The sequence below is a fragment of the Tympanuchus pallidicinctus genome, unplaced genomic scaffold, assembly GCF_026119805.1.
Source record: "Tympanuchus pallidicinctus isolate F22 unplaced genomic scaffold, pur_lepc_1.0 scaffold2, whole genome shotgun sequence".
NCBI classification, from domain to species: Eukaryota; Metazoa; Chordata; class Aves; order Galliformes; family Phasianidae; genus Tympanuchus; species Tympanuchus pallidicinctus.
Genome location: NW_026294721.1, coordinates 22,370,122 through 22,442,210, shown reverse-complemented (window position 1 = coordinate 22,442,210; position 72,089 = coordinate 22,370,122). Strand labels below are relative to the sequence as shown.

Genomic DNA, 72,089 nt, shown 5'->3' with positions numbered 1-72,089 from the left:
ATTAAAAAATCCTCCAACTTTGCATATCAAGTGAATTTCACTCTGGTACCTGCACTTAAACAGTTTGCAGCAATGGCAGAAATGCTGCATTTTTATTACAGCAAACGATAGCAGGATTTCTTGAGATGAACCTCCTGCCAAGGCTTCCAAATTCAGGGGTAAAATTATTAACAGACATGTATGCATGTCATGTGAGGAATTATATCAGAAGTAGGAAAACATCAGTTGAACATTGCCATAGCAACCTTAGCATAGTAAAAGCGTATACCTTTCTGCAGAATCAGAAACAAAAAAAAAAAAACAGGTACAAAATTGCTTTCCCTGCTATATAACAGAAGTATGTAACTACATACAGGAGAGAAGAATTCACATCACATTCAACTCATATCTCATGTATATGTGCAAAAGAACCTAATCATTACACTTGTGCATACTCAACACACCTCAGATACAAACCTGCCATTATCTTCCCTACTGTGAGAAGCATTTTTTTGAATTAAAAACATTTCATAATTCTAACATTACTTGTAAGGAAAATAGTATAGTGGAAGGTCTTTAAAGAGTTTGGATTCTTTAAATGATTAACTTCATAAAACTAGATGAGAGGATACAGAGCAGCTACTGTACTGTACTTCCTTTGTCAGCCGTCAGTGCTTACTGGGAGTAAGATTAAGTCATGACAGTAAGAAAGGTAGGCACGTATTTGGTGTGTGTGTGAATAAGGTAGGCATGTATTTTGATAGACTCCTTGGAGAAATCAATTTTTGATGTATTTTCTCTTGTCTAAAACATCAGTCCCAGATTTTTATTTTTTACCAGCAAGTTCAGAATAGAATCAAGCACAGTGTTATTAGAGGATATTTAGAGTAATTTTAAACTGAAGTCTTTTGACAGCTAAAATGTGAAAAACAACAAAAAAGACTCAGTATAGAAATCAGTATTTTACAGTAGTGCACTATTGATTATTTTACATGGATTGTTTGTGCCTGTGATCCTTTCACTACTGACTGCTTAGGGTACACTGCTGATACCAAGCATTACAAGAACACTGTTCCTGGTCAGACTGACCAAGTAAAACTGATGTGCATAGGTCAGATGGAATTTTCTAGACATTTTTATCATACTGATTTTAAACTGGAAAACAAATATAGATTATTATGTTTTTGTTCATTTATTTCTTTCAAGCATTTCCAAGTGTTTATGGTTTTGGTTTTTTTTGTTTGTTTGTTTAAATATATTTGCAAAGTAAACTATTTCAAAGGAAATTTCTTAGGGTTTTTTCTGCCCTTGGCAAGAAGAGTGGCAACCTTTAGGGCTAAAAATGGACAGAATTCAAAAATTACTTGTGTCTACTAATTTCTATAATTCTACTGAGACACATTTCCTCTAGAAACTGATGTAATAATAATATGGAATATAAATTGTGAAAAAGTTTGCATTTTTCATTTCTGAAAGAGTTAGATTGCTATTGATTTTAATGATACATGAAATACAGTGCCACGTAACATGAGTGAAACAGAACATGGGTACTGGTATATTCTCCACTGGTGGTGCTTTTACTAGTCTGTACCACGTTTGCCTTCTGAAATCAGAGGCTGTGTCACTGCTTCTCCAGTTGTCATCAAAAATATTTTTAATCAATAGATATTTTCCTCCCAAATTGAAATCAGCACATGATTTACATCTGTGGGGATGCTTTTGTTATAAAATGGCAAAAAAAATAAGAATCACAGTGTGGAAATATGGTATTTGGAAACACTGTGGTACTGAATTACGTTTCACAGTCTTTTTAGGCCAGTGTATATTTTCAGCTCACACTATGATATTACTTGCTACCTTAAGCCTTAAAAGACTGGGAAAAAAAAAAAAAAAAAAAAAAAAGGAGAAAGGATGAAAGAAGAGGAAGCAACTTCTAAAAGTTGCTGATTTTCAGGTTCAGGAAGTAGCTGAATGATAATGATGATGACTGATGATAATCCAAAAAATGTTCAGCTAAAATAGTAAAAATGTCTTGCCTACTGTCATAATTTTCATTACTTACATTAATTGTTAAGAATGTTTCCCAGCAGTACAGATATGAATCTTTTATCAGGCCACATTATATAAAAAATGTTTGCCAGACAAAGCCATTAAAAGAAACTGTACTGTAACAGAAATACTGTCAGAGCTTAAAGCAGTGATTGAGCACTTGGTGGGAAGGCAGGGCCAACGCAGGGGAGCTCAGGTGCATGCAACTGGGAGTGGTAAAGCCAGGATCCACCTATTCCCAGACCTCATTTTAGGGCTGGCAGTGGAGGTGAAGGTGTCTCTCTGAGGATCTTTGCCTACCTGAGGTTTTCTAAGGGTGAGCGGAGTCTTTCCTTTTTTTCTCTGTTTATGGTTGCTGTATTTGAGCATATTCTCACTTGCTGTAGCCTGGGACTTGGCAACTCTGCTGCTGTGCTTTTCATTGCATTTTAGCTTTATGTGTACTAATACATAACAAATTGTATCTGTAATTAAGCTTACAAAAAGCAGCGTAAGGGAAAGTAAAAGAAACAAGGGGGAGCTAGGCAGGCACAAAGAAGTAAAGATAAGGGTTCAAAGCTTCATCAGATAGTACTTCAGTTTATTCAGTGTTCACTTATGCATTGTGAAAAATATTACTTTAAAAAAATCTTTTAGCATTTTAGCAGGCTTTTTTGTGAAAGTGTCTATATGTATGTATGTATTTATTTCAAATTTTTTACAAACTTTAAAAAAACTCAAAATAATAGTTATGTATAATAAATCACAAAAAAAGTTAAATTTCCTTTTTTTTTTAATTTCACTGTACACAACTGATAAACATGCATTTTTAAAATAAAACTAACCAGATTCCTTTTAATGCTTTTCTGCTCAGCACTTGCTGTGCACCCAATTTGGGTTAGTAAATGAGCATTTTCACATTCATATGGTGCTCAAGCTTTCAATTTAGTCACTCAATGAATGTTAATTGATAGTATGGGGTGAACAGTACTTCTAATCAGTAAAAATAGTAATCTACTGTTTAATAAAAAAAAAAAAAAAAAGCAACTGTGCATATGTGAATAGGGACGCAAAATGATCTTTGCAAAAAAACTTGAAGCCCTGGCTAGAATTTAGAATTGTACCCTTTGAAAATGGTACACGGATTAGAAAAGTCAATGTAAGGAGAAAACAAAGGAAGCATTTTTAATTAAGAAAGCTTGAAAGAGGAACAAAAAGATCTTTCTTTATAGAAGAGCTTTTGTAAGGATAATATTGACCGCTTTTATTAAGTTCTTTAGTGGTAAGACAACTGATCAGATTGATTGTATAAAACAAGTGCTAGGGTTAGATTTAGGAGAGTGGTGGGTTGTTTTTTTGGTTTTTTTTTTTGTTTTTTTTTTTGTTGTTGTTGTTGTTTGTTTGTTTTGTTTGTTTTTCAATGGGAATGATACCTGAGTCCCAGACTTCCTTCCAAACTCCTCAGTAATATTATGGTGTGCTCTTTATTGGACAAGAGTGCTGAAAAGAAATGATAAAAATCCTTCAGACTTGAGCAAGGAGTATTTGTCCTTGCCAATAGATAAAAGATGCATGCATGTATAAAGAAGTGATACTACAAATTAAGCATGTAACAATATCCTATAAACTCAAGGCATTTGAACTTAAATCTGTCAACTTCTTTTCTCCTTCATTAATCTCAAAATATAACTGTTTCCTGCACAAAATTATATGCTATAGATTCAAGTAATGAGTACTGTCTAGTTAAAGAGAGATGTAACATATTTCCTGCTCATCGGGCATAGATAGAAAATAAAGCAAATATATTCAAAAACTGAATTTCATCTTTATGATGGATCAAATTCAGTATTTGTTTTCAATAAGACAGGCTAATTCCAAATTTATTAAAATTTGAGTTTGCTTGTTCTCTAGAGTGTTTTGCATTACCACTGAAAACATGTTCTGCAAGGTTGACTTATATGTAAATCATCTAGCCACTGAATAAAACAGCAAAAAGTAGGTATACAATCAGTACTATGTTGGCTGGTTCTGTTTTGTCAATGAGGTTGAAAATGAAATATGGTCTCAGTGCCAGGGAGGAACACTGGAGTTCTGTAGAGATGTGTTTTGAGGCTTGTGTTGATGAATGCAATAGCGGAACACATTGTTGAAAAAGAAATTAATTGCAGAAGCCACGAAGTTTGTAGGCAACAAAGAAATCATTAGAGTAGTGAAGAACTGAAACTTTTGAGAAGTATCACATATGTTCTCAAAAGATTGTAATATTAGGCAAAAATGAAGAGGAAAAAAAAAAAAAGCAAAAAAACTGGCAGACTGAAAATTGCTAAATGTGAAGGAAAATAGCAGATAGTACCTTGCCAATTTTCAGTAGCAATGCCCCAAGGAAATAAACTGTAAAATATACTAGTGAAAGAACTGAAAATGAGTCTTTCCAGTATTAACTCACAGAATAAACCTGTTTACCTACAGCCTTTGTGCTTTCATCATTCGTTATGTCATCTGAAAAGTAACAAAGAACTAAAAAATGGCTGGAGAAAGGTTTCAAAGACAACCAGACAACAGCAACTTCTGTACTGGGAGAGGAAAAATTGATTAGAACACTTCCACTTGGAAAAAAAAGATATTTAAAAGGTGACGGATGTTAGTTTTTTTTTCCTCTGTCCTCTCATAGTTTCTCATTATGGAAGGACTAAGAGCACCCAATGAAATTATCATGCAGAGTGTGATGAAATTAAGTAATTTATTGGTACAGAATGTTGCAGGGGCCAGAGTATATATGTGCTCTGAGAGTAAATTTTGAAGCAAATTCAAGAAAAATGTCTACAAGAGACTGTTATGCATGCTTGTTCAGATGCAGTCTCCAGCTCTAGAAGTCTCTGAACTGCAGACTGTTGATATGCAGAATTGCACACTAAGGCAAGTGTCTTAGTATAATTGACCTGTTTATGTGTTTGTTTTTTTTTTTTTTTTTTTTTGCTAAACCTCTGCAAATACTTATGGTCAGAAATAGGGCACTTATTTAAACTGATCTTTGTTTTCCTCAGAAAAAACCTGCTCTGAAAAATCTTAACATCAACAGTGATGCAAAGAAGATACAATAGGTCAATATCTACAAAAAAATGTTTGAAAATACTGAAGCATTACCTATTTGATATTTTGGATGTGCCAGTCAGAAATAATAATGCATTGCTCCATTATCAACTTTACTCCACTGGTATTTATTATATGGGCCAGGTTGTTCTCATCATGTCCATCATGTCTTCCAGAGACTACAGAATTAACAAGCTCAAAGATCTTGAGACCATAGAAGCTTTATTGGTCCTGCGATCTACAATTTCTTTTATCTGTGTGATTGGCAGCTTCTGAGAGTAACTTCATTGCTCAGTTTAAGAGAATTTATCTCATGAAGTTACTGGTGTAAGAAACTTCTAATGCCTTTTTTCCCCAAAAAAAATTCAAATGTTCTTCTGTCTATGAACTGATTATGACAAAAATATATGCTGGGTTTCAATGTAAAGTAAAAAGACAAGATGATATTTCAGCAGAAAGAATCTAAAAGATATCTGTAGCCGTCGTGTTTTGCAGAAGTCACGCTATAAAATACGTTCCTTTATCACCCTGTTAGAAGATCCTTCAAGAGTATTTATCTACCAAAGTCAACCTAACAGACTTTCATCTTCAGCAGGCAAAAGACACATTAGTTTCAAAGAACAAAATATTAAATTCTTGATGTTTCAGCTATTTCACACCAAAGTGACTCCTTATTTAAGTTTAGTTTGCAGCATTTGAGAGACCCTTATCAGTGCCAATATTCTCACTAGGCAATGCACCTGCTTCAGTTTCTCCAGTACAGTTTCTTGTAACCAATGCTTCTACCTTTAGGAGTAAGTCCCTGCCTCCAGAAGTTCTCACACTGGTGCCAGCACTATAAGATGGTATAGAGTCCTTTCATATGAGGAGCCTATAAGAGCACAAGAAAAATGAATTGATTCTCGTGTTTGTAAGTTCATGCATTGTGGGATATAATCTCTTGACCTTTCTGTGGTCTGCATTCAAATTTGCTATTTCTAAGCCTGACCATGTGAACAAGTGTTTGTTGCATGGCACCTTTTGAGATGTCCTTGCCCGGTAGTCAGCTGGCCTTGAGAACAGCTGGTGTGGCCCCCATCTATAACGGGGTTCATAATTACTATATTTGCATCCTACAACCAACGGCAACTGGAGTCCAAGGGAATACCAGCTAGAGGTGAGTTGCAAAAGTAGAACAAAGCTACAGCAGAGAGGAGGCTCTCTGGTTTTCTGCTATAGCACACTAAGCAATAGGAAGCATGGAGGGCCACAGTCCTAGTTTTTCCTGATTACAAGCCTATTAAATCATAGTATTTTCCTTGACAAGGAATATAGAAATTAGATATATATTTCAATTGTGAAAATTTACAGAAGTAAGTTTTATTTTTGCCATCAATACTTACATCAAGAAATAAGATTTTTTACCCAAACCTCATAAGACTGTGTCCCCATACGGTACAGCAATGTGAGTCCTCCTAAATAACAGGAAATACACCACTTAGCTTTCTGTGACGCATGGGAGCAGGAAAAATGACAGCATAGTTCCCATTAAAGGAGATCTCCTGAAAATAGAGTTTGTAATTTCTGAGTGTACCTGAAATGGAAGTAAAAAGAAAATAAGATTTGTGAGGCAGCTGATTAGCTTTCATTAGGGGAAAAAAAAAAAAAAAAAACACCTTAATCTTCTTCCTGTTTGTAAATTAAGATATTGTTTAAATTTCTAAAAAAAAAAAACAAAAAAAAAAAAAACACTGCTGACAAAGATGTGTTTTACATTTAAAAAAATTCTCATCTAGTGTGCTGCTGAGCGCTGTGCCATCTTTCTCATTCCTGCTCAAGAAGAGAGCAGGAAATGGACACATGCAAGAAGTCTCAGCTAATCTTGGCTATAGAAAAGAGAATCCCATAGCTATTTCATACTTTTTTAAGCCAGGCCGATGTGTAGTTTCCTGCAAAGAAAACTGTAATCAGTTTCTAGTTTTTCTGTCACTTCTACGTTGGAATCAGTTTCTGAAAAGAATGTGGTCCAGTAATTACATAGGAGGCTTTCATATACCATACAGTAAAGTAGCACCTTAGGTCTCCACAACTGATCGTCACAATTGATAGTTACACTGCTTATTTCTATTACAAAATAAACAGCAGATCAACTGTAGGACTTCTAATTGTGTGAGACACCTTTATTAAGAAAGATATGTGGGAGACTTTTTTTTTTTTTTTTTTTTTTTTTTTTTTAGATTGGTAACATTGCTAAGAAGACAAATACCTAAGTGTTTTTTGATTATGATTGTTGTAGTTGAGAGTGGAGTATATCTAAAAATGTTATGGCTTTTTGTGTCTAATATCAGCTTAACTGAAAGGGGAGAAAAAAAAAGCCATGAAAAAGTAGAGAAATTTAGACTGGAAAGACAGGTCATTTAATCCAACTCCGTGCCTAAAGCATTCTCAAGTTTATTCCAACTTCAAAGTTGTGTCAGATGCCTCAGGATTACATCCAGTCCAGTACTGACTACCTCCAAGCACAGGCATCCCAAAATCACTTTGGGTGAAATTAATGGTAATTTAGAGTAAATACAAATGCATTGGACAATGCGAAATAAAAAAGTGGGAAAGTAAAGTAAAAGCAATGTAAAACTGCTCTGATAAAGAATCTTCCTTTATTAATTTTCACACCAGTTTTTCTTTGAGAACATAGAATCATTTCTGTCAGAATAGAATTGGGCTAAAAAAATCTGTTTCTTTTCAATTAATTCTCAGTTTTTCACTTGTTCTGAGGACTGGATATTAGAATGCTCAGCAGCGGTTTTAAGATTCCATCTCACAAAATGGTTGAGGTTGAAGGGCTTCTGGAGGTCACCTGGTCACCTCCCTGCTCAATTAGGGCCACCTGCAATCACAGCTAGTTGACAGAAAGGAATGAGCATTGTAATTACAATGGAGTCGTTGCTGTTGGAGAGAAAAGAAATAATTTTATGGAATTAATGATGATCTTGTGTTTATGTATTCTCAATATAAATCACTGGGAAAACTTCCATTACATTCTAGGAGAATGTATTCAGATTCTGAGCAAGGAGTTCTTGTCTTTATAACACAATCTGATCTTTGATTCTAAAATACATGCAGTGATATATATTTTTTGAAAGACTTCTGTTTAAAATAGTTTAGCTGACTGAAGCAAATGGACATATGTGGTTATTAATGCATATTTTTAGTTTGAAAAGAGAAAAATTCCTAACAACCTTTGTTGGAGGTTCCGTATCACCTTGCAAAAGAGATAGGACACTCAGGAAACCTAAGTAAATAATGTGATTATATGGTCTATGCATTCCAGCTCTATAATCCAACTAAAGAATTATAATCCAACTCAAAGAATGTGAAGGGAAAAACTTAAAATTGTGAAAAAGCATCACTTAGGTGTTTTTCTTTTTTGCCTTTTGTCCCAACAGTGAGCATTTATTTTTCTGAGATTTTTATTTTTATTAAAAAAAAAAAAAAAAAAGTACTTTTCCTAGCACTTCTATTGCTGGGCATGAAGCCAGAGCTTCCCCAAAATGTAGCTCATGTATGTGCCAAGGGCTCCCTGCTGGCAGATGAGCAGGGGCAGAACTCGTAATGACAGAGCTAGAGCAGTGGTAGTTTAGTTAGGAGCACTTGAAATGAACTGCATTACAGTTGAGGAAAGTAGCATATAGCAATAATATCACAGAGAATTAAACACAAACATTACCTTTTGCAAAGTAATCTGCTTTTGGAAATGTAGTTCATTGCACAAATAATTTGTGTAAACAATTCTACTACATGTATCATTGTGTAAATTAGAATTCTTGAAAAGATTTCTTAGGATCACCTTAATTCTTTATTAAGAGATAAACAAGAAAATATGACAGAATAAATAATGGCTGGTTGGCTCTTTGCCTTTAAAAAGAGTAATAATACAATTTTTGAATTTAGATGTTTGCTTTTGGGATGCAAACAATTTGATTCTCAAACTCACTTCTTTGGGTTTTGATGATTCTGACTTGAGAAGAAAACTGCCAGTTTGTGTGGAAAAGCAATTTGTGGGAATTGAGCTTTAGCCATCTCAGAATGGTTTTGCATTTTTTTTAATGAAGGAAGTTATCTGAAGTCATTGTACAATTTCTTGTTTTCCTGAGCCATCTTCTGTGGATGCACTTTATGAAATTAAAATTGTTTAATTACCTGGACTATATTTCTAATATAATGAATTTCAATTTTTTTGGAGTAAATTAATGTAGTATGTAATTTTACTAACAGAAGGATACTTTAGACTGTTAAGAAATGGCTTAGAGAGAAATAAAGAAGACAATAAAAGAATTTAAGTATTCTACTCTGAATTAAAATGATGCTAAATCATCCATTTAAAAACTACATTAAACCTTCATGTGCCCTCAGCTTTCAAAGGAAATTTCACTTGTAATGTCTAAGCAGGGATAGTCCAGGAATGCTCCCTTCTTTCTAGCTCTGGAGGTTCACTCTGGAAGATGATACTCTTGAGCATCGCACCTCATCTGGTTCTTGGGAGTCCTTCTGGGCTCACAGGGAGGAAGTGACCTGAAGTATCTGAACCTGATGATAAAGGATCACAGATGGGAGAACATTGCAGTGAATAAACAAGTGATGGGAATTAAGTGAGTACATTCAAGGAAATCTTAGACCGGAGAAAAGCAAGATCTCCATCCTGTTAGACATTAAGTAACATTCTTGAAGACTTTTAATTCACTATCTTCTCCTAACTGAACTTCCTGAAATATTCAGTCTTTGCTTATGTTTTATTATTCCACAAGAACTTGAGTTCTATTCCTTTTATTAAACACTGTTTTTCATTATGTTCTGTCTTTATTACAATCTCCATTCACAGGCAGAGCACTTGAAACACCTGCTATTCGAACATAAAAATATCTTAAATCATGTAAAAATCAGTAAAACCAATTAGGCTAGAAGATCAATATTCATTAGGCAAATAAAAGAAAAGGAAAAATTGGAGAGCAAAAAAAAGTTTAGTAAAGCCAAACACCTCACCTTTCATTAGGTGTCACAGCTTAATAGAAAATCAATAAAGTCAGAGTGCAATCTGCAGCTTAGTATATAACAAGTATATATCAAGTCTTCTATGTCTACAGGGAATGTAATTCTTTAATACTCTTAATATGTGATCCTAAGGCAGATAAACACGGGATAAGAGTGAAGCTGCATGTACTAGCTGCAGCTGAGGGATGCATTGTGGCCCCACAAGAACACATTAAGAGAACTTTCTTTGTGTTGCAAAGCACAAATGAGAAAATGTTGTAGTTTGGGGCAAAAAGATAACATTGCTCAAGCTTTAAAATCTTCAGAGTAGATGAAAGAAGCAGTAAGAGAACTGGTATCTCTACATCATCAGTTACTGTATGGGAACTACTGAGTCACAGCCTGAACCTCTGATTGATCACCTGAGGCGAGCCATGAGTCAGCCAGAGGAGCACAGGTGAAGGCAATTCACCTGTGCTGCCGGAAGGGTGGAGCCAGAATCCACCCCTCCTGGACCTATTTAAGAGCTAGCTACCATTGGGGAAGGATCTTGTCTGGAGATCCCTCCTTCTGGTGTTTTGTGGTGAGCCCAGCTAAGGGTAAACCTTCCATTTATTCTCTTTTGTTATCATAATCTACTTCGCCTAACTCTCTTGTTTATTTTGTGATTGTAACATCTTGATATCCATTGATTATACAGTTACTAATGTTATTAGCAAGCGTTAATGGACAAGGTGGTATAGTACTACATATGAAAGGTACAATCACTGTTCAAAGGACATACTAATATAAGTATTATGACTCCCTTTTTCCAAAGGTATCTCAAACAAATCAGAGATTTACCATAATCTGGGTGTTCGGGTTTTGTTTGTTTGTTTTTTTAGCTTTTATCTCTGATAATCTACCCTGAGCAGAGTACTTATGATTTTTATCTTTTTTTTTTTTTTCCTTCCTCTATTAATGTGATGATTTATCAGCTCGATATTGTTGGGTTAAATTACAGAGAATCGCTAACAGCTGGAGGGACTGAATGATCAGGTGCATTGTCTCTTCCCACATTACAGGCAAGGGTCAGGGTAAGTTGTTATATGGTAGGTTTCAGATTCAAGCTTTTGACTTACAAATGAAACAGACAGGAGAGGGATTTCATGATTAATGTTGCATAAAGTTCAGGTAGACTCCCTCCAGCAAATAGCATCTTCACCCATGTATCAAATAGCAAGGTGTCTGTTTGCCATAGTTTTTAAGCCCATACTGAAGGTTTCCATATATTCTCCTGGAGTGGGATCTCCAATGCCGTTATGCACTGTATGCTTTCTGGTAATATTGCTTTATGGAGACATCAATCAGCCACTGTTTTTCTATGGAGAATAAACCCCCAGAGAAAAAAAAATACCACAGCTGCAATCCAGCCAGTTTGCCTGTGTCAGATGTCACAGTACTCCCATCATGGGCAGGTGCCTCTGAGTAGAGAGAAATCTTCACCACAAGTCATGTGTGGAGGTAGAGACAGACTGCCATTGAAGAAAAAATGAGTGGCTAAAGGAGTCGTCAAGTCCCAATGCAGTGATAATTTGGTACTAAATTTTCAGGGGAGTTATTTTAAAATCCAAAATATGCCATGGCCAGCCACATATAGGAACATGTAGAAAAAGGAACATATGTTTACATTCTTCATTAAATTACTCTGATTATAATTGTATTAGTTTCTTAGGAACAGAAGTGGTACAATCTCAGGGTTTTACTTCCATAAGTTCCATTTTAAAACTTATTTCAGTTACTGTCTGTGGCTATGGAAGTAAAACTGCAGGAACTTAATAAGTGCTATAAATTCTGAGCTGTTGAACCTCCTCAGCATGTGGTGCTTAGCCCTCAGTAGCTTACCCTTTCATATGGTATCATGCTAGAAAGTGCAGAAGTATTTCCAGGTTAGCCCTGAAGCAGTCTTCACTTCCCTCATGAAATTTAGACATAACTCCTTAATTGTTAGACGATATAAATATGGCAGAGCAGAGACTTCTCCTGTCAGACTGGCATACAGCAGAATTATAGTTGTAGAGTATTCAGCATTAGGGAAATAATATTTTGGCTCAGAAAGGTGGTTCGATGAGTATGAGTGTATCCATGGGTATGGAAGGTGAAGATTGTTCTGCTGAAATTAACTTCAGTAGCAATGGTTTGTTTGAGTTCTTGGTAAATCATGTGATCCAGGACCCTTACAGCTAGAAGTAATTTCCATGATTTCCTTGTGGAAATCAATGCAAACACAGTTTATAACTAAACGAAACTGTAAAGCACTAAGGGGGTATCCTATGTGTACTGTACTCAGCAGGTTACTCAAGTCAAAGGAGACAATTCAATTCACTTTTTGCTGGTCAAACACCTGCTGAGTGCACTTCTCTGAGCGTTTCTCCAAGTTGCAGTGGTCAACTAGTGTATTCTGGTTTTATAATCCAGTGTGTGAAGACTGATGACCACTGAGATCTGATCTGATACATTTCAGTTCATTCTCATGTAATCCTAGACGCTTGTTTAGGAAAACAAATACTCTTCCTTTCCTGAAAGAAATTAAGCTTCTTTTTAGTGCTCAATTGCTTTTCCCTCTCTCAGAGGTACCCTTACTTGAAACACAGTTGTCTTTGCAGTGAGACACATGGTTAAGAACTCTATGGCAACCCTGCTGTCAGCACTTTACCTCTTTCAGTCTTCATTTGGGCTTTTTGATCCCATTGGCTTCTAAATGCATGTAAACATGTAGCACTGTACCAACGTGTGTGATTGACAGGCCAAAGAGAAAAAAGATCTGATTTCCATGGAGAATATTGGCATATTTGTAAAATTTGCCCCTAAGTATAATTTCTTAAATTGTTTAGAAATTCAGGTAGCATTCAATAAAATGAGTAAAAAATAGAATAATGATAACAGAAGAAAACAAAGCATACGCTTTATACTGTTACACAGAATATGTTTTACCTTTCATTTTCCAATCAGATTTTTTCTTCCTAACTTGTAAAAACAAAAATGGGACTACACAACCAAATGCTCTAAGGAAACATTATTTTCTTGTGGAACTAAACAGTACAGGTTGACTCCTGTAAAGTACAATGATATTTCAGGTTGGTCCACACTGAGTCCTATTTTATTTTTTTCAGTCGCTAAACCCAAATCCTATAATTTAATGTGTAAGTAAAGCTCCTCTTTCTTCTCTGCTTGAAGTACATTGATCAATGAAAGATTTCCTTAGCTGTCTTGTTGCCAGTTTAGAATGGGTCTGAAATCAATTAAGTAAATAGTCTTCACTAAAATTAATGTCAGCAAGATCTTTAATCCATATGTCATCATCTTTAATTCATATATTTTCTTCTAGACGTTCTAGGAATTTTACAGATAAGTGACTTTTACAGGGAAAAATTGAGTATTAATTAAAAAAACAACTTCATATCCTCTACTATGTCTTTATTTACTAGATTTTTATTAAAGATATGAATCAATAGCAGTGTTTTTAAAAGCAAATACAGCAATCTTACAATTGTCAAATATTGATGGAAACAATTCTGCAGCATATGACGCACACGTCAGTGTAAAGTAATTATTGTCTAGACTATGTTCAATTTTAAATGGTAAACTAGTTACAATTTGTTTAATGATAGCAAATAACTAATAGCTTGTACTCTGTCCTAACATTCATATTTCCACTGATTTACATGGGTAAAATTTGTTTAATAAGAGGTATTTGTTCACAAATTCCAAGAAATACACAATTTTTTTTGTACCAAAGAATCAGAAGCTTTCTAAAGTGAAAATGTTTCTTGTTCAACAGAAAGCTAGACAATAGAAAGCATATAGGCTTTTCTCAGAGCAGCCTAGTACAGAGAGGCATGACATAGGAAGACCAAGTTATTTTTTGCCAGAGATGCTGCATGGGCAAAAAAAAAAAAAGCTGTACATTTTTCTGCACCTGGCTGGTGAGAGTAAACTGTGCTCTGGTGAAAAAGAACTCTGGGCAGAAACTCTACAGGTTGAATCTGTTGAAATGTCAATTACAAGAGAAAGATTCCTACATTCATCTGACTTCTATCTGCTGAAGAGTTCTTTCAGGTCTGCTTTATACCCCTAGAGGTGTTTGCTGCAGGAAATTTTTATCAGGCTTTCAGGCTGACAAAGCAGAATAAAGCACACCTTCCACAAACATAATCGTCTGAAGGGAAAATGTTCACGCAAAGCACATATTCCCTTAAGCAAGGGGAAAGTGAGACAGCTGCAAAAGTAGTGCCTTTTGCAGCTGATATGTGTGATGACCTTTGTGAGATCATTTAAGATCTTCCTTTTTAAAACAGGAGTAAATTTCACAAGTATCCCAAACCGTACTGTGAATTCTCTTGTGAATTTCTAAAAACTGTGGTAATGATAGTCACAGATTTAATAGGAGAGGAGGGATAGGGAAATAAGATATAAAAGGGACTGTGGTTTTCCCCTAATGTTTCCTGATTTGGCACACCCTGCCACTGGCTTGACACCGTACAGCTGTGCAGCCTCCTCAATGCATCCCTGAATGAACATCACATATAGCAATCTAATGATGTTCAGAGATGGCATTAATTCTACACTCACATTGATTCTATTATAATATTATAAGAAAGTTTCAAAGCACAATTAAGATGCGAGGGGAAAAATTCTATATAATGCGTTAATATGCGTAGCGTTAAAGCCTAATAGGAAGTTATACTCATCTGCATTTTATGCAGAAACAATATAATTGCAAAGTGACTGATCATTTCTAGCTTCCAATGAGACCCTGAGCAAAATATGAGTCTATTAAAAGATTGAACTGGCTTGGCAGCAAAAGTGTGCTGTCAAGACCTTTCACACGTCTATTTAGGATTCACAGCTGTACATCTCAGTAACAAGTATATTCATTTTGTTATCCACAGTCAGAGAAATACCAAATACATGAAAGACATTTGTGACCTGACAATCTCCAGGCACTCTGCTATGTGATCATCCACTTTCTTGGGGGCATCTGCTTATAGTCCATCATAATAATTTTTGTCAGCTTCAGTTGGCCTGTGGAATATTTCTTGCCTCAGAGACGCAAGATCTATTTAAATTAAATTGTCAGGAATAAATTGGGAAACCAAGGCTAAAGGAGAACATTTCTTCACCCCTTGAAAAGTTTTTAAAGCAAACTAGACTGTCCTCAAAAGCAAACAACAACCCACGGACAACTGTCTTCATGTAAAATAGGGACAGCTAAATGATGCTACATGTGCACTTTCTGCAAATCATGTGGCATCTGATCCTGACCACAATTATCTTTCATCCCCATTCCTTATGCACAAATTCATTTGTGAACATAGGCATTGGGCAAGTTCCAGAGCACTTCCCAGAAGGAACAGTCACATCCTAGCATGGCATACTCTAACATAATCCCAAATTCACCTGTACACAGCCTGGATAGGTCGTGTATGAACCAAGACAAGCCGAAAGCTAAATCCTCTTATTCACCAGAACACATCTCCTCTCTCTTTCTCCTTCCCTCAACTAAGCTATTAAGCTTGAATTACAGTTTACCCAACAACAGTGAGAATCAAAGCATTCATTCTGCACGTTTTTGGCGTACTGCCTCTTTGCAGTCACAAAAACTGTTCACCTAGAAAGCAGCACAGAGAATCCCAGCAGCTACAGTATACTTAGCAAAAACCAAAACAGTAGCAGGCTGTGCATAAATCTGAAGCAAGTTCTTGCCAGTCAGGTACAGTGCACAAATTCCTCAGGGTTTCTCTTGCTTGACATTCAGATATTTCAGAGATGTAATATTGCTTCTCCTCCCAAAAAACGGAAAGACAGTCCATGTTCCAAAGTTGGCAGTTCAGAAAGCTTTGCTGTCACACTCATTTAGGCTATTGTGTTCCAGCTCCCCTTCCAGCAGGCCACAGATGTTCTCTGTGTATTTATTCCTGCCTGAGTATCACCCACTGTTCCTGTTTCCAATCAATTAAAAATCCTTGAAGGAGATGACTTGGAGACCATCTGCAGTATATTATGACAATAATTAAGAGAGTGCCAAGTGCAGAACTAAGCACTGGAATCTAAGTCATAGTTTGTCCCTTTCCTAGCTGTATGTGTTCAAATAGCATTCAAAGGGACTAACACATTAAATATGTGTACTCTTGAGTGTATCAGAGATGTTGAACCATTCTTCAGCAAACAAAGACTGATCTGTTTCCTGTGACAGCTTTGCCACCAATACTATATCCTGTGCTGTCACACCATAAATCAAGAACTACTGCATCTGATTGAGATCATCAATGGCTAATTTGTTGGGAAAAAAAAAAAAAAAAAAAAAAGCTAGGTACAGAATTCATGAGAGCATTTTCTTTCTGGACCGTGTAGCTCCTTGTCTGAAGATTTGGCATCTCTTATAGTTTAGTGCAGCATCTCATTGGTCCTGCACACAGTAAGGCGCTCTGAGACTCGGTGTAAGGAGGAACAAAAAGTAAAACTATTCCGAGTCTCACAGAAGCTTTGATTTTCCATGTCATTTTGGTATTTTATACAATTTACAACCAACGGCGTAGAAATGCAGGCTTTCTCACCCTATCTGATATACCAGTCAAACTTAAGGAACCTTATTATGTGAATGTGGTAAGGGTAAAATTCAAAAATTCAGCAAGTTTCTTGTTACAGGAGTTCAGGGGATTAGCATTCACTCTGTTCCAGATTTTGAATTCCCACAGATCCCAGTTTCATTCCATGGTGTACTCACCAGTTAATTTTAACTACCTGACACTGAGAAAACCCATCTAGACTCTGAATCCACAATCTCAGCTGTAACTATACCATAATGTTTCCTTCTTCATTGTATTTCCAAAGTTAAAGTAGATTTGTTGTTTAATCACTAAAATTCCTTCCTCTGGCCATGACTGTCTCCCTCCCAGGGCACTGCAGTTCTCTCTCATTTGGCTAACACACACCTTACTTCTCCACTGAGTTTCACAGACACAATGCTATCCCTGTCACTTCAGCTCCATCCATCACTTAACATTCACTGTGCTATCTCCTCTTCACCGTCCAGTCAAAAGAATTAGCTTTTAAAACTTCTGAAAAATCATAGCTTCTCTTTCCTACCAGGAATCCAGTGAGATAAGACAAGGACTTACTGTGAGGATCACCTCATCACTATTTGTAATAAAAGTTTGCACAAAACTACAATGTAAGTAACAGTCTCTCATGAATTTTTAAGGGAGCCATGATAGAAAAAACAGAGAGAGAAACAGAAAGCAGTGCAAGTTAATTAGGCCTAAAAAAAGTACAGCTCTGTAATTCCAAGACCACCAGCTTGCTTAAAATCTGGTTCTAACATACAGCACAAGTGGCCAACTATATCAACTCCCATACCTTCTATTTACAAGGTTTCTGAAGCTTCCTTGATTACCTGTCTCTCTTGTTTTTATTGAGTGTTTGGAAGGTAAAATGAATGATTCCAGTAATAAAAATGATAAAAACAGATTAAGCAAGGGAATGACAGGAAAATCTCTCTTTCTGGTGGTTAGCAATCACAGGTGCATGACCTCAGATGTGCCTTCTCAACACAATCGTGTTCCTTCAGCCAATTGGAAATCTTCATGAAAGAAACTTTCTGCTTGTTCCTGATTTCACTTTCCTTGATGATTCACAAACAGTTCACATTGACTCGTCTTCTATCTGAGCAGCTCACCCAAACCCCATTTGTTACACTTCTATGGTTGCAGTTAGGAGTCTGAGAGATTGCAGTCCACAGAGGCAGGAACAGCTGTTTCCACACATAGTGGCAATAAGAAAGGGAGCTGTAAAGCAAGAGAGACAGAATGTAGCCTCCTATGGTAAAAATAATCATTATCGCTTTCATCACAAAGAGAAGAGGAATGCAGGCTAGCAGAGGTAGAATTTAGGGTGTTACCAAAACTGCGATTTCTTCATCAGAAACAAATATTCAATTGACTGTACATCTCCTAGGGGGATAAATACTTAGAAACCAAAATTAGAAGGGAGATAAAATTGCAGGAAACTCATTCAGCTACTGCATTTAAGTTTTTTTCTGTGACATTAAGTGCACAACCTTGCCTTGTCCTTTCCCAAACTCCAAATTTACTGTCCTTTCCCTAAGCAAGCATAGAAATGAAAGGCAACTGGAGGTGAAAATAATCCCTTTTCTACTGCCATACTTTTTCTACTGCAAGTGATATCTTTGTATCCTGCCTTTACTTCACCCAGTCTTCCTAATTCTCACACATAAGCAGTAATATGCACAACGCCAAAGTGCCATCTGTGAGCATGGCTATGTCACCAGCTGCCAATTGCTTCATGTAAGACAAATTGAGACTGCCACATGTTTTTAAATGAAAAAACTTAAATGAGAAAATAACATTTTTTATACTCATCGCTGTTGTCTTTATCTGCTGACATACAACTATTTCTATTTTCTTAGCTTTCACTAACCAGAGCTTATACCTGTAATTCTGGAGATGGTTTCCCTCTAATGTTTTATGCTGTTTTGTGCTATTTTTCTATCAACAGCCTCTTTTCTTTCACAATCCTTTTTACAAATATGGAACAATCTTAGGATTTTAGAGGCAACAATTCCATGCCTATCATGTACATTTTAGCTTATAGAGTAATTTGAGGGAGCTGCAAGAAGTACTTATTTTGAAGAATAACTGTTCTTTCTCTGCTAGCAAAAGATATCTAGCATATTGGCTTGTTTTTATGGTTACACAAAGCAAATATAAAATTTAAAATTGCTATTCTAAATGGCTTGTATAGAAGTATCCTGCTTTTATAATGCATGAAATCATTAACACCTTATTTATATAAAACTTTTTAATTGCATTGTTTATGGGTAGCACAGTAACAAAATGGAGAATTTTTTTTTTTTTTTTTTTTCCTAGCAGAAAGGTTATCCTTTCAAAGATATCAAAAATATGTTTGGAATAAATAATATCCCTAGTAAAAAGACAGAGTGTATTTTGAATCTTAAGCAACTTCTTCAAATTTTAGCAAATTATAGGTAGCAGCAGGTGATACTGTCATTTTCCATATTAGGTGCATTCTATTGACGTATCCCTTTTCCTTGTACTATATTCTCATCTTCTGTGCCTTCATGAATTTTATGTCTTTGTTTTATGTCATCCAAACCCAGATGGTCATCTCAGTTTTCAAAAAGAAATTGATTATTCTGTGTGGTGGTGTTATTTCCACTTCATTTCCTTCTTTTTCCTGCTCATGTCAAAAGAAAAAAAAGTAGAAGAGGTAACTATGATTTATTTTCATATGTTTCCGAGCAGATTGTTATAATTTAAAACCAATTATAATTCAACTCTTCTCACTCTGCTTCTCCCAGTTAAGCCAAACATATTTTGTATAACAAATATGAAATGTAATATGCTAAAATAGCCAAGGATCCTTGCAAGATCTAATTTATTTTCAGAGAGGATATATGTATCTTTCTTATCATCAGCTTCAGGATGAAGAATACAAGCTTCATTTGTATCTTCTGTATTTGTAGGCATTTCATTTTGGTGGAGAAAAGCATAGATGCTGTTCATTGTGTTTCAGTTTTTTCTCTTTTGATAGGATTACCAATTTAAAATCTATTACTACATACCTGTAAATACATCAGGTGGCTAGTGATCTCAATAGTTCTGGATCTAGCCATCACATGGGATACAATCCAGAAATCCCTTCTTTTTAAATCAAGAAATTGTGGTTCAAGTAATGCTTGGAAAGATTCTCCATTTTGCAGATTGGCAAGAATTCATAAAACAAAACCAAGAATCAAAGATAAACCAAGAAGCAAACTGGTGACCTCACTCCATCCTAGAAAGATTTTAAAACTTCCAGGATTGCCAACAACAGAAATAACTTCTGTTCGCGCATTCACTTTACTTCAAAGTGTTCGCATCACCTCTTGAAAAGCAAACATTTGGCTAAGAGAAAAATCTTATACTCACCACTGATGGTGTAACAACATAGTATCCTGTAAACCAAAAGTTAGTAGACAGGTATCCAGGAACTGCTGTGTCACAGCCTGAGCCACTGATTGAGCAGCTGGAGAAAGGACCAGGTCAGCCCTAGGAACACAAGTGAAGGCAATTTGACTGGGTGACCAGAAGGAGTGGAGCTGGCTTGGTGGAGTTTTCCCCTGCAAACCTGGAATCTTCTGATACTGGTAAGCAATCTTCTTCCCTGCCTTTATAGCACCTTTGTATCATGATGATCCTTCTGTCATTATACCTCTGCTTAACACCTTTTCACTTCATATGGATCTGTACAATTGCTACAACAGGCTTCTGGCTGATGAATCTCTGTCTTCTGCCCCATGAAACAAGAGGTATAAAAGCTGTGCAAGATGGTTTGTGCTCTTCAAAATATTTTCAAGGCTTACAAGAGATTCAAAATATTCTACTCACTTTAAACCTTTGAAATGTGAAAACAGACCTTAAAAAGACATTAATTACTTTTTGAAAGAGTCATGGCTGTTCAGTAAGTCTCTTGGGTCATGGCACTTGATCTTAAAGCACTTACTGTACTTTCATTCTAGCAAAAGGGAAGTACAAGAATACTCAAGAAGATTCCTGGAATGGGGGGAGAGGGGGGGGGAAGGAAGGGAGAGAGGGAGAGATCTTGTGTTTCAATATCTGTGTAGGTGGTGTCAACAAGAGGAACTTGGATTTTACAACTGTAAAATGATTTGGGAGGACAGTGCCATCTGATAGAGTCAGGATTCATTCAACCAAGTAGGACAAAAACATCCTTGCTAACAAGCTGGACAAACTAGTGAGAAGAACTTTAAACTAGGAATGCTGCAGAAGGGAGACAAGAATCCACAGCCAGGTGTGATAATAGTGAAGCTGTCTGGCAAGCAACCATTTGCCTCAAGACAGGCAATCAGTTGTGAAATTCACAGTGGCTGTTTTCTCTAAACTGACAAAAAAAAATAAAAATAAAAAGGAACATTTAAATAAGGTGGGGGAAAAACTTAGCTGTCTAACTAATTTCTACTAAATTCTGATTACATTATTAGTTCTTCCTGCTAGCCTAAGCTGGATGGAAATGTGAATCTATCCTGACAGACTTCAGGCCAGCCTGCTATATCATTTCTGCAACTCAGTCTTGGAAACCCTCAGAATTACTTCATGATCATGACATAGTTCTGAAAGAAGTCTGCTGGATTTAAGATATATCTCCTGCACCCCCCCAAAAAAAAATGCTCTTTTGCAATTTGTAGGTCTTTTTACTTCAGCTGTAAGACAGTCTCCTATTTAAGTGATGTCTTTGTTGGCAGAAAACTAACTTTCTGCAGAAAGACTGCCAAGAAGCCCAAACCAAATTGTTTCTGCAACTCTTCAAAAGCGCTGCACATGCAGTCCTGGGGTTTCCATGGGAGCACTGTGCATATGGCTGTAGCCTAGGCAGGATGGCAAAGCACTTCTTAAGTGCTGTATCTGCAGACCTAGGACTGCTGGAGTGTCACAGAAGGATAATTGAAAGTGGTGATGCAAGGGGATACTGCAGTCCAGTAGTGAGCTCAATATGTGCTACAAACACTGAAGTTATTTAATGCAGCAGCAAGTTATTTAGGTTACTCTCAGGGACAGCTAACTTTCAAAGATAAACCTAATGCTGCCAGTGAGTCTCAGCAATACTTCTGCAGGACACGGAGTAGAAGTCTAAATTTCTCAGTTGAAATTTAACAGGGAGTTATGTTCATAAATTCACAGTTTTTCTACAATAATATTGAGTGTAAATCTCAAATTTACACCATAAATTGCCTGTTTGGACTTAAGAAAATTTTCAGTGAACACAGATACTTTCATGTGTTAGTATAGTTCTTGTAAGTATTTCTTCTAGTTAGTCAGAAATCTGAGATTTTTTCATGTTAGATATCAGCAATTCTACCAAATCACTTAAAGACTGCCTGGATGGTGGTCTGGTTCTGAGATGTTGCGATTGTTGTTAGTGAAGTCAAATCAAGAAAGAAAAAGGAAAGTAGAGTGAGAAGATGTTTGTGGAAGAGTAGACTTTTCAGCCTCAGCAAGAGTCATATGAATGGACAGCTTACCCCCCATCTTACCTACAAGGACACATCCACACTTCTGAAGGCTCTTAGTATGGCTTTGCAGGCTCCACAGATATGCAAGTTAGTTCTTTGTATTTAGACCAAGGCTGGACAAGGAATATACACAGTTCTTTTATTCTGGCTATTTGGTCACTTGCAATGATGTGAGTGTTTCCAGTGTTTGTAAGCTGTAGCTAAATGTTTATACGGTATGTATCTATTTCACAGTAAACTGTGATTCAGCTTTTCCAGTTTGTTATTTTTTTATCTCTCCTAAATGGCCTTTAAGTAAACTATAGTTGTTTGTGGCTTGTTTGTTTGTTTGTTTGTTTTTCAGTCTATGTAAAGACCTTTAGTTTCATAATATCTCAAAAATTAATTAAAATAGTTAATTACATAAACCTCTCACTAATTATGTTTCCAGTAGGTGGAGAATTTTGCATTTTGGAAATTTTGAAGCCTCTACATAGCTGTACAGCTATGCTTGAGAACTAAATAAGGCCTAATTTAATTTAATTCCTAATTTAATTCCTAATTTAATTCCTAATTCCTAAAATTGAGACTAATCTTTAAGGCAGAAAAAAATCTTCAGTGAGAAAATGTTAATTCCTCTGTTCTTAAGAATAAATTTAATACTGAGACTCAGAAAGTACCTAGGATACTTGTTAGCAAACCAATATATGTCATTAGGGAAACCTTTCTAGCAGGGAAACCACAGTACAATTGTTAGGACCACTGTCAGTGTTAGGAGGAATATTGTTACAAGGAAAAATTTGAATGTTAGACCATTTGGGCTCCACCTGTTTCCCTTTTCTTTTTCTGTCTGTGCATAAACATGTACAATAGTGACCCACCTGGTGCCATCCAGAAGACATGTATTCTTACAGTGTCACTTCTCTGCTTAAAAGGCTCAGCGATAAATTGATTACTTTTGCAAACAGTAACTTATGCAATGTAAATAAAGACAAAGGAGCTGAATTAGGCTGAAATTTTGCTGTCCTTTTCAGTTTCAGCTGAAATTGGGATGCAGAAAAATTAAGGTGGCTTGCTTATTACTTAGTGTCGAAGTGCAATCCTCATGAAAAACAAAGTGAAGGTATTTGTGTGAAGATGAAAACAATGGAGGCAACATAAATGTTTAGATACGGTTCCAAAACCTCCATATTACATTGCTGACATCTTAACAGTGACTAGAATGATCCAGAAGTGCATAACCACAACAGTCCTTTCAGCATCCAACATGGGGCATAAATTGTTGAGATGATGTAATATCTGACCAGAGCGTGTTAAAACAATATGGTTATAATCACTGATAAAGGGACTATTGTTCCTGAGGGAGACAGTTCGGTTGGAAGAAGGTAAAATTCATTATTGAGGTAAAGAATAGGACAGAAAGGAAGGGAAAATTAATAGTAATAAAAATAATCAGTGATGTAGAATGCAATTGCTCACTACCTGCTGACAGATATGTAGCCAGAGCCAGAGTGGGGGCAGCTCCTCAGACAAGACCCCCGGTTGTATTATTCAGCATGGTGCCACATAGTAGAGGACATCCGTTTGGCCAGTGGAGGTCAGTTGTTCTGGTTCTTTTCCCTCCCAACTCTCTGTGCACTTCAGCCCCTTGCTGAAGGCAGGGAGAAGAAGAGGCTGAAACATCTCTGTGTTATCAACATTATTTTCATCCTAACTCCCAAACGAGGCATCATGCGATTTGCTAGAAAGAAAGTTAATTCTATCCTAGCCAAAGCCATGATCGTGGCCAAAAGGTTAAGTTTTTGTTTAACACGTGGTTTTCTTTTATTACGTATAATTTTAAAATAACTTTAATATAGGTTGCATTTTAAGATGCTCTGTTACAGGCAAAAGGTATGCAGCTTTGGAAAATTCTGCTTTTGTATTTCAGTACATGTCATGCTTCATGGAGTGACAATCTTCTCTGTGGGAAACAGACTGTGTGTAGTAGGACAGATTGATATTCCTTTTCTGCAGATTTTCAGTGGGAAATTTAGTGAGGGAAAAATAAAAAATAAAAAAGTAAGAAAGAACAGAATTTAAGAAGTGTTGTTTCATGGCAAGGGCACCAGAATATTGCCTGAGGGAACTAGAGTTGTTGCTAAATGCTTTGCATGTGCACTTTATTTTTCAGATGCTTGACTTGCAATATTTGGCTAATCTACCCCCTGACAGTGTTTGAAGTCTAGCTCATGTCACCTTGTCATTTCTGTAAGATTACCTCCCATTTTAAGCAACATGTGTGTCATCCATGGGGATTATTAGGATCACAGCAGAGATCAATTCCCTCTTGATAGGTGTTACATGAAAATCCAGATTTACAGCTGCAGCCCTGAGCATGCTTAATTGTTTTGTGAGATACCAGATGTGCAATTCAGCCATATGCAGAAATCTTTTCAGCCATAGGAGGTTTGAATTCTTTGAGTTTTGTTTGTGATACCTGATTTTTTTTTTTTTTGTTGCTGTTTTAGTTGTTACACTATACAAACAGCTATAATCTGCAGTTGATAGAGGCTAAAAATATTTTACATTTGATTTACACTGTGGTACAGAAGGCAAACCGAATTGGGAGTGGCTGTGTCCAAACCATTAAAATATATTAGCCTCCAAACAAGGCAGAAGTGCAAAATGCCTTGGCTGTGGTTCATGTTGTGTTTTAGTTGACACAAGCCAAAATCACTACAGACACTGTTCTATGTTTAATGATTGACTTCCAGTACTTTAGAAGTCCCCAGAACTGTTTCATTTGTTGTCATAAAAGTAGCCCCGCTGTCCAGACTTGGACCAATAATTTTTCAACAACAGATGATAAATGCAGTTCTACTTCTCCTCCTATATCAATCCTCATCCAAGATTATAAAAACTTTACCCAAAAATGGGAAGCCCAAACTGTCCAAATCAAAATTTAAGTGTTATTTGTAACGTTACGTTTTTAATTCTTTTTTCTCAGAAGGGAAGGAATGATTTTTCCATGAGTACTACAGCCTCAACAAATGCCATTGAAGCAATCTCAAATAACACCTACAATAGACAAAATTACAGCACAAATATTTTAACTTGTCAAGATCTTCTTTTCAATTGAAAAGAAAGGTTTATACTAGACAGGGTCAAGCAAAATTAATAATGAACAATGTTACAGTCTTGCAAATTACATTATCCATCATAAGGAAATTATTTCGGACAATTATTTTTCTTAACAATTTTCTTGGGCTGCTAAAATTACAATGATAGGGTGTTACTACATATGTCAATAATGCTGTCACTTTATCACAAAGATGAGATCTAAATTGTTTAAAAATCCCTTGACTTCTATTTACTCAACAATAATAAACAGGTTTCAACACCAGCATCTGGAATTCACCATTCCCTTGTGGTCTTTTTAGTCAGATAAATTGATTAACCTTGATGGAACCCCACAAGCATTGTCTGCACATGAAATAATAAATTAATTAGTTTAATTTATTCAATTAATCTTGGTTGTTGCTTCAGCAGTGTCTTTAGATACAGCTTTGACTTTTTTGTCTTTTTTTACTGACACCTTGTGAGCATGTAAAAAAAGCAAACCATGAAGTGCTGCCTCACCTTAATCTCCTTAAAAATCTCCTTAGGGTTCAGCAGGAGCTCTGTCGCATCCATTTCATGTTTATATTTTCAAGTGTGTCAAAGTAAAAAACATCCATTTTATTTTTTTCTTTTATGGTTGAGCAATTTTACTTCCAGTGTGCACTTGTTGTTTTCATACTGATTTACTTACATTGTGAAATTATGAACAGAGCACATCTGAGGAAGTCAGGAAAATTTATTTTCAGTAGCTCTTCTGAAGTCTGATTGGACTTCTCCTATTTTGATTTCAAGTTTAGGTAGAATGAAATAATTTCAGTTACATGTGTTTTGACAAATGCCATCCTATACGTTGTGCCAAAGCATGTGAAAAAATTGACTCAGGAGACTCAAAGTAAATATATTATTTACACAAATTATTGTTCAGAATAAAGTCAAACTGTGAGAAATGTATGTTTTAGTAACAACATTCCCAAGGAAAGGAAACAGGAAAAGAAACTACTAACTGAAAAGTAACAAACGCAATCAGAATCTTTAAGTTCAAATTATTTTAGAATACTATTAGTTGTGATAATTTTGGTTTCAGAGTGTAACATAACTTCTAGTTTGCACTTTTATAGATCCCACAATTTTTGGTAAGTGCTTGCCTGGAAGAAAGTTTTTCATATGATAAGTGCTGTTTTTTCCACAATTTCAGCTACAACAGTGAAAGTTTAGTACCTAGTAGTATTTTTTTTTTTAATAAAAGAATATTTGAATGTTATCACATAAGCAATGTACTATTAATGTGACTTTACAGATCTGCTGAGGGACATGTGAATAGCTATACTAACTATAATAGGACAATGCTTGATACGCTGTTTTCAGTAAACTACAGCTGAGTTTCTACACACACACATATGATTGTGTACATGTAACATGTAACTGAACCATTTTCTGTTCAAATTAGTAAACGCTTCACTGTTGGACTTGCACATGCCCCTTCCATGCTTAACCTACTATTGCTTTTCAAACTGCAACCATCACTGTCACAACTTTTTCAGTGCACCAAATCATAAGTTTCATAAAGTCTTATTTTACCTTGTAATTCAGCAAAAAGGAAGAGACAGCATTTTTAGACTCTGCCATTTCCTACTGAACAGAATATTGGAAAAAACAGAAAGATTGTTTTTGTTTACAGTTCTCAAAGAATGATAAATTGAGTATGAGGGTTATCCCAAGAACCAACAAATGAAGAGTTATAGAAGAGAAAAACTAAGATATATTTCTGACTTTATTGCGATGACTGGAGATTATGCCTCCACTCACTGGAACTTGTCCAGCATCTGTATTCTGTTCTTGTCTGTCATACACGCTGGAGGTGAGTGGAAAAAGAGACATTCATTAAATAAAAACAGTTCTTTGTAAAGTAGTCTTATTAAAAAGTTAAATAAAGAGAGTATTAGCAGAGATTGAGAAGTGGCCCAAAACAGAATAATCAGTGTAGGGACAGCATTCCTTTGAGGTCTAGAAGGAGATATGGGAGCTCAGCTTTGAGATTTGCCAGACAAAGCAAGACTGAAAATCCGACAGATTTTTCTGATTACTGACAGAGCTGATTGAGACCTGACCAAAAATCTCACTTTAGATTTGAGAATTTTTCCTAACAAAATGAATTACCTATTGCTGATAAGGAAATAAGCATTCAAAAAATTATAGTGCAATATGAATTTCCAATGGAATGTATTTTAAAACATCACATTTGTTATCTGATTTAACCAGTCACCCATGCTTGTGAAGAGTTGTGAGTGAAAAGTTCTACAGGAGCTAAAATCAAAGAGGGAAAAAGTTGCAATTTTGCCATGACTTAATGATCTCTTTTTTCCCATTTTGGAAAACACAACTGTGATGAAAATTTTAATCTGAACTTTGAAACTCAAAATAAAAAATAAATACATTGAAGCATGTGGTAGTTTTTGTCATGAATAGAGATGGTTTTTGTAGTGAATAGAGGTGGAAATCTGCTGAATAATAAAACAAGGCAGCAGACAGGGTCTATTTTAGTTAAATTTTCTGACACCCCCATCTGCGGACAAGTCTGTGATTCAAAATTTCTTAAAGCTTGCATGAATCTTCATATTGATCTGCATCTTTTGTTGAGATTTTACATTTTCCCATCTTGCTTACACTGATTATAACTCATTATATATTCAGTAAAGTGTAGGTGAATACTGAATGGGAGAATTATCAGACCATCTGATTGCTTCCATCTGCATTCTGTCAAATTTGCTTGGTAAGAAGTGTTTGCTGCCAGTTAACTGTGCAAATCTTTATTGAAAAATTAAAAATCACTTACAGAATGTGAGTAATAACAAATTAAGCATAGTCTCAGACAGCACAAAAAAACCTTTCTTCATCTTCTTGTCTGAAAATCAATTTTATTTTGAAAAAAAAAAACATTGACTGTTAACATCAAGATAGTCTATCAACACAAATTTGAAATATTAAAAAAAATAGAATTCTTCACGTTGCTATGGCCTTGCTTTCTGAACTTACTGTACAAGCCTACTCAAATCTACATTTAGTCAATTTTATTGCAGTGAGCCAATTATCTTGAAAGACATAAACTTTTAATTTGCATGTGACTTTCTTTATCTTTCCAGCTGAAACCTATGCCAGAGCCTGAGTTTTGCTCTGTGAAACTGAGGAATATTCAGCATAATCTGTTTATCACAACTTATATATAATACAAACAGGAAGATAATAGACCAAGAGGGAAGGGATGCTGCTGAGAGTCAGATAAGAAAAAAATCACTTGTTTCAGAGCAGCAGTTCATTCCCTTAGGAGATTGCTTCATCCGCAGAAGGTAGTTATCTCCCTAGTCACTATGGGATGCAGAAGTTAATGTGCTAGTTTAGCTTCTGACTTTGTTCATTACTAAGTCTCATTCTTTAACCAGCAAGATCATTATTCCTTTTCATCCCTAGTATGATCACAGTTAGCATTGTGCAAATATTAGTGTGCTTCCAGTTTGTCTGCAACAGCAGTTCTATGCTAGGCTGCCTGTAAATGCCATTCACATAAATAAATTTTAAAAAATGAAGTGCTAGAATAAAAATTCTTTTAAGGTGAAATTTTAAATATTTGTTAAGAGCTTATTACAATTAGAAAGGGGAAAAAAAAAAAAAGGAGAAGAGACATGGGTTGATTAGCTTGGTTTTAGTATAGTATATACTAAATATATATATATATATTTATATATATATATACTATATACTATATATATACTATATATATATTATATATATACTATATATAGTATAGTATAATTTAGAATTAGTATATTCTCTTGGTTGTATAGAATACTTAATATCTAATTAGTTATATTTTCCATATAATTCCAATTTGAATGGATGGCCCTTGCTAAGGATGTTTCTGCAAAATCTTGATTGCTAGGAGTTGATTCTTTTTACTAATAACTTGACCTTTATAATTTTCTTGATACAGAGATACTACACAATACAGTGCAGTAGTATTTTGTGTATTTCATCAATCATTCTCTTTCATATCACTAATTGGCCAAATATATTGAAGAAAACCGAGTACTGAAACAGTATTCCAATCTCACCTGTATGGGTTCAGGAACCAGACAATTTAATCTGATTCATTTTTATATGGGAAAATCTTCTATGAGAAACATCTTTACTTTTAATTTCTCCATTCTTACTTCTCTGAGAAATAGAAGACAATAAAATGAAGCAATGGATAACAGGGCATTTCTATAGTGAACTTGGACTTTCAAGTTCAAGAACACAGAACTTCTTTGGGCAGCTCATTCTAGTGCTCTGCTACCCTTAGTTTTTCCAGATGTTCATATGAAACTTCCTAGACTCCAGTATATGTCCATTACCCTTTGTTCTGTCACTGTGCACCACTGAAAAGAACCTGGCCCCATCCACTTGACCTCCTCCTCTCCTCCCCCACTTCACCACTGCCCTTTAGACATATATATATGGAAGCGTTGATAAGACCCCTCTCAGTGTTCTCCAGGCTGAACAGTCCCAGGTCTCTCAGCCTTTCCTCATACAGGAGATGCTCTAGGTCCCTCATCATCGTGGTGGCCCTCTGCTGGACTCCCTCCAGAAGTTCCCCATCTTGAACAAGAGAACCCAGCGTATATGAAACATAGGCTGTGGAATAATGATAAGAAACTATCCATAGACATAACTAAACATAGAGTTATCTTTAAAGTTTGCCATTAATAACAGGAGGCAATGTTCCTGAAGAGCTGAGCACTTAGAGCAGCTGCCTTCAGGCCACTAGTTACCATTAAAAGGACTGGGGATGTACTTTATGTTATGAATAACCAGAAGAAGAGGAGAATTAAGACTCCAAGCCTAGGAGAACTGTCCTGATTAAAAATTTTAAGTTCCCATGGAAATGAGCCAACAGATATGGGCTGAGGATTTTCACAGGTGAAAAGACACAGGCTATTGAACTTTGTATGCTGGCAAAAAGCCACCCTCTGCATTCCCCTTAGCAATTTTCTATAAACAGCAATATGACTTTGTAGCTCTGTTGCTGTTTTTATTCTCTTGAAAGTAAACACAACAAACTAAGTGAATGCCTGCTGAGTGCTGTGAAGATTAACTGACCCACTTCAAAGCCTCAGCACTTTTCTTTCTCAGCAACACTTGTGCAACAAGAAACTCTCCTTTTAGCTATTTACATCAAACAGTATACAAAATACAGTAGTCACATATGAAAGCTATTTGTATTTCCTGCTTTTTTCCTCATAACCACAAAAGAATAATAATATTTTAAAATAAAAGCCCAAGAAAGCTGGAGCCCAATGAATTATATATGTTAGCCAACTAATGTTTATTTTTTTAACTCAGCAATGAAATATTCTCATGTGGAGTTAATGGTGAATGGAAGCTCAAGAATTTAACATTTCAGCACTATTCCATTCCATTCTGGTTGAAGTTTTTTTCTGTGTTTGTTGTGGTTTTTTTTTTCTCTGTCTCTGTAACCATGGTGAATTTTGTGAAGAAAAACCAAGGGTTTTGAAAGACCTGTGAAACAGCCTGTTATTACGTATTTTCATACCTGAAATTGCAATCTTCGAAATTCAAAACAGTGTATCTTGAAAAAGGATTCTGCAAATGTTGTCAGGGTGCATTTTAATAGGAAATATCAATAAATGACACACTGAGAAAATGTTGATGGAGCAGCCTGGAAAACCACAAAGATGAGTTTGTATGGTAATTGCATCCTGCTATAGCTATAGTACTCCTTGTACAAGGAAAAACTGTTTCCATTAAATATTCTCCAACTTTACTGTTTCTGGGGTATACTCTTATCAGTGTAAATTATCTTATTCTCTTTGAGAGTTTTTACTATCTGTGGCAGTAGGTAGTAAGTCAAATGCCATTTAAATACCTTTTTAAGAATCTGGCTCTGTCAGTAACCTGGGGAAAGTCAGTGTATAAATTGTGGGAAAAAGATGAAAGAGAACATCCTGGAAGCCCTAGACACAAGGAGAATTAATACAAATGCTCTTTCACAGTTAATAATAATCTTTCATGACTTGCTACAGAACAATACGGTGTTAATCCATGTGGCATCACACATATGTAGTTTTAGAAATAAACTTCAATTTGCTGTGTCTCTTGACCCTTCCTCTGCCCTGCAGTCACCTTCAATATTGTGCATTCACCTTCATTACTATCCCCAACAGTAACAGCTAAAAAAAATTTCGTGTGTTTTGGTAGTAGTATTGGGAAGACCAGAGTAACTAGTCTTTCAAATCTGGAAAAGTAACTCAAAGATTAGAGGTGCCACAGATCAGTGTTTAAAATCTGACTTGCAGGTATTTGTCAATCTTTTATGGAGGATACAATATTAACCAAGTGTTTTTGGAATTCTAAAAATAAAGTGATAATAAGAACACAGTTTTTTATTTTTGTGAGAGAGCTTGTGGTTTGTTTTTCAAGGCCCAAATGCCTCCAAGAAGTTATGTGTGTCTCCTTATCACAGCAACTCAAGATTGGTACATATTTGTAGGTGTCTCATTAAGCTGCCATATATTTCCTGAGCACAAATGAGGAATCAGTGTTTTTACAATGTGAAGTCAGTAAAACAAACAGTGAATTATTATGACAGGCTGTGTTTTGTCAGGAAGATGGGCTACACATTTCATGCTAAGGCAAATTACATTAGCCAGGGAATGTAGGAAACGACTCCATCTGCAATATCTCCAGAATGAGTGGGAACAACATGCTCCCATTATATTCCCAAAGCAGTCAAAACCAATTTGGTCCTACACTCATGGTCTTCCACAGCAGGAAGATGTAGACAGCAAACTCACTGGTACCATCTTTCCTGTGAAACAAAGCGTTGCTCCTGAACTACATCTCTGAGGAGATTCTGAGATCATTGGGACTGGCCCTGGCATGCATGCAGAACTTTTACCCTTTCTGACAGATCATGATGCAACAGTTGCACCAAGGAATTAGAAGTTTGACTTTTGGACTGGGAGAAACATGTGTCCTTCGCTCAGTGGTGAGTCTCTACCTCCCCCATTCATCTTGGCAAGGCATCCATAGCAGATCCCAGGTCTTACTGACTTCTGATGGAGTAGGTCATTGTGCCTGGTAGAGAAAGGGTTGTCCCTCTGAATAACTGCTTCTACCTGTGCAAATCTCTCCTCAGGTCTAGTGCATGTTACCATGCATTCCTCACTGACCAGCTTCAGCATCACTAACAATATCTGTCAAGGATATAAGGAAGCATGCACTAATCTAAGAAATATGATTTCTTGTGGTTATATAACTCAGTATCTTTGTCATCCAAGTCACATGGCTTGAGCCTGTGGACATTGCCCATACATACATGGAAGAAATCATGTCTTCCAAATGCAGTTAGCAACTTGAGAATGGCTACAAAAGAAGTGTCTCCAAATCCACGGGGACATTTTCATTGACTGAGCTGTGACTTCTTGTGATTTCTCTGCTATGTATTACTTTACCTTGTTCCATTAGAAACAGTGTATCCATAACTTCACCCTATAAATTAACGTACTGTGGATGTAATTGAGGCTTATGTAAATTTTTATGACATACTAATGGCTTGAATATAGTGAAATTGAATACTATCTTATTCAGGAAACTGAGTGCAGATAATGAAAGGTCTTACCAGAGACAGAATGGAGAGAGGCATGGTTGACTTTCAGAAGTACTAACCCAGGCTGATCTTCTCAAAATATAACACTTAGATTATATTATATATCTCTACTGTCTCTGGTCTGGACTGGTGGTGGGAGGAATCATTACCTTCATTTTCTTCAGTGTTATGAACTTACTCTCTTGCTCTGTCAATGCTCAGATTGTTTGGCATCTTAATATCTGGAAATTATGTATTTTAGAAAAACAATAAAGAATTTCAGAGAATTAGATCCTACTGAGCAGAAGAGAATACAATACCCATAGGAAGGACAATACAGTACCTTTGGAAAGGCTGATGTGTAGCAGCCTTTTGCCTTTGAGCTGATCTCTGCTTTATAGATAAGAAATCCAATTGATCACCATATTAACTTTTTACTATATTGTAGCTAGTCCTAGAAATTCTTATTCCCATGCTTCATGTTGCTTCTGAACTGAGCAAAGATCAAAAGCAATCACTTCTAAAGGAGCTGCAGTTATTTCACTCCCACAATGTTTTACCTTCTCTGATTTTTCTTTCTCTTTCCATCTCCCATTAAAACCCCATTTTTGTTGGGTTTTAAATTCATCAGGTTTCAGCTGTAAAGCCATATTCACTACAGATTTATCCAGCAGAAGAAGGGGAGAAGATGGAAAGTGTTTAGATTTTTGAAAGCAATTTTTGAAAGAAAACACTGTTCTCAAAAGAAATTTCTTTTTAAGAATGCTCAATGGAAAGATTTTCTTTCTAACTTCAGCAAGTCTTGACTGAAGCCTCAGATGGGCAAGAATATGTGCCGTGTATTTCATTATTTTCTAAACCAATTCTTGCTAGAATAAAAAACTTCCCTGCATCTCCTTAGGATGACATTGAGAGAATGAAAAATGTTTTGTTTCTCTTCAAAGACTGAGTTTATACTGTCCATGCAATTTTGTAGCAACCTGCCATCACTGAAGATAGTTGATGAAGCTGACATTGATCCCCCCAATAAAGATAGACTTAGCAGCTGTGAGAGTACTCAGGAAATATATAAGACAAAGATAAAACAGAGCAAGTAAGAACTATCACTGAAGGAGTAATTTTGCAAAGTAGCTGAAGTTCCCCTTCTCCTAGGAGCATTGAAGAAAGCCATGCATGTTCACAGCTCAGAAAAAGGAAAAGATGGTCTTAAGCGTCCCAGAGACTTCTGGGATAACCAAATATTTGTAACCATAATGGGACAATGCCCACAAGGAAATCCTAGTTCTCTGCACCAGAACAGAGCATTCTCAGCTGATCTTAAAACGTATCAAGAGAGCATTTTCTCTATATATAGTTACAGTTAAGCAATTTTCCCTTTAATAAGAAAAATGGGAGGAAAACACGATCATATAATTTGCTTTAAAATGTGCATAGCATGAGGAAATCCAGATTTTTAGAAAGGTAAATCTCTATTACCAGTATGGTTAAGTCAAATATTTTATAATAGACCAACATGGAGTCAGATAAGAGGTTTGTAATATCTTAATTTCTTTTAATAGTTTTATTAATATCTTCTATCACTTTTCTAGGAAGAACTGTTTTTTTATGGCTGTTTGCCTTCTGGAGCAATTCTTACATACATTTATTTTTTAAAATGTTGGTTTTTGTTCGAGGATTCTCCTAGTAAAGAAAGAATTGTTCTGTCCCTTATCCACCAAGAGAAATTAATTTAATACTTTAGTAATCGAACAAGATTCCATTCAGAGAAAATGTTTACTCTCATTTCTACCTTAAGCAATAAGACTTTCTCACACCCCTACATGACAAATCTGCACAATACCAAAATAAGACTGAGAATTTCCCAGTTTTCTTGATTAAAAATAAGTTTCAGTACTGACACAAGGCAAGTGAAACCTCAAAACTCCTGTATACCCAAGGAGTTTCTGAGTGTAAATACAAAGGCTGTTCAGTTTCTTTTAAAGTTGAAAACCGAAGCTCAAACTGAGGGAACTTTCCCTTTGAGCAGTTCTCTGCACTGTATCTGTAAATGCAAAGCACAGAAGTAACAATATCTTACTATTTCAAATTTTTAAAGTTATTAAGGTTTTCCTTTGGGATGAAGTGCTCCCACGCGGTGGAGTTTTGTCATTAATCTAGATGGAAGAACTGGTATTCCTGTGCTATCCCATGCCTTAGGCAAATGTTTCATTGCTTCTGTTCCTAACAAATCCCACTGAACCCTGAACAGGGCTGTAGGCTATAAACCTCTCAACAGATAGAGCTGGCTGTTTTCTCAGAAATTAGCCGGTCTACTTGAATCAATTCAGGAGCCTTTCTTTGCCTGACTGGTGTGAAGTTGCTACTGATTAGCAGTTAACCTGAATGCCCTGAGGAAAATAAGTGCTGGAAAGTTCTTTTAGAGTCACACTCAGTTATGCTGGTGTACTTAGTGTTGTAGTAAGCGTACCTGAACTTGTTTAGCATGTATACCTATGCACTTCAGCTATCTCTGGTTTTCTGCTCAAATCTTTCTGCTCCTACTGGCAATTAATAAACTCTTTTTAAGGCAAATTTTGCAGTTTTTATGCCAAGAAATAATTCATGCAGATTTGGGGGGAAAGAAAAAGAACAGACCATGTAATGACACTCCAAGAACCAAGGGCTACAAAGGCTCACCAGTAAAGGTTTCCCACCAAGGAACCTGACAACTCTCATCTCTTTTGGGTTGGAAATCTAAAGGTAGTATGTGTTTAGAGAAGATAAAAGAAGTGTAGAATATTTCCTTGACCCATATAGACAGAGAAAACATTTGTCAGTTCCTTGCTGAGAATATGATCTAAATGCTGGGTGAGCAGAGATAAACAAATATAGCTCAGCTGCTGGTAATTATTTTGCCCCTGCTGCTTACAGTTTTCAAGTATCTTAAATAATAACCAAGAATCTCGTCTGAAAGTACACAGGGGTTTCTGGAGCCTCATGAAGTTAGTTATTCTCATTGCCTTGTAGGTTCCGGATAAAAGAACAGCTGTGAGTTTACCGGAGGAAAGAAAAGTATCAATGCAAATTACAGGTTGTGTGTAAATGCATGTTGTAAATCTCCTTCATTAACAGTAATTCAGATCTGGCCGTGAGATTAGTGGAATACAAACAAAGGAAGGAATTAGAAACCTCTAATGTTGCATTTAATAACAGTTTCTTTCTAGTCCAGAGAGGTTTCTGCCACGTATTTATGATGGATTTGTTTCCAGCAGTTAACCATCTTGTTAGATTTGCAGAGGAATGTCGGACTGATTCCAGCCTATGAGCGCAGGTTTGCTCGTGATGGGAGGGGGAAATTCTTCAAGGAATTGTTTAGTATTATGTCTAAAGTCAGATGTAGAATGAAAGTACACTGATAACTCTTGAACTTTGAAATTATTTTGGCACAAAAAATCTGAATTTGCAGATCATCACTTGATGCAGCGTAGGACTTTAATTCTGTTGTCGCTGCTATGCTTTCCATGATGTTACAGTGTTACGCATGTTCAAACAGTAAAACACTCCTTCAGGTGTAACAGGATGTTACATTGCAAAGCATTTATGTTGGCTCTTTGTTCTAATCTTGTTTATGGAAGAAAACAATTGCTTTTCAGTTTGGAGTTTTCAGAAAACATTTAATGCAAACATGCTAAAAATAGGTAACTGCTTTTTTTTTTTGTTTGCTTTTTATTTCAGGGCTGAGTGCCGACTGCTGTTATGAGAACTGTACTTGAAAAAAGAAAGGTTGAACTAATAAATCAGTTTAGCAAGGAATTGTGAAGACTGGTGTAAAATATCAGTTTATACTCAACGAAAGTACAGTGCTGGAGTGCTGGGTTGGTCAACAAAGGAATATGTGGATATCTTTCAGGATCTGTAGAGATTGAAACATACTGTTTTAAACCAATGTGTTATCATGTCGCTGAAGTAGTGCCTGATGTTTTATCCCCAGTAATAGAGAGACAGTGACTATGCTCCTCTGTGGTAGCACTGCTCTTGTGTGACCTGGCTCTGTCTCCCATTTGGATGGGGTCATGGTTGTCTTTAGAAGGGTAGTGGGATGAGTGCCAGAATGTGAACACCAGAACACTTCGCCAGATAGAGAACTGCACTTTGTGCAGATAGGTCTATCATCAGTAATTTGGGATGGAAAGATGCTTCCTTATTTTTTCCTTCCAACTGATATGAAAGAAAGAAGCAGTGAGGAACCTTGAGAATTTCAAATAATTTGCATTACAAAGCCAAACAGTGGAGAGGAGGCAACATTTATTCATTGTTCCCCTACTTTAAAAAAAAAATGTTGGTTTTGTCATGGAAAACGCAGTCGCACCCTTGAATTAACACCTTAATGTGCTTGGAAGAAGATAGACATTATAGCTTCAAAGGGAAGACTATTTAGTAAATGCCACCCAGAGCACTGGGTCTCTCAGTAGGACAAATTAGAAGTCAAAGAGGCTGTTACATTCACTTAGCTATATAAATTGAGTTAATTCTAATAGTGAAAGGTAAACAGATGATATAGTCTGAATGCATGAAATTCTGCGTTTTGAAGGCTGAGGTGCTCACGACTCAGGTGCTCGTGGGCTCCCTGAGGAAAGAGCTTTCTTTGAGGTTCACAGGTGAAAGGACGGAGATAGATGTACCTCAGCCCTACTTTGTTGAAGTAGCAGTGGTGTTTGGAAGTGATCGAACACTGTGCCTCCTGCTGGCCGCTGAGCCAGTGACTAATTTTCAGTGTCACCACAGTCACAGCCTTGAAAATAAGCAGAGTAGCAGAGTCTTGACGAACTTAGTGTTAAAACTAAGGATACAAGATTCTGTGAATAATGCAAAGGTATTGCCCAGGCCAGTTTCAGTGCTGGTGGTGTTTGCCTGTATCTCTGAAAAATCATTTCCTTAAACTTGACTTACTCTCTAGAGTCTCCATGATTTTCCACAAACAAATATGGTCAAATAACCCACGCTTTTGCCACAGTGGGAATGACGCATGCAGGATACATCTGTATGCCTGGATAAAGCTGTGATTACTACTTGTATAAGCAAAAATCATGAAATATGTATTTTCAGTTGACACAAGTGGTATTAGCAACAGTGCTAGATCTAGCTGCAGAAACCAAGATGTTTTTCTGATTCCCATTTTTTCCTGGTTCCGATTTACTTTCTCGTCATGTTTTTGCACAAAATAAAGCAAACGCTGCTGTACCTTCACTGCTATTCTTTATTCATATCTGTATCTCTTACTGATTATACCATATGGGTACAATCACAGTTCATCTAAGACAAGCAGAAAATACAGTCTGAGCTTTAACTGCAGCTACAAGTGAGTTAACCATGTCTCTGCACCACCATTTTCCCTTGCAGATAGTAACATCATAGCTGTCTTGGAAGTGTTGGAATTCATAATTCATATGAAACCCAAGTGAAACCAGACCATGCTCTGCCCTGTGATCTGTTCTTGGGTCCATTTTGTTGTCTGTTTGTTTGTTTTGCTTGTTTGCAGGTGCGGGATGATTCAAAGCTTCTAACAAAAAGGCTAGATGAGCAACTCTCCAATTTCAGGATGAATCATCCTTTCCTCTAGCTGTAGATTAAAAGTTGCTCCACTTAGCTCAATAGATTCATTTGTGGGGTTTTTGTTTGCAAAACTGGAAATCCAATACGTAAATGTTGCTAATCAGAGATTGTTAAATGGAGCATTTGCAAAATTTAAGTGCTAATACATAACTTAGGAAAGGTTGATTTCTCTGAGAGTTTTGTCACACAATATTAGCAATGATTGTTATCTCAATGAACAGTTAATTGGCCTTCTCCAGCAAAATCACTGTGTCATGGCTTTTCTTTACCTAACATAACAATACTAGCTTAGACTTGTGAAAGATGTTTACTGGCCATATTTCTCTTAAAGGTGTGAAAGACCTTAATAAAAATCAATGTCTAGCCACTTATGCTGATAGGTGCTATATTCAAAATCCCACAGAGAAACTATCCATATATGCTACGTATCGAAGGGGAGGAAGGCAAACTGAAGCACAGTCAATTTCAGAAAATACATCTGCAGTATTTTGAGGGACTATACTTCTGATTACTTCTGCCATTTTTTCTGTTATTGTTATTACTGTGAGTTTATGGCATTTTCATTGTTTCTATCACACCTACAGTTTTATGAAAAACTTCAGGGGAGGGAAAAAAAAAAAAAGGAAAAAAAAAGAAATGAGATATTGGCTGACATACCACACAGGTAGGAGAAAAATTGATGGCATTAGATTTAGTCGATTGCATAAGTGAGCAAAGTGAAATAATAGACTGGTAGTGTCAGAGGTTGTGTGGAACAGAGGAGAAAAAATATTTCAGACAAAATTATGATTGTTAAGTTGATGATTTACAATTGGCATGTTTTTTCAGCTTTGAAAGAGTATTCCTATTTCAATATAACATCAAAAAGAATAGGAAAGATGAAATATAGTTATTAAAGAATCAAGAATTGGCTCTCAATCTTATATTTTGAAGTAAGCAGATACACTTATTGTTTTCCTGAATGCACAAAAAAGTACAATAGTGCACTATTTAGATTAACTTGATATCTTTATTTTAGTGTCCGCATAAATATTTTATTATTCCTTTCATTTTTTTCCTAGTTTCTTCTCTTGCTTTTTTCCCCCATCTTGGTCTATACATACTTATTTTTCATTTAGGTCAGGGTACTCTCTTGTTATCAGGGACACATTAGAGGAGTGGTACTGATTTCAGTTTCATCACCAAATGTTAAACTACTGTCAAACTATTGTCACCCAAATAGAATGGAAGTAATTCAATATACTGTAGTTGCAGTCTGTCCTAAAATGGTATCTTTTTGCACAACCATACTTTACTGCCAGTGAAAGCAGGTAGATCTTCTTTCTATACTTCCACTTATTTAGATCTTGGCATAATTCAAATAAAATACATGCAAACAAGTTTATGAACCTCTCAATCTTTTTTTTTTTTTTTTTTTATGCCTTCCACAATGTCATGCCAAATGTCATTAAAAGAGCTTCTTTTTTTTTTAAGCAAGAGCAAAAGGTACTTTATTCCAGCAAAAAGGTCAAAGCGCCAGGTAGTTTACCAGGCGATCATATTATGGAGGTTAAATAATCAATCATTAATGAAACATAAGGATGCTCCTGTTGTTTTATTTCCTCATTTAGGGATATGCTCAGCATTAAATAACCAGTCTGCTAATGATTATGAACCCTGTAGATGCAGATCGTAAGCATAATTAAAGAACAGAAATTTAATGCATCTCTTTATCTTCATGAAAGCAGAAAATTCCTTCCTTTAAAAAAGATCACTCTAGTGCTTCTAAAATGATACAGACTATTTCTTAGGTTCGAGTTTATGGCTAAGACACTTCCAAAAAGAATAAAAATGATTCTGGATGATCCCAGAATTTTAGTGTAAGCATAAAAATAATACAATTTTATAATTTACTTTGTGTGTTGCCAAAGAACTTTTTTAGTTTGTGTTTATCATTTTTCATATGAAGTAGACTAGACACTGTATCCTGAGTTATCAGATTCAATCCCCAAGTTTGTCCAAGTGTTAAAAGACCATACTTCATCTCAGATCTCACCTGGCTTCTTGCCCTGTTATCCCTTGTAATGATGACCTGACAGACTTCTTTCATACCATAACAACTTCTCTAGGCAAAGCTGAAACAACACATCTCTTTTGTCTAGGTAGGACTATAGGCCTGTTACATTAAATGGATAGGAATTTTTGAGTATATCAGATTTGAAATAAATTGGAAAAAGACTAGTGGAGCTGAGGATTGAAAGGAGAGCTCTAAACTAGTTCAGCAACTGCTTACAGGAACATCAGGAGCCAGAAGTTGGGGTGAGATCTGCCAAATGCCATAAAGAATGGTGTTAGCTTAAAAAAATTTTTAAATGAAAGATTTTAAGAATAGCAGAGGCAGAAAAACAAGATGACATCTTCAAAGGAACCACATCAATATCTTACAGAACCAGTACACACTTTTAAGGGAATGGAGCTCACTCCCTGGTACAACTGGAGGACTGTTCTAAAGGCTTACTTAACTATAATTTTAAAATTCTCATCTACAATTATTTACATCTGTTTAAATTATTTGGTCAAAGGTAGAAGTATCTGATCTAATATTTTTTGTTTCCTTCCTATTGTTTATTTCTTCAAGTTATTTGCAGGGAGTAATCTTTACTTTTGATGGACTAAGCCCCTGCCTCTGTTTATTTCCTTCTTTAAATAATCAAGATCACCTCACAGCTCTTCTGCATCTGTTGAGAGCTCACTCTGTCCTTTAATGACTGCAAGCAACCACAATCAGTTGCAGTAAATGAGGTTTGCACTAGTGGAAAGTACTTTAATATCTCCCTTATTTCTGCTGAGGTATCCCAGATGAAATATCCTAGGATAACATTTGCCTTTCTCACAGCTGTACAGCACTGAGGGCTCGTAACCATCATTGAATGGGTTAGCACATGAGGATTCTTTCTCTCCAGAGGTCACTAAAATGCTGAGAAACAGGCTGAGTAGAGCACTGTGGCAGCCCTCTGATTTTATGATAGGTATATGTAGCCTGGGAGAGGAGAAAATTTTATTAAGACAATTTCTATGGAAATATAAGCATTAATATAAACACTATGGAATACAGGGCTTCAAACCACATGCCCCATTTTTTTCTGCTTTAATTGTTTCTAGATGCTACCTTATTGCTAGTTGTTACTGTAGGTAATGTAAATTATTCCTAATTTGTTGGGGTTTTTTTGTTTGTTTTTTTTAAAGTATTGCTCTGCTATCTTTTCTGCTACTTTCTTCCAACAGTGTTTCAAAGCATACCAGAACACCTTACTTGGAAATTCTGAAAAACGTGCAGATATAGTCCAATGAAAGTACTTCTAACTGTATGCAGTGGAGCCAAAGTCCCAGTAAGTAGCACCACATAATGTTCACCTGTCTTGATTAACTGAAGCCAGAAAATTTGTAACATTCCTTTATTATATACCTTCATGGTGCCAATGACAAAATACATCTTTCTAAGACTATAACTTGTTTCTAGAATCCCTTAATTTCAAAGGGAGTGCTCAAAAAGCTGGAAGGAATGAGAGCATCTTGTCTCTTACCTTGATTGAAATAGGTGGAAAAACAGTATGAAATAGAGGGTGAAAGCTACAAGGGACAACTTTGCCCACTGTCCCAATAGGGGCTTGGATGTTCAAAAATTTTGCTTCCTTCACATTAAAGTTAGAAGTATGGGCTTTTTGCAAGTGGTCACACAAATGGTCCAAACATTCACTACATAGTCATACTTCATGCTCTGACAAAAGATTGAGAGATCATTCGTGTTGTGTTCAGGTTCAGAATCCACACATGGATTCTCAGAGATTCTATGTACAATTCACATGCAAAGCACAATTAACTTGGCAAGTTTTGTGCAAAAAACTATTGATTCAAACCTCTCATATAGGTAGCAACTTCCCTTTCTCTTTTTTCTGCTTTCTCTCCTTCTCCTGGGCAAGTGGATATGATTTAAGAAAAACTGATGGACTGACAGTATCTTTAGGTATTTTATACTATTTGGATAACATTTAGATACTTAACTCTAAAAGGATCAATAGCACATTTGAATCTTAGGAACAGAAATCCAGACTATAACTGTTTCATTTTGACATTACACAGCATTAGAATAGGTGACATCAGGTTGAAAACGCTACCAGAGCACAGACCATCTACAGTAAGCAAGTAGTATTGCTGGGAACTGGTCTAATGGATAGATCTCTTCAAAAATAGCTCATTTTGAGAAACTATTAAAAAAAAACCAACAACCCTAAATCATAGATAGTTACAGAGTAAGTGACATAGGAGTTCAATAGCATGATAATATCAAAGATAATTAAACGAGATAATCAGGAATGAGAAACCAAGATAAGATAACTGTTGCAGATGTTTGATAGAAATGAATGGGGAGAGGTCACTGAATTAATACTTAATAAATCAAGTAATACTTCTCTTTCCTCCAAGTACGTTAATTAATCAAAATCTCCCTAGAAATTGTATCCCTGAACAATTACCTCATTTGAGGTACATTCCTGTTCCCTGCAGCCATGCTTTGCTATTATAATTTCTTATGAAATTTGTTATTCCAAATTGAAGTGGGACTTTTTTCCTTTCTGCAATATTTTTGTCTTTCTAATTTAGCAACAGTTTTAAAATTTTTCAGTTCTAAAATGTTTGTAATGGAGTTCTTCCCCATCAGTTTTCACTGCTTATGTCCAGGGCTTAGGCTTTTGATCAGTTTTAGTGACAAAGACTTGATGAAAACAGTGTGATTTAAATAAGCTGCTGTATAAATAAAAAGATGTACCTGTGTCAGGTCAATGTCATTCCTTTTACTTTTAAATGCTCTACAAAGTGACAGGTTGTTACCTTCTATTCTACATGAATATAAAAAGTGCTACTAAGATGACTTACCCATAATATTCAAAGCCCCATAAAATGCAAAATGGCTGAGTGAGGAATCTGCGTAAAGGTATTCAGAAACCTTTTAACCACTTTAGCTGCTTTAAAAAGCTATGGATTTTATTGTCTTCATGGCAGTGCACCACCTAGTTCTGGATGAATTTGATGTTGAGAACTATAAATATGATAAAATCGCATGAAAATTGATGAAACATAGGTAAGAATACTAAAACATCACTGTGTTAGGAGAAGTTTGCCTCCATCTTTGAGAAGCTCTCTCAAATAAGAAAATGCTGACAAAATATTTTCCAAAGATCTTTTAAGTTCTGTGTTTTTAACCCATGCTTCAGTTCACTTTAATTGAAAATATGCTGTATCTTCACTACTTCCTCCTATGCAATTTTAGCCAAGCAAGAAAAACTACAAAAAATGGGTCATGGTTGTCAACAGAACAACGTTTCAGCCTCTCTTCCAAAGATTTTTTTTTAAACGCAAATATTTAAAACAAATGATGATGAACTCCTCCAGTTTTTGAGATATGTTGGGGTTTTTGGTTGTTTTTTTTGTTTGTTTGTTTGTGTATGGAAACTGCTGAGTCACGGCCTGAACCTCTGTTTGATCACTTGAGGCGAGCCATGAGTCAACCAGAGGCAATTCACCTGTGCTGCCAGAAGGGTGGAGCCAGAATCCACCCCTCCTAGACCTATTTAAGAGCTGGCTACCATTAGGGAAGGATCTGTTCTGGAGATTGCCTTTGCTGGTGTTTTGTGAGTGAGCCCAGGATAGGGGTAAGCTTTCTATTTATTCTTTTTTGTTATCATAGTCTGCTTTGCCTAATTCTTTTGTTTATTTTGTGATTGTAACATCCTAAAATTCTTTGATTATACAGTTTGTTTTTTGTTTTTTCCGAATCCTGTTAGGATTGTAACTGCATTTTAACCTTGTTGGTATCCATGTATCATAATTGTTATACCTCTTCTTGCTCACAGAAGAATGATTGGACTACTGTGTGTGTTTTTGGCACATGGCTTCAATCACAGGAGCTCTTCTTTAGAGCCTGTCGTTGTGCAGCCTTACCATAATCATCTCACTGGCTGCATGCATTTAGGAATTTGCTAGTGCAGGGCTAAGGAGTACATCAGCAGCGAACATTCAGGCAGGGAGCACAGGGTAAGTACCTGTGTTACTCTTTTAACCAAAAGATCAGGCAATGTATCCTCATAAAGCAGGAAGAAGACTGTTTGTGTTAACAAATGCCAATGGACATGTAGAAAACGAGCAGTGTCTTTATCTCACTGAAGACAGGTAACTTCGTAACTGGTAATTGCAGCTGATCCTTCTCCTCGCACCCTTTCATATATACAGGCCAAATAAAAGCAGATGTAGATATTATGAAAGCACTGTTACTTTATGCACTTAAAAAAAAAAAAAAAAAAAAAAAAAAAAAAAAAAAAAGGCAGCATCCCATCATGATTTAATGTATGTTTTTTATCCCCAGTTAAATGCAGAGCTATGTGGGTATGGAAGCAGAAAAAACCTTGCTGCTCTCCCCTCCTGGTGTGGAAAACAACAGGAGTGATCACGGCAACACAGCAGAGCAGGAGTAAACGAGATCTTACATGAAGGTCAGGGTGTTGAAAGCTCTGTACTGTGTTTCATCATCAGTTGGCCCCTGTGCTGTTTGTGGGATAGATCTTATGCAATGATTTTTTTGCAGTTCTAAGTTGCAGTGGCTTCTAATCAAAAGTTTAGAGAAGGTTTGTATCTAGCTAAGAAAATAAACTATCTGACCAGGAAAAGCTATCTTTGCTAGTAAGAAGGAGATGAGGGAGAGCTAAAATATACACTCTGCTGTACAGTATTGGCCACTGAAAATCTGTATAAAAAAGGTACTTTGAGGCTTCCAAAGTTACCAGTTTTATTAATCCAGCATTCTGAGGGACCACCTGTTTTATTTCTACAGCACTAACAATGGGCAAAAATGAATCTGATGGCTGAAGTGGTGCTGGTTGAGTAGGGATGGGTGGGTGCTGGCAGCAGCAGGAGCCCCCAGCTGGTGTGACAGCCCCTATCCCCACGTGATTAGAGCACCTGCCTGCTGGTAAGTGGTGCTGGTGTTTTTTCACCTAATGTTTTCCAAGTATTGATTTGTGTTCAGTTCACTGCTTATGATTTCTGCAGGATCTCCATTAGCAGTTCTGTTTATACGGTTTTGTTTATTAAATATTTGCATTGAGGAAAATTATCTTCTTTTATTCACAGCCTGTACTCAAGACACTATAGACAGATGTCTTACTTTAAATTCAGGGCATGGAAACAATGCTTCTTTGTTTTATGAGCAAGAAAGCCCCATAATTTTCAGATGACATGTTCATAACTTACTTCTATTTTTGAAATGTCTTTTTTCAAAATAAAATAAACTCAGTATCCCTTTGAAACCCATTAGGAAGTTTTTTTATACACTGAGAAGTTACTTTAAACATCCTAAATTCAGTGTGGTTCTTATAAAAGATGTCTGTGGTACTGAAGAACTAAGAGTCTGCTGAGCCACGGCTGAAGGAAAATGGGGACACCACTGTCAGCAGCCCTAGCAAACTTTAAAGTAGAATTCAATTACGCGTGGCTGATTCGCCCACTCTGTTTTCCTCCAATTTATTCTCCTACATTTGATTAACTTTTTTTTTTTGGTTGCACATCTCTGTCCAGGAGAAACATTTAGCTCTTATTTGAAATCAGTGTAACACAGATATGTAGAGCATTGGACAACTAACAAAGAGTTTTGCTAAACAGCAATGACGTGGAGCAACAGCTGAAGAAATTTATTTGCTTGAAACTAGAATTTGACAGCAAAATGTGTTTCTGCTGGGAAAAATATGCTCATCAGTAACTAGAAAAATAATCCATACCCCTATGATTTGTAGTGGAAAATGCTGCTGTAGTATATCAGCACAGATAATGCTTAAATGCTCACATTTTTTTCTCTTGTATTGATCAGATCTCTCAATCAGACTACATTTCTCATGAGACATCATACAGCACTCCAGCCAAGGATGGAGTCCACGCTTAATCCTTGCAGTATGGCAGGACAGTGCAGCACCATCTCATAATGGATAGGTCTAGTTTAAAACTGCAGTTTTAAGTACTTTTTTAATTTGTTTTGGGAAAAGGATCATGTGTGTGTATATGAATGCCAGGTCTACTGGCTATTGAAAACTGTACTCTTTACTCAGGATGCATAGATTTGATTATGCAATCTTGCTGGAACAGTTTTCTAATCAATATCAGTATTATTCGCTTAATGATTGTTAAAAAAGGAAGAAAGAAAACTGGTGTTTCTAAACAGCTCTATTATCAGCTACTAAGAGGAACAACCACCTTTTTATTTAAAAGAATGGTTGTTTGGGGATATAATGATTATTTGTAGAGCGCTGGGATATAGGAGGGAGGATTTAGTTAAACTGAGTGCATAAAATCATGCTGTGTTCCTTGATATCACCTCATAGACTGGTTTATTTCCAGTGTCACCTTCACTGTTTTGTAATCTGTATGCATAGTGAATAAACTCTACACCTAAGGACTTGGACTTGATGATCCTTAGGGGACCTTTCCAACTCAGGATATTCTGTCATCCTGACTCTACTTTCTTTGAAGTGCATCCGTGACATTTATCTGCAAGGCAAAGCTTGCTCTTCTCCACAGTAAACTGATGGAGGGACACCTTAAAATCCCTGGAGTCCAGGCACCTGCAAAATGTGGGGAGTGTATGGTCACTACTTGCTTTCACTTATTAGTGACCAGACTTGAGCTTCGCCAGCTTATGGCTCAGGTAAGCATGTAGCTGCAATTAGCAGCTTGGTGCCATGGTGGGCTTATTCCAAATCTCCTACATCTGGAGGCTTCCACCAACTGAAAATCAGCCCTGGACCACAGAATGACTATAGGCACTTCCTAGGACGTGTCTCTGGGCTGTGAAAATCGGAGATGTTTCACCCTCTATAATCAAATATCTGCTAGATCTGGAACTTTATTTCAGGTCTCCTACAACTTGATTATCTTCGCCCTTTAGGCCTTTTGGGAGCACAGTGAGATGTTTTTGATTCTGATTCTTTTGAAGAAATATATGTAAAATATCTTTTATCCTAATTAAAAACTTATTTGTTTTTTAATTTCTTGTGCTTCATTGGATAATCACTTCTTTCCTAGGTTTTGTCAAGTCTTACTGAGCTAATTTCCACTGGGACTAATCAAAGCATAGCCTGAGCATTTGATGGTTTGGACCCCTGTCAGAAATACATGACTATTTTGATATTGCCAAAAAATATATTGCTAAAGAGAATTGTTTCCTTTATTTATATTCATTTATGCTTGGGTGAGTGTCTTTTTTTGTGGCATAAATCATACGTGAAGTTGGTTTATTTTTTTTAATGCAAGCAGTGACAAAATATCCTCCGGCAACTTGTTTTCCAAAATAATCAGCTCAGGCATCTCCCACCTGGAAAAATACTGCTGCACTGTTGTGGCTGGAAACAGTGTGAATGGTGGAATATGACTGATGTGAGCCTGTCTATCAGAAAATGTTTTTGTTTCAGACGTTATACCTGCTCTCAAATCTAATCCCAGTTTCAGTGGCTTAGTTATGCAAGGGCAAACATCAAACATCTGCTCTGTCCACTCTCCTTTACAGCCAACACCATTAATTTTCCAAATAAGTCAGCACATCTCTATTTATTCTTTAATTCATTGGTAATACTATGTTCTAATTGAGATTGTAAAATGGAACTTGCAGATTTGATTGCTTAGAGTTCAGAGCTCTTCTGTGATCAGAGCTATCAGTCTTGTAAATGGTATAAGCAAATGCAAAACAAAAAAAAAAAATTCACAGTGCTGCAAAATGACTTCTCTCTGTGCTTGCTTCCCATTTAGGCTATAGCACAGGCAAGAGCAAAATCCATCTGGAAGAAGAAAAAAACAAAGTCAAGGTAAAAACAAAATCTTTCCAACATCATTCCTGTAGTGGTAAGTCATCCTGCTGAGAGCAACAGATTAGATCCTGCCACAATACATCTCATAACCTACATCCTGAAAACAAGCTAGAATAGATTTCCAGAGTGAGAAATACATAGATATAGTTTTGGGAGAATATTATGGAAATAAGTATTCAGCAAGAGGCAAGCAGTATGAGGTGTTACCCTTCATTAGCTCTTGTGTTGATATAAGCGCTTGTTTCAGAGTCTCTCTCCCTCTTGAGGACTACAGGTAATGGACGAGCGGTTTTGTCTTCATTCAAACTATCATTACTGTAGAATCAATTGAAACATTAAGAAAATAAGGGACAAAAAATTTAATTCCTCTGTAACAACAGTTTTGACCCTTGGTCAAGGTTCTTTAAGAATATAACCAGGCCTTGCAATGTAATTATGTTTTGAAACTTGTACCTAAACACTTTTACACCAGTCTGTGTACCAGTCTCAGAAAAATGGAGACACTGAAAACATAACATTCAGTTTGTTAAGGACAAGAACTCTTTCCTCTTAAAGTTCTTTTATTCTTTTTGCCTCTGATGTCTCTATTTTCTATATTCCATTCTTTCTGTGCTCTTTGGTCTTGAGTCCACCCAGTCCTCTTCATTTTCATTGCAATTTTTCCTTTCTCTTTATGTAGCATTTTCTCTATGAGATGTTTTGCATACATTTTTCTTCTTGCATTAACCTTAAGTCTAATCCTGCTATTGACAAGTCACCAGAACCTATTGAGGGTCAACAAAAAGGATTCCTTCTGATTTTTACTGCTTTGTGAAGTACATTCAACAATATTGAGCAAAGAAGCATCATGTGAGACTCAGGACAGAGCTGTAATGCTGCATTCAAGGGCACAGCCTGTATGAAGCACATTATAGAGTTTTATTGTAGCACATTGATTACGTGTACTTAAATGTCTACACTCCACCTTCTAAGTTTAAATTCACAGGACTGTAAAATGGTTTAATTTTATAAAAATCCATATTCTTTTTGATTATCATACTAAATTTTTCTGCATGGACTAGCACAATCTTCTGATGCAGAGTGCATCTGACTATTAAAATGCAACTTACAAATGAACACGAGTGTGAAATACCTTTATTTGCCACGAAGCAGAAGTGAGGTCATGCCTTGCAAGGATATTCATACTTCCTTCTCATATTTCCTTGAGGTCTCAATGGATTCCTGTTTAAGGGAGACCCATATACCTGACCACTGTGGGAAAGAGTCCTGCACACAAGTAACTACTTGAGGAAGGAAATGTAGGAACAGGTGCAAGAAGTAGTGGATATCAGCTGAATCCATACTGACTTTTACAAGATGTATTCACTGATCTGTGCACTCATTAATAAGTGATATGAAGATGTCACTTAAAGCACAGTATCAGCCTTTGCTGATGATGTACCTGGCAAGGTGTTGGTGGCAGAGTGGCTTAATAGGGAAGCCATTGTGAAAAGAGAACAGGGCTACCCCATGCTGGATACAGGAGAAAGTGTCAGTATTTTAAATAATTGCAAAAATATGAAACTTATTTTCCAGAAGTCAAAACTGTTTCACCACCATGGTAACTGGTAATTGATTTCCCTGTCTTTTTTGCTTATGTTTTTTTCCCTGCTTTCTCCCCCTACCTCATTCCTTCCTGATGAGTAAACAAGCAGCTGGGTAGGAACTTGACATCTAACCAAAGCCAATCCATTGCAAAGATTGACTCAGGTTAGTCAAAGTTAAAGCTTGGTATTGAATGACTTAATGATAAAATTAGAAGATGAAATTCAGCATTAGTACTGTTAATTAATGATCGTGGCAAAAAAGAAGAAAAAGCACTTGCAATGCTGTTGGAACTGTTCTCTGTAGTTGCAGTGTTTAGTGTAAGAGCCAAAGGAATAACTAAGAAGTTAAATGTGATTTTTTTTCAGTTGTTTTCCAATAATTCACAATTAATTCTTTTGCAAAGACAGTTCTGTCATGTCAACCATTTGACTCTACCAAATTATGACAATATTCTGGAGAACGAATACACTTTACAGAGTGGAAGTTCCAGAAGAAACTTTTAAATTGGAAAAAGGACAATATTCACTGGGCTCTCCCATATGTGGATATTCTGTCCTATGAGGCGTCTTTTCTATCTGGGCCAAGCTTGACATAGAAATCATCTCTCCTGAAATGATATGTTTCTTATGATTCACAGTGCAAAGTTTGGTTGGAGCAAAACCACACTGCATAATGCGGAATAAAGTGCTTCAGGGAGCATGGCTGATAAGGTAGAAAGGAACCCAGACTACTACTGGATTGGCAATGAACTAGGGAAAATTGCCTATGAATATTTTCTTAAACCAATTTGAGTTTAAATATTTTATTTCATTTCACTGAAAAGATTTATTTTGCTCCATACTGGATCAGACCTACCATATGTTTCCTTGTTAAATCTGTGTTTTAATTACATTTTAAATTAATTACTAAATATTTTGAAATACCAAAATCAAGATTTCCCTGAGAGGGAAAGAACTGAAATCTCAGTAGAAAACATCTGACCAGTTTTTATGTTTTGGTGTATAACTTTGTACAGTTTAGTATTCTGAGAATTTAAAGACTAAGCTAAATTATCTGTTTCTGCTTGAAGGCTAAAGTTTGCTATCTTCAGCTGCAAATCATCTCCATACTGCAAACTATCTCTATACTGAAAATCTTGCCCCTTTCCCTCATACACACTGATTTATCTGTTGTATTACTGTCCTACCTCTTCTGCAAAAATGGTTTAGGTCAGATATATACACAGGAAGCAGCCATCTGAACTGGGAAGGGAATATGTCCACCTGGAAGCAGTTAAAAGAGAACAGTATGATATATTGAGGTACTTAATGAGATGAGATCGATTCATTCATCTGACTGCATAAAACTTCACTAAGTGCTGTGTTCCTTTTTGAAGACCAAACATAAACTCCTAATTCACTCTGGTATACTTGAATGTACACTTATGGTCCAAATTCTAGACTACTAGTTACAGGCATCGAAATATAACCCTCCAGAGCTAGACATTCATTTAGTTAAGAGATTGTTTCTCTTCTCAAAGTTATAATTCATTGCTTGTTTTACTTACTATTCTCACTTGAGAATTTAAGTCTTCCAAAGTAAAATACAAAAATTTCCAAAATCCTACAGTGAAGGAAGTTCAGTAAAGCAGTATTGGTCTTTGAGAGACAGTTGTCAAGGCTAAGCTTAGTGAGTTAGTTCAATGTCAGACTGCAGTTTAGGAAACAAAGACAGTAGAAGTAAATGATAGCTGTGAATGTATCAGCTTCTTACAGTGTTAGTAAGTGTTTTCAAGAATTAAACACTATCTATATCCAAAGCAGACTACAAAATGCAAAGAAACAGAGTTACTGTATCCTAATAATCATAGAATCACAAAATGGCTTGGGTTGGAAGAGCCCTTAAAGCCCATCCAATTTCTACTCCCTGCCATGGGCAGGCTGCTACCCACTAGATGAGGCTGCACAGGACTCCATCCAGCCTGGCCTTGAGTGCACTCAGGGATGAGTCAGCTACAACTTCTCTGAGCAGCCTTTGCCACTGCCTCACCACCTTCTGAGTAAGAAATCATCTTCTAATGTCCAGTATAAATCTTCCCTTTTTTTAGTTTAAAACTATTACCCTTTGTACTACCTCTGTCTTCCCCTGTAAAATATCTTTCTCCTGTTTATAAGCTCCCTTTAATCACTTGAAGGCTGCAGTGAGGTCTTTTGGAGCCTTCTCCTCTCCAAGCTAAACAAGACCAACTCCATCAGCTTTTTTTCATAGGAGAGATGCTCCAGCCCTGTGATCATCTTCACAGCCTCCTCTGGACCCACTCAAACAACTCTGCATGCTCCTCCAGATCTGGACACACTATATCAGTTCCAGTACAATGTCCAAGTAAGACCAAAAATATATGGAGAGACTTCTGTGAATAAGACTCTTGATTCTGAGCCCAGTACTGTCATCAGTAGCCTTAGACTTGGTAGGAGAAACCTGCGTTTCAAAGGACAGGACAGGACATGTCAAGAGTGCAGCCATGGTCCAAGCAGCACACCATGAATAGAAACATTGCAAGGACTGGAGAGTAACTACTATGTTCCAGATAGAAGATACATGTGCCCTTGGCCACATCAGGGACATAAAAACAAGATCTAAGAAAGTATCAGAGATTAAAGCCGCGCTTGGGAATTCTATCTTTAATAGTAAATAAGCATTCCCTCTCAAAACACATTTCAGCATAGCCATGAAGTTTTTGTGGTGAACATAGAGATAGGGCAATATTCATACATTACACATAATTTTTCCTCAGGTGTTTCAAAAACACTCAAAGTGGTTTCCCAGTTCAGCCCTTGGAAGTCATGTCTGACAGAGGAACTGGGTAACACACAGAGAGCTTCCTTTGTTTTCCTCTAGTTTGAATATTTGGTTTAAAATACATCCTTCCAGTGCAGAGCAAGGAATATTGTCAAGTGAATTTCAAATGTGCCTGTTAAAAATACAAATTAAAGTGGGATTTAAAAAAAAATCACCTTCCGCCAATAATGAAGCCATCAAGAAAAGTAACACTAACAAACAGAAATAGGGTCCCATTATGTGAGTTGCAGACCATCTTAATAGATGGAAATTTGCCTGTCTCAGTCTACATAATTAAAATGTACTGTATATAATTAAAATTAATGTAATTAAAACAGTCTCAGCACCAAGTTTAATTATGTCACTCAAATATTGCTTCTAGACACACCAAAATCAGCATGTCAGTAATAAGATAAATCTCTATATTCCTTTAGATTAATAAACAGATGGGACTAAAAAAGGAAAAAGAGCTAAAAAAAATATCAACACTGAAATAATTATTTTATTCAACAAATAGAATGGAGCTTTTTCTCCTAAACTGTTATTCTTATGGGTAGCCTCACAGGGATCTCTGCTTTAATGCATGTATAGAAATAACCAGTAGCTTAAATATCAGAGAAGCCAAACTCAACAGTTTAATCCTCTGATGTAATTCTGTACCACTTACAAAGAAGATAGAACACAATTCCAACAATTAATTGTGTGAGAAGGAAAGCTCACAAGGCTTTTCACAGGTGAACCTCAGTACCATCAGCTTTACACCACAGCTTATCTCAGCACCTTATCTCAGCACCTCACCACCCATGTCACTGATGTACGTGTTTGGTCTGTAGTCTGGGCAAAAGTCCATGTACCCTATGGTTGTGGTTGAACAAGTGTTGATGGAGAGAAAAACGAAGACTTGAGACCTGTCCAGTTCTGGTCATATTGGTCACCAGATCAAAGGATGCCAACTGATACTGCAGCTGCATAAGCATCTTGCAGTTGGGAAAAAAAGGCTGAGAAAAGAGTTGAGGTGGCAAAGAGAAAGTTTATATTTGTAGAGAAGTTTTCCAAGAGGGAAAAAAGTTCTGCAATCTGTTGTTTTACAACATAAGCTGTGGGCTAATAAGATATATAAAGTTATGTTGACAACTGCAGGTGTTTCATGCTTACCATTTCAATTAAATATTCCTGAAGTGGTTATTATATACCAGCATTGTAAATGAGTTTTTTTGATGTTGTCTAAAAAGTTTCTGAGATTGGAATATGATGCTGTAAGAATAACAAAGTTTTTGCACAAATAATGCTGATTGTGAAGGTCGCAATACATCCTGAAATCTTCTCTCAAACAGGATTAATTTTAGGTAACTAAGCTCTCAGCAACCACAATAGTCTGTATGCTGTTAGCCCTCTCAAACACCACTAGTTTCCCTAGGTCTGTCATGGTTTTATGATTTTTGGTTATGGGTATTACACATCATAACAGCATGTAATGTACTGGGGGTTTGACTGTTGATGCTCAAGTTCCAGGTGCCTGTCCGGAGGAGAAGAAGAGCTACATTCCCCAGGGGGCTTTGCGATCAGTGAGGAGATATAAGTCCTGATAAGGTCACCTGATGTTCTCTTCTTTGCCTGCGCTTCTTCATCTGCACTTCTCCACCTGCTTTTCTTCATCAGCTCAACTGGACTGCACATCTTACCTCAGCACTGCAGTGAGGCCTATCCACTTTTCAGACACACTCTCTCTCTCATTATATTTTGATTTATTAACTTCCATTATATTGCATTATCTTGCATTCTGATACTATATTTAGTAAATTTGTTTCACCTCAGATCATTGCCGCTGTTTTCAATTATTTTGAGGTCCCATGTTTCCAGAGGTGTGGATCCACATATCCCTCTGCCCTGCTAGTCACCGAACCAGGACAAACCAGCCCATAAACCATTGACAAGGTCCCATACTTAAAAGACAGTGGTAATCCTTAGCGTTTCTACAGTGCCTCTTAAGGTATTTTGTTGGCAAGTATATGGCGATGATATTGCTTTCCATCCGTCTTTGAGGCTGCAGTGTAATACCTTCTATCTACAAGATAACTGGAAATGGATTAATGGGATAAAGTTGAACCTTATCAACACTAAAACAGTATTTCAGCTTAGATTTGCTGACCTCTTGTCATGATAAGATGAATGTATTCTTGAGTGTGAAATGAAACAATTTCACAGGAGAGTTTTTCATTTCACAGCTATTTTGCCTCATTTTTTATATCTGGAAATTAAATCATTAATATAGCCTAGTAGGGGCTCTATTAACAATATATTTAGTAGAGGCTAAAAGATTTAAGTTTCACAGAATTATTTGTATGTGGAATGTCTGGTCTTCTTTTAGCTCTAATCATTTATACATTTCCTTGTATTATCTGAGGGGAGGGGAGAGAGGTAGTAGGGACAAAAAAAGTAAAGAAACAACAGGCTTCAAGATACTTATATAAGTCAAATGTTTTTGAATGGCAAAACCTGATGAATTTGACTTCACAATCTGAAAGAATGGAGTCAGGCAGTCTCAGATGCAATATCAGTTGTTTTAGGGAGCTTAAAGAGGGTAAGCGAGATACCTGATGATACAGACTTATCTCTAAACAGAACTGTGGGGTGGGAGCTGAGAAGCCATCAACCATTGTAATGTCCAGGCAGCTGAAAGAGCCCTGAAGTGAAAAATAGAGGAGGCAAAGTGCATATTGGTCTAACAGAGATAAAACCTCTTAAATCAGTTTTTCCAGTAAGCTGGTGAGGTTAACTACTTCTCAGTAGTTAATTTCCTCTGTTTTCCAAATAGAGTAAGATTTTGAGAATTTTTTACTTGACATTATTATAAATAGGATATGGAATTAAGGTACAGATAAAACTATTACAAAATAACTTGCAAATGGCAAAAATGCTTGTAAAAATCTTAGATGATAGAGAATATCACTGGTTCATGATCAGAACAATACAGAATGAGTGGTTTTGAAGAGTTCTTCCCTTGGTCTAGTATTAATTAATATACTTATTAGAGATCTAAATGGTAGAAGAAAGATTATTTTCACTGAACCAGCAGGTGATATCACCCTATATACTGCTGCTACATTAGATAGCAGCATTAGAATGCAATACAATCTTGACAAATAGGCAAACCAGACTGGAAAAGGAATAATAATATAGTTCAGCAGGGAGGAGCACGCATATATAGCCAAGAATAATCAATTACATGACATGGGATCAGGAATGATTGCCTATACAGCAGTTCTGCGGAAAAGATGCACTTTGTAATGGATTACAAGGGGAACATGAGCCAAACAAAGGTCTATACAAGAACAAGAACACGTAGGTACATCCTGCCTAATGCATGATTTATTTTTCATGCTTTTTGTGTGTGTTTATGAACTGCATTTTAACATCTATGAATGCATATGAAAAAAAATTTGCCCCTTTCTAATCACAACAAATAGCACACAAATGTAAAAGGCGCAGATTATTTTCTGGCTTATGTGGCATCAATGAATTTGTTCATAAAATCTCCTTACAAAAAATTTATTATAGATAGTATGCTGAAAATTAGAAAATATTCCCCTGTTGAATTCCAAATCTGATTAAATTTGCATTGCTGTATATTTTAAAAATTAATTTTCCTGATACATTTTAAATAGAATTCATTATGACGCTAAGAAATAAAAACAATTATTGACATTGTCCCCTCCCAGCCATTTTAAGCAGCAACTTCTCAAAGTATTATTGCACTTTAATTAGAAATATGAATGATAGGGATTAATTAAAAATGTGTAGACTGCAGATTCGTTCAAAAGAGCCATGCATAACACTAATTAGAATTTTTGTTATTAGTTCTTGGTAATAGGAAAAATGTGAAAATAAATGTATTTTCCTATTAATAGAGATTGATTGAAAAGCATACGAACATCTCCTCTCATTTTCATCTACCCTTTGTGTAAGAAACAAAAAGAGAGATAAATACCTACTTTCTTCTATGGAAATGAAAAACAGTGTCTTTATTATATAATGTATTAATCAAAGTAAAAGTAATTTCACTTCTTAAAAGTAGTTACTGAGCTAAGAGTTTCAAATGCTAAACCCAAACTCCCCTAAAGGACAGGTGGCTTATGGACATTCAGTTCTCTTCAGCAAAACACTGTCACTAATAGAGGCTGAAATATGTTGATGTTAAGCAAAATATATCTCTTCCACAATCCTGATTGTTTATCATCATAATCTACAGATACGAATTATATGAACTACACAGAACAGAAGGCCAGGGAGTGAACCCAGAGGAGCATCAGACAATTATCATTATGTTTGATGTGTATTTATTTAATTGATGTGGTAAAGACAATACTTTGGAGCAATAAATCACACCCTAAGTTGTTATTTATTAATATCTGTGAACAGAAGGAACTAAAGTGGGAAAACAGCTCACAAAATACAAACCAATCTGCTGGCAAGATGCAGTCATTAAAGCAACCTCAGAAATTCTGCTTTTGCTTGAGGTGTATTCATTATAATACAGTAATAATGGCTCAAAGTATTTGCTCACAGTGTGGCTTTTTTTTTTTAGATTAAATTATGCTCGTACCTGTTGAGAATGAAAGGGAAAGAAATAAAGCACAAAAATATCCTCTTTTTACCCAGAAATTCTTAAATTCTCAGAGTTACCCTGCATGTCAAGTCAATAGAGTCATCTTCTCTTATAGAATGAGGGGTAAGATTTTGTCTCCTTCCATACAAAAGACAGGCCTGACCATACTAGACAGACAACAAGCATATCAGAAGCACTGGAGTAAAAAACTCATTCATTGAAGTGGTCATAGAAATGACCACTCCTCTTCAGAGTTAGGCACAGAGACTCCAGATGCACTGGTACCTTCACATGAACAAATATGATCAGAACAAGAATCTCTGAGCTCAGGTCTCAGCAATATCCTGGTTTATGGGCATCTCCCAGCGTAGGTTTTTATATTCCCATCTGTGCTTGAACCTACAGAACTTGCAACAGTATAGTTAAACCTCATGCCAAAGAGAAGATGAACACATCTGCTATAATAATCTATGTGTGAAAGAGACTTCAAATGAAACTTAGCTAACAACCTGACCCTGCTGTCTCAAGTTATCCAGCTCACAAATCAGGGACTTACAAATGCAAACTGGTGATACAACAAACCCAACTGTATGCCTGTACCCAGGAAGACAAATTTCACAGCACTTCCCATCAAGAAGTGGAAAGAGCAACATCATCTTTTTTAAGAAGTAGAATCACAAAATCATGCCTATGTTGGAAGGGAGCCAAATCATCTGATCCAACCATTCATGGAAAAGAATGCAAGACAAGGTTATCTAAGTTGTTTGTTTGCATTGTGATAACCTAAATTGGTGGGGACTTTCAGAAGATTTCTCCCCTTCTTTCAGAAGGTAAAAATAAGCTACTCATTTTGTGGTTGTAGGTGTAAATCAGGCAGGCTTTGCTAGTTGCCTACATTCTGGCACAGTCTCTGGGAACTCAGTGTCTGGAAGAAGAAGCAACAGAGTAGCATTCTCCTCTTCCCTGCACACTGGGAATGCTGAGGTTGGGGTACGGAAGTAGCTGACTAATCTTGTGGCCTTCTATGATGGAGTGACGGCATTGGTGGACGAAGGGAAGGCGACCGATGTCATTTACCTGGACCTGAGCAAGGCCTTTGACATGGTCCCCCACCACATCCTCATCTCCAAATTGGAGGGAAGTGGATTTGATGGGTGGACGACCCGATGGATAAGCAATTGGTTGAAAGGCCGCAGACAGAGGGTGGTGGTCAATGGCTCTATGTCCAGGTGGAGGCCGGTAACAAGTGGTGTCCCCCAAGGGTCTGTCTTGGGACCGGTGCTCTTTAACATCTTTATTAATGACATCGATGAAGGAATTGAGTGCACCCTCAGCAAGTTTGCTGACGACACCAAGCTGAGTGGTGCGGTTGATACGGCGGAAGGAAGGGATGCCATTCAGGGGGACCTCGACAGGCTTGAGGGCTGGGCTCGGGTGAACCTAATGAGGTTCAACACGGCAAAGTGCAAGGTTTTGCATTTGGGCCGGAAGAACCCCAGGCACCCGTACAGGCTGGGAGGAGTGGGCCTTGAGAGCAGCTCGGCAGAGAAGGACCTCGGGGTCCTGATGGACGAGAGACTTAACATGAGCCAGCAGTGCGCTCTGGCAGCTCGAAAGGAAAATGGGATCCTGGGCTCCATCAGGAGAGGGGTGGTCAGCAGGGACAGGGAGGTGATTGTCCCTCTCTACTCGGCTCTTGTGAGGCCCCACCTGGAGTACTGTCTCCAGGTGTGGAGCCCTCAGTACAAGAAAGACATAGAGATCTTGGAAAGGGTCCAGAGGAGGGCGACTAAGATGATCAGGGGGCTGGAGCACCTCCCCTATGAGGACAGGCTGAGGGAATTGGGCTTGTTCAGCCTGGAGAAGAGAAGGCTGCGGGATGACCTCATTGCAGCCTATCAATACCTGAAGGGAACCTACACCCAGGAGGGGAGTAAACTCTTCAGAAGGGCTGACAACAGCAGGACAAGGGGAAATGGATCAAAGTTGAAGGAGGAAAGATTTAGGTTGGATGTTAGGGGGAAGTTTTTCACAAGGAGAGTAGTTAGGCCCTGGAACGGGCTGCCCAGGGAGGTTGTGGATGCCCCGTCCTTGGACGTGTTAAAGGCCAGGTTGGACGGGGTCCTGGGCAACCTGATCTGAATGTGTACGTTTGGTGGCCCTGCTAGGCAGGGGGGTTGGAACTACATGATCCTTGAGGTCCCTTCCAACCCAGGTGATTCTGTGATTCTGTGTGATTCTGTGATCTGTGTAGCTGTATTCAGGTTCATATTCTGCAGCTGCAGAATATGTTTTGGTGTTCCAAAGGGAGACCATGACTTCTTCCCACAGTTTATAAAAATTCTGAGCCATTCATCTCCACCTCCATCCAACATGCATTTCTTCGCAGAAAACAAAGGAGAGCAAATCCTTTCCCACATAGCTACTTAGCTATATCTGTATGAAACCTACTTATTTATTATCTTTGTGAATTCCCTGTAAATATCTGTTGCAATTTTTAAAGTCCCTTGGTTTTATTTTCTCTAGAAGCTTATTTATGTGAATAGTTATGAGCATTTTGCTCAAAAGAAGTGGGAATCTGAAGGGCTTGATTATCACCCTGAAAGTTAAATAGGCAGTCAAAGCACCACAGACCAGTCACTATGTATCAAGCATAAGCTCTTTCATAAACTAATTTGACTTTCAGTCCTACAAGGCTTCTTGAAAGTTTTCTCTGGAATTTTACTTTTTATGATTTCATGACTCCATATCTGCAGGTCAGTGTACAATTGCAAACATAAAAAAAAAAGTTAGAAAATATCTAAGGGGATTCCCTTTGAAACTCTGCCATTATTACAGCAGGTTTTCCAAGGACATTATTTTGTAGGTAAATGTGTATGTTACTTAGTAAGGGCTGTGTTCCAATTATACTTTCCAATTCATTAACTTCCTTTTCATAGAGTCAAGATAATTACTTTCTAGTTGTGTCACTAGAGTGGCGCCTAAGGCAGAAAGGAGGGCGGAGTCACCCTTTAATCACTGAGGTTAATTTTGCTGTCCTGAGAATAAAGACCACATGCCCATTTAATCAAAATGTCCAGAGGAAAGAAGATAATGTAAAGGTTGAAGTAATATTTCTTCCACTGATTGAGTGGTTGAGGAAGCATTTATTAATATTGCTTTAACACGATATTTTCCTAATTCAAGAAAAATGCCATCAAAACTTTTTCTCATAAAATAAAACTCGTATTTGTTCTATTTGTGAGAAGCTAAATACTTCTGAAATGTTTTTATCAATATAAACCCCATCATAAAATATTATATCTCATTCATTTAGAATGTGTAACAGCCATCCGGCAAAGTACTTTTTTTTTTTTTTTTTTTTTTTTTTTTTCTAGAGGAATGATAGGCCAAGAAACTTCCTGACTTCCTGTCTTTAAGTTACCAGAACCCTAATACAGCCACTTTTTTTCTCCAGCCACTTGCTAAGACACAGATCTGTTTATACCACTAAAAAGACTTTAATGACAAAGCAATTGGTTGTTAGTTCTCTGAATGAAACACAGACACAAAGATTATATTGCAGTGGAGATGAAGGTCTTGGGTGAAATTTCATTTCTACAGAAATAACTGCTGTTTTTGCTACTGATTTCACTGCAGTGCAGACTACAAATCTCTTACTGATATTTCTACAAAGTGACCATCTTTCATTGCCTGAACTCTTAACACAGATATTCAGGAAAATAAGTGATACTTAGATAAACCATATATTTTACAAAGGACTTTAGCATCAAGGGACCTGAACATCATTTAGGGCTTTCTTAAGGGCTAAACTGTGCTGTACTGGATGCTTCAGCAAATGTGATCTTTAATAATCTAGAGGTAATTTCAACAATTTCCATGAACCTCATTCAGTCATGTGGGTTACATTTCTTAACACCAATCTGTCACTGCTTAAGGTGTCTTTAAAGGGATATTATCTAACCTCTCTGGAACAATCCCCTCAGTGATTGTGTTTACATATTGCCCTCCAGATGACAGCAGAGGTCAATTCCCTATCAACTCATTAAAGGTGTATTTAATTTAGTCTCTTTCCTCTATACAACTAGCAAAGCCCTGATTAATCAGCTATATAGGAACAGTAAATACTCTGCTTCACTTAATTAAAAGTTAAATTCCTCTTGAGGGATCAATACAATAGTAAGCTGCTACATGCTTTTGTTAAAAAGGTGTTTTTTTGAAGACACACCTTGAGGTGGACTATTGGGAACTTAGTATGAATAAGAACAGAAATTTGTTCAGATATTCAATTAGAATAATGTAATGTGTTCATTTTCTAGAAAGAGGTGGATATAGAAAAGCCAAGGGTGGTTGAAAGAACCTGGAGAATTACACTACTATGTTTGGTGTAATCTGCTTCTGGTACAATTTTTAAAATGCATCATGTCAGTTTAGTGTTTCAAAGAAGAGTCAGAAAGAATTGCTTTGCATAGAACATACTTCTTTGTGGAAATGCTTTCCGTCCTCTGAAACATCAAGTTAAAAGAGTCAAACTGACCAGAGATAAAGAAGCTAGAAACAACTCTTCAAAAAATGCTGAAAGAAAGTTCATCAAAGTCTCTTCCCAATTTCCCACCTGATAAAATTAGGAGCAATGTCACTAACACAAAATAAATCAGCTGTAGCCAACAAGCTACATTTTCACATGCAGTGTGATAAATACATATTACTGGTCTGGAGTCCCGCTCACCATTTCCACAAGAACAGCACTCAGCTAATTTTTACCATAGCTTCTACATACAATCCACAGAGTATTGCTGGATGCACGTGTCTGTCTTTCTTCCCAGTTATTAAATCCTTGCACTGCACAGGAGGATAGAGTGGCATGAAGACATCTACGATCTTTCTGTTGACCTCCTCAGATTGCATGTTGCAGACAGAAGAAAATATGTCTTTGTTCAGATTTTCTTCCTCTTGATCAGGTTGATAGCCATGGCAGCCAGCCAAAACAGACACATTATCCTTCATCAGACAGCATGCAATACAGTAGGTCTACACTAAGCATTGTGTGCTTATTACCTGTTAAAAAAAAGGAGTTGAAATCTAGAGACAGCTTCAGAGACATTACAGTTTGGTTTTTCATCTTCCATAATCAAGGATTAGAACAGCTCAGTCTGAGGTCTTGCACTCTGGCTCTGAAGGCAGACATTCAAGTGGGAATAGGCATTTATATGCTACACCAAGGATTCATCCCTTCTAAATATTATATTCTCATGGTCCAGAAATGCAAAAGTTATCTTCTCTGTGACATAATTGTTAACATGGAGACTCTTATTTATTTTCTCAGCTACAATGCATGTAGAGCAAATAGACCATAGCGATACCATTACACACATTCCTGCACTCACTTTAGAAACAATCAATATCAATTATCAAATTCTCAACTGGAGAGAAAGGCTGTGAAATTGCCCATGAAACAAATTTACAAAGCCATCCCGATATCTTCTATGTTCTATTCTACAAAAAAACTTTCATGAATAATTATTTCAAACGCAGTTTTATGTATTACCATGTCACAACTTATTCATGATAGTAGTGATGATGGCTATACCCATGTTTTCATGCAAATAAGGAAAATAAGTTGAATTCTTGTTTCAGTGCAGATACTTGTTCTGTAATTGAATCTACTCTTCAGATATTGGTTTTCGAACATAACAGTGCCAGGAGTCTCCACTCAAAGACGTTAGTGCAAACACACGCTGAAATGATCATTGTTTAAAGACTTTAATACATTACAGTGTTTGCTGTCTACTGATTTCCAAGGCAATTATGCATATCACACCTAGGTATCATTTAGGACTGTCTACTCGGTGTCCGTCCATACAAAGCATAAGGACATCCATCATTTTACAAGGCACTTCCAACTTAAAAGTGTTACATCTGTACTTTTGAACATTCAATATATTTATTCACTGTTTGGCTCTTTAAATGTCTCATCCTTAATCCTTTATCTCTAATTCAGACAACTAATTGCTTCAGACAAATTACATTATTCCCTTTTGCATTTCCCTATATGCTAAATACTGATAAGTAGCCTCCATTTATCAATGATATACAGCTTTACATTAATTATATTTTCAAGGCACATAAAAATTATCGTGCAGTGGAACTATTTAGTGATGCACAAATGAACCAAATGCTGAATACAAACCGAATACAAAGAATTAACAGAAACCAAGTAAAACATTTAATCCTGAGTGAAGATGAAAATAATACATTCAAATTAATTCAGACATTCTTGAATACCATCATTTTTACTGCTGCCTATGCCTTCAACAATCACTGTCTTTGAACTACAGCAACTGGGATTAAAGATTAGGATATATGGAGCCTACCTGAATCTCTCTGAATAGCTGCAATTATCTTATGATTTGTAATGCTGTGCTCCTGCTCTTGAATGTTAACACCACACAGTGTCTTTTTTTATGAAAACTGCAAATATACTAATGCTTTTTAGAACATTATTTTAGCTGTTTTTATGTGCCAAGTTGCAGAGACTACAAATACAGAATAAAATTAAGGATAAAATATGCTCTAATCTAACTGTAATTAGGATAGAAATTAAAGGAAATGGGTTAGTATAGAAGAAAATAAGGATCGTAAAGCTATTACCCCAGGCATATTTGGAAACTAAAGCCTTGAAACTAAACAAGCAATTTGAAAGCAAGTCAAAGAGTCAGCGCTACATGCTAATAGATAGACACCTGTGTCCTTCCAGTACTCTGGAAGGTCTCATTAGCCATGTGAGGCCATGAATCTTGGCTCTTTTTCCTCATATGTAAATTTAACACAATGAAGAACTATGATATAGTGGGCATTTCATGCTAATGAACTCTCCTTTCCACATGGTACTCTCTTCCTATTAAAAAAATAACAATTTGTAAGAAAAGCTTTTTTTTTCCCAACATAAAATATTAGTTCAGTAGTACTTAGAGCAATTCCCAATGCAAATCTAAGAATAAAGAAGTAGGCAGGCTTGTTTCCTGGACTGGCAAATGCTGTGTCTATTAAAAAGTTCTCTATATGACTGTAGACTTCTCTTTGAATGAGAACAATAGGAACTAGATCAAAAGCTTATTTCATTTTGACTGTATCAGAGTCAGCAAGGTTGCTGCAAAAAAAGATTAAAAATGTTTCTGATAAATGATTTCACAGACCTCTAGTGGACTGAAATTGAGATACTCAGACTTAATGTGTTGTTTAGAACGGCAACAAATTCCCATAGTTTATCTCTAGTGTCTTGTAAAAACTAAATACTGCTGACAAGTTTTATTCTCTAGAAGTTCCAGGAGTGTTTTCTGCTTTTTGTATACGAAGATTCCTGGTAAAAGTAAGAGCCAGAGCTTGTTTGTGAAATACAAGATCTTACTATAAGGCACTTTTGAAAGATATTTAGTATATTTATTTATTATTTACAGATCAGAAAGTCAGTTTTTGTATGATTTCAGGAAGGTAACTATTGGAGCTGCATGTATCCTGCTCAAACACACTGTTTTCCTCTGTCTCATTTTCCACTGCCAGCTTCTCTGTAGAAAAACACTAAAGTTCTTGCACCTCTGGATTGAACTGAAAACCTCAGATATCAAGTCTGGTGACTGGATTATACTGGAACCCATGTCACTCAGAGTACTGAATGTCACCCTGAATTTTCAGGCTTTTTAATCTCATATCAACAGTGGAACACTAGGGTTTCACAAGCATATCCTTGTAGATTTGTCTGTAATAAAGGTCCTTAAAACAAAACTAAATGGATGAAGCTGATGATGTCTGTCAGATCTAGAAATTACTCTTGTCTGCGGGTCTCAGACAGAGGTTAAAAAATGTTGACCTAAGAAGAAGGCTGAAATAAATGGCTGAAGAAAAGAGTGTAAGCAAACACATCTATATTTTACACATCATTAGATCATTCTTTAGATAGAACCTCCCCTTTCTTAGTTTTAAATCATTCCCCATTGTCCTATCACAATCCACACTTGTAAACATCTGTTCCCCTCCTGTTTATACGCTCCCTTAAAGTTTTCAAAGGCCACAGTGAGGTCCCCCCGGAGCCTTCTCCAAGCTAAACAAGCTTGGAGATCCCCCCAGCCTTTCTTCATAGGAGAGGTTCTCCAGCCCTCTGATCATCTTAGTGGTTCTCCTCTGGACTCTGAGTCCTTCCTGCACTGGGAGCTCCAGGCCTGAACACAGTACTCTATATTGGGCTTGACAAAAGCCAAGTAGAGGGGGACAATCACCTCCCTTCTCCCTGCTGGCCACTCCTCTTTTCAGGATATATTTGGCCTTCTGGGCTACAAGCGCACACTCCTGGCTCATGAATGCTGAGAGATTAGATGAAAGACTGCAATACTGGAGTAAGCAGAAACATGCACTTCTGAGAAAGCATAGTCTTGTAACAAGGTAATCCACAGAAATAATTAGGGATTAGGAGCAGTTGCCTCATGAGATTTGTAAAAGCACTGCACTTTAATGTCAGTTGGGCAATGAGCCTTCTCCTACAGTCTTACTAGGTACTACAGTAGCACAGTTCTGGAGTGAATTTCCTGCATTCTATGCACAAAATTTCTATTAGAGCAATTGGAACAACTTGCTTAGGTAGATCAGGCAGAATTAATGTGGATTTTTTTCTCATTATTCCAGTTTTACGGAAAGCTACTGCTCCAGAAATTTCAGAGGCTTCTGCTGACTACTGAATACTGCCTCTTAGTAATGTTGCAACAGAAAACACTTGAGATTTATGCTTCATTGTGCTCTAATTTTCTGGGGTTTTTTCTTAATGTTTCAACATGAAATCTCTTACAAGTCACCTGGGACATGCTTGGGAATGCTGCAGCCAGGCAGTTCACAGAGGGGGCATGAAGACAAGAGAGAAAAAAATATGTAGAGTCAGAAGAGTTTAGTGATGCAATCAGCTTTCTCAGATATCTAACCACCATCAAAATAGATGCAAAGTTTCAAGAAAGCTTTTCCACTTAAAACAGCTTGAGTAAGAAGACCTGGCTAGGAAACAAAATGAAGGGATTTATCTTGAGCACTGGATCTCTAATGGGAAAAGGAAAAAGAACAGAAGACTCAACTGAAATGCATTAAACGCCCCCACAGAGCAGACCTAAATTTACTGCAACATTACAGTAATAAGCACTACAAAATACTCTAATGCAGGTGTATAGAACAGTAAAACAATAATTTATTTTTAATATCTGCTTCTATCCTGCTACTTTATTTCCACTTTTTTACTTCATTTAGAAAAAAGCAGCAAAACTATGAGAGCACCTTCCAAAAAAAGTGGTATTCAGGAAAGGGTGACCCTTTCTCCTCCTTTACTCCAATCACACTGACTCCATTTTATCCAAGTCTTCGGTAAATCTTGCTACAGTTTCTCCTACCAGATATTAGAAACATGGTATTACTTGTAAAGTTTATATTAAATATTCATAAGATGTATTTTTAAAGGAGAAAACCTGAATTTTGAGCATAATAGCACCAAGGAAAAAGCATCTCATCACCACACTATGACTGCAGCCCTCTAAGGATATTTGGTTTCTGCCAGAAGACTGCCTGTTTACATTCCCTTATACCAGCTGCAAACCCAGTATTCAAGTGCAGTTAGCATTCTACAGATTCCTATCTCTAACCTTAGCTTTCGAGGCAGTCTCTATAGAGCCTCTGTGTAAGTCTATGTACAGTCTACAACTTTAAGTTTAACAGAGAAAATAGATTTTAGTTATGGGAGAAAAAAAAAGGTATTAACTACTGTGAAGCAGAAGGACCTATTTTTGAGTTATGAGAGAGCTGGTATCTCTCTTAATCACAGACAAGGGTGATGAAACACTGATAATGCTGAATGAAACTTAAAAGAAATCTGACAGCTAAAGTAGCAGTTATCAAGTTCATATTTATCATCTGATTTTGTAAGGAAGAAGAAAAAAAGGATTAAAGCAACTTAGGGCCCAAAGCTGTGGGCTAGTTTGTTTTCAAGTACATTTTTTACTTTATTTCAATAACTATATAATATTAAGTAGAGTCAAAATGGTTTAAGTTTTAAAATACAGGCTGATTAAAATGGATAAATAAAATATCAGCAGTTAACAATGCTTCTTTCTCATGAATATTTATGAAATAAATAAAAAATAAAGCCTTTTTTAGTCTTTCAGATCTGCACTGTTTTGTGAGAAGCATGACACATGTCAGATAACATCAAATGTTTGTATTCACTGTGCTGAAAACATTACTCCTTAATGTTGGGCATTAGCATGTCTGGCCTTGGAGAGGCTGAGATTACAACAGAGACCCAGTGAACAGGATCAAAGGCAACCAGCCTTGCTCCTCCTCTGCTTCTCTCCTTGGACAGGGAGAGCTCTCAGCACTGCCTGTGGGTCACATGTTGAACACAGAAAGTGACACCAGCCCATCCCCTGCCTCTGGTTTCACTTGCTTGTTTAATGTGTTCCCACAGAGCTGAGACAGCATCCTGTTGTTTTGCATTTTTTTAGAAGAAACAAGTGGAGAGCACTGAATCTCCTAATTACATTTAAGAGTTATTTTTCTGAGTATCACTGTTTTGCATTTTTGTCATTTTGTTGTGGGCTTTTGTAAGACTGAGACTTTGGGGGTTGAGGCTTTGGTATTTTTTTTTCCATTGCATTAGTGGATTTTTGTATTTGCTTCAGAAAGTGTAAATGTTCAAGTAACTTTGCTGTTCTTCTGCTTATAGGACACAGGATTCTGTGGTGTACCAGAGAATTGTGTTCTGGGTCATCCAGTGCAAAAATGATGTGAGCGTACTGAAGGGATTCCAGCAGAGGGCCACCAAGATCCTGGAGCACCTGTCATGTGAGACTGGGAATGTTCAGCCTTGGAAAGAAGAGGCTCAGGGGCATTTCATCAATGTCTGTAAACATTTGAAGGCAAAGTGCAAGGCTCTCTGCAGTAGTGGTACCCAGTGTCAAGGCAAGAGGCAATAGGCACAAACTGGAACAGAAACTTTCATCTAAGCATCAGGAAGCACTTCTGTGCTCTGTGGTTGACAGCACTGGCACAGGTTGCCCAGAGGTGGTGGAGCCTCCTTGGATATCTTCCAAAGTCACCTGGATGTGGACCTGGGCACTCTACTTTCATGTCCCTGCTGGAGCTCAGGTTAGACCAGATCACTTCCAACTTCAACCATTCTGTGGTTCTGTGATTCTGTGGCATACATGAACATTTCACACCTAATGATGAATCACTCCTTTGGCTCAGATGGACCTCTGAATTTATTCCTCAATGTCTCTAAATTTGTTTGGACCAAACACAGCACAAATAAGGTAGCCGCAGAAGTCTCCATGAGGACTGTGTGAAACCTGAATATCCCTGAGAAAATGAGCTCAACCCTTTAATTTGCCAGCACAATAGATACTCAGCTGAAAGACTGAAAGGACAATATTCCCTGTTATTCTTCAAACCTACCAATTCATCCAAACTCATGAGGATGATCTAAGGAACAAACAGGTGCTAATTCATTCCATTCACCCTCCAGGTTTCGTTTCAGTATGTCACAACCGCCAGTAAAGCAGAAATAGATTGTTTTTAGCAAGTGCACTGTTTTCCTCTAAAAAGTATATAGCTCTAAGGCAGGAGAGCTGGAACTCACTGTGCACGTTAATTAGTTGTCTCTTTAGTCCAAAGACTCTCTGGGCCCTACAGCCACATCCACACAACACAACAGGTACTTCATACTGCAGTTTAACATGATGTCTGCTTGCTGCTCTCACTTCTGTGGAAAACTCAGAAAAAGCATCATTATTTTAGGATGACAAGACAAGAAAGAAAAGGTGCCAAAATGTGGAACAAAAATTAAAAAAATGACAGACCAAAAATTTGACAATAAAAAACAGCCTTTTAAAGTAACCCCTCAGGGTAACAGTACCTAAAGAAATTCATACTGAGTCTTCACCCTTCGCTGATATATGTGTTTGTTTCCAACTGCTGTAAAAGCCATTTCCCAGAGCTAGAGCTAACAACACATTTGGACATGTTCCATTGATTAATTTATTTTTCATGAAGGACTATTAGATATCTTTGACTTGGAGTCGTTGCTGCTTTAATATTTCCCAGGATGGAAGCACAACCAATATTCATTATGCCTTTGCAGAAAAAACAAACAAACGAAAAAAACCCATAGTAGTGAAGTTATTGAGTCCTGAACTCAAATACATCTATTTGCCCATCCATCAAACTTAGAAAGCAATCCACTCTTGATGCAATGGGTAAAATACTTGAGTAAAAGTATGTATGTAAATAAAATAACTACAAATGTACACCTTTTCCCCTATACAAATATGGAAAAAAAAAGAAAAAAAGAAAAAAAAAAAAGAAAAAAAAAAAAGTGTCTGTACATAACTGCAGTGATGATATATTTAAAATGGATTGATACCTGCTCTCTGACTGGAGGCTTGAATTTTTCTGGCTCATTTATGTCTCGAATTGGTGTTCTTTGTAGCTGTCATTAATTCTTGCCCTTAATAAAATCAGTAAAGTCTTCCCAGTGACTCAGTAATTCTGTGTGCTAGCAGTAATGGGTCTTAACTCCAGGATGCATTTAAGGAAATTCTAACAGGCTTTTCCTATTTTGATTCACTAAATCCTTAGAGTAGCTTATCAATTGCAGAATCACTGCTGTAATAAATAGGTCTCAAGAGGGATGAGGTGAATTCCTGATTATTGTTATTATTATTATTATTAATTCCATCTAGGATACTGAAAGAAGAGCATTCCATTGGTCATGTATATAATCTGACAGCTATCCTGAAAGCATTTATTTCAAGTGTTCCCCCTTTCCCCTTCCAAAAATAAGATTATTCTGAGCAGACAGACTGAATGGGTATCAGTCTCAGTCACAGAAAGACATCCCATCTGCAATACCAGAATTCAAACAGTTTTGAAGATGCAGTATGGTATATACAGACTTTCTGCTAGGAGATTTTGCTATCATTATTCAATTTATGGTTGACTGGCACACAGCAGAATTTTTTGCTGATGTTTAGCAGTAACATGAGTTTAAAGCTTATAATCAAACAGTCTGACCTAAAGTTCTCATTGACTTGCCACAGTCTCAGAATGGCTTTACTAATATTTGTATTTAAGGGTATTTGTTCACATCTGGGTGTAGTGGGAATGCTGTCATGGGGTGAAGCAGTGATTGAGCACCTGGTTTGAAGGCAGGGCCAATCCAGGGGATCTCAGGTGTATGCAATGCACATGAGTGACCAGAAGGTGTGGAGCCAGGATACAGCCCTTCACAGACCTTGCATAGGGTTAGCAGTGGAAGTAAGGATATCTTGCTGGAGTTCCCTATGCATTTGGGGCCTTTTAAGGGTAAGTAGAGTCTTTCTTTTATTTCTGTGTCTATGATTGCTCTCTTTGAGCAAGTCCTCAGGTGCTGGACCCTCAGACTTTGCTACTATGTTGTCATTGCTGTGTTTTCCGTTGTGTTACAGTGTTATAATGTGTGTGCTTTGAAGAGTAAGCTCAAAGTTATGTGCTTCTTTGCCTGCAATCACTTGGAAGGCTCAGGTTACAAGTTTCTGTAGAAAACAGTGAGTTATGATTCATGTTATGCTTTTGCTTTTGTAGGTTGTTTCAGGTCTAAAGCTTTACCTGTGTATCTGGAGTATTCCTTGGGTCACAGGAAAAAGGAGCAAGTTCTCCTTTCCTAGAATTATTACTGAAAAAAGCACTGAGATCTCTAAGAAAACTGTAAGAAGCCTGGGATCTCTTAAATCTGAAGCTGGTTCTTATATCATGAAAAGAAAATCTTCTCAACTAGTTCTTCCTTTGCTGTGTCAATACACTTCTGATGTTTCTGCAGTACTTTTAGTTTCCCCTTCAAAGGTTTCGTACAGGCAATTAGGGAGATGTGAATTTCTGCTACCTCGCAGCTTCTGATGCACTTCTGTGACATGAAAAAAGCTGAGACTGAAAGCTGACTTGTGCAGTCCCTCAAGGATATTTTTAATCCTCATTCCTCTTTTGCAGATATATATCTAAGTCTTCCCAATAAATAAATACAATGAATAAATACAAATGAAAGTTTATGTATGGCTGGACACTTATCTAATACTGGATGGATAAAATGTACAGTAACTCTGAAATGAAATTTAGCTTCATGTTTCTCTATGGAGGACTTCCTTTTTTTCATACAGAGGCTTTCATACAATTGCTATCAGCTTATTACATGCTCTGCTTGAAGGAGATGTGCCATAGAGTTTGCTGATGAATAAATCAGTGACAGCATACAATGTCTTCATCTTCAGATTCTGCAACATCTTTTGTTCATAAGTGCTATAACACTTCTTTCTCTCCATATCATACACAAGGCACCATCTGCTGTGACACAAGTGAGAGATGAGCATCCCATGTGTTATTTTCATCAATAGTGTGGCAGTGAGAATAGTTACTTTTTAATCAACGCCATTTTTGAGACTCTAAAAAGCAACAAGGGCCTCTGAGATGTTTTCTGTCACTCCACAGAAGAAAACAGCCTCCTTCTCATCATTATGCTCTTCTGGCACTATGGGAAGTTGAGCATGTTTTTTCCCATTGAATCTGCTTTTCAACATTAGTGCTGATGCATTCTATCAAGCATTTTTGTAAAGTTGACTTTGTGAAACGTAA

General features: G+C 36.8%; 1 long non-coding RNA gene across 11 annotated transcripts; it reads left to right on the top strand.

The window, feature by feature from the left end:
* Nucleotides 1-44,068: 44,068 nt before the first annotated feature.
* On the top strand, nt 44,069-69,956 carry LOC128080396 (uncharacterized). 11 transcript variants are annotated; one of them, XR_008206655.1, is made up of 7 exons: nt 44,079-44,197; nt 44,908-45,034; nt 46,405-47,235; nt 47,613-47,778; nt 48,333-57,524; nt 64,962-65,307; nt 68,152-69,956. It is a non-coding gene; the product is annotated as an uncharacterized LOC128080396 (long non-coding RNA). The 11 variants fall into 11 exon arrangements; XR_008206653.1 differs by lacking the exons at nt 64,962-65,307; nt 68,152-69,956 and having other exon boundaries at nt 44,069-44,197; nt 48,333-52,339; nt 54,302-57,914; XR_008206651.1 differs by lacking the exons at nt 64,962-65,307; nt 68,152-69,956 and having other exon boundaries at nt 44,071-44,197; nt 48,333-50,140; nt 52,226-57,914.
* Nucleotides 69,957-72,089: the final 2,133 nt, after the last annotated feature.